This window comes from Hemiscyllium ocellatum, chromosome 26 (genome assembly GCF_020745735.1).
Source record: "Hemiscyllium ocellatum isolate sHemOce1 chromosome 26, sHemOce1.pat.X.cur, whole genome shotgun sequence".
NCBI lineage: Eukaryota > Metazoa > Chordata > Chondrichthyes > Orectolobiformes > Hemiscylliidae > Hemiscyllium > Hemiscyllium ocellatum.
The window spans coordinates 46,614,262-46,686,350 of record NC_083426.1 but is presented as its reverse complement, the minus strand read 5'-3'; the positions used below and the strand labels follow the sequence as shown (position 1 = coordinate 46,686,350).

The 72,089-nt window shown below is 43.7% G+C and overlaps 1 protein-coding gene across 1 annotated transcript; it reads left to right on the top strand.

The window, feature by feature from the left end:
- The first annotated feature begins 22,951 nt into the window (after positions 1 to 22,951).
- LOC132828125 (tubby-related protein 3-like) lies at positions 22,952 to 57,834 on the top strand. Its single transcript, XM_060845033.1, has 7 exons — positions 22,952 to 22,957; positions 24,101 to 24,283; positions 32,387 to 32,499; positions 41,280 to 41,388; positions 48,797 to 48,895; positions 56,052 to 56,223; positions 57,701 to 57,834. The coding sequence occupies exons 1-7, from the start codon at positions 22,952 to 22,954 to the stop codon at positions 57,832 to 57,834; spliced, it is 816 nt and encodes a 271-aa protein (XP_060701016.1).
- Positions 57,835 to 72,089: the final 14,255 nt, after the last annotated feature.

Below are 72,089 nucleotides of genomic sequence, written 5' to 3'. Positions count from 1 at the left end.
CGTACAGGGATGTACTTTGAGCTGATATTAGAGGTAACGGTGATTCCACAAGTTTAATCTCCATACTGGATGAGGTATACCTTGTTCCATTGTGATATCATGGCATTATTAAGATGCGTTTAGCAACCCTTGGACAATGAGGAAGCTAGACAAAGGAACGGAAGGAGACATAAGTGAAGGAACTTTTTGGAGGCTTGACAGTTCTTCATGTAATTTGGTTGTGATTTACACTTTCCACAGTGTTTACTTGACATTGACGATTCCCTTCTCCTTCCTCTGTCCTCATGATCCTGTATTGTTCACATTCTCAAATACTAGATCAATACCTGCTAAAATCTGTCTTCCCTGTCCACACAGCATGCACTGCTGCAGCAGAAACAGAAGAAGAAACGCCAGGAGCCTCTGATGGTTCAATCTAACACTGAGGACAAGAAGCTGAAGAAGACCAGAACTAGACGCCTCAGTGAACAGGCCCCGTTTGTTGAAGCAAAGGCTGTGAACCAAAGTAAGACATGTTGGTTGTATCATTAGCTGTATGGGTGAGGACATGCCAACCTCATTGGCAGAATGCCTGACAGGCATTTCCAGGCTATTTGTTGATAGGTAACTTTTACTTCTAAACATCCAAATGTAACATTTGGTTATTCAGTATCATTGTTCCAACATTGGAAATAGCAAAGCAAATGAGCCAGTGCATTGTGATGGTGTCTTTTAAGCCAAAGGAGGAAATCCATAAGCACTAGCTGGAAAGCAAAGTTATATGGGTTTGTGAGGATTGCTTTATGAGGAGTTGAGAGGATTGGCTTAGGAGAAGAGATTGAGTAAACTGTGACTATACTCATTGGAGTTTAGAAGAATGGGGGAGGGGTATCTTATAGAAATGTATTAAATTATGGAGGGAACAGATAAGATAGAAGCAGCGAGGTTATTTCCACTGGTGGGTGAAACGAGAACTAAAGGGCATAGCCTCAAAATAAGGGGGAACAGATTTTAGATTGAGTTGAGGAGACATTTCATCACCCAAAGGGTTGTGAATCTGTGGAGTTCCCTGCCCAGTGAAGCAGTTGAGGCTACCTTGTGGAATATTTGTAAGGTAAAGATAACTAAATTGTTGACCAAGAAAGCAATGAAAGGTTATGGTGAGCAGATGGGTAAGTGGAGCTGAGTCTACAAAAAGATCAGCCATGATCTGATTGAGTGACGGAGCAGGGTCAATGGGCCGCACGTCCTACTCCTGCTCATATCTCTGATGCTCTTATGGTGTTGAGGTAACATCAGCATCAGGTTCAGTTTTGGTGTTATTCTTGGCTGAAATGTTTACAGACATTTGTGGTCTGGACTCACACTTCAAGAATAGCCCCTTTGGAAGTACAAAATGTGATTTTATTGAAAAGAGTGACATGTAGCCAAAGTTTTTCATCTTCAGCTCATCAGAACAAACACGAGAATGCTAAAGTCCCACTAATCACAGAAATTTACATTACAGGGGAAAAAGGTGCTGTTTGTTGGCAAGTCAACTATGACTAGCTGAGGGATTGCCATGGAACTTGGAACTCAAAGTCTGGGGTTCTATGTTGACTTCTCCATGGCAACACATTGGCCAATCAAAGCACTAGAGCAGAGAGAAGCTAAGGAAAGAGTCTTTGGCATTTCATTAGCATGACATTCAGATAACAGTGAGCTGACTAATCTGAAGCTCACTCCCTGGAATAAAACCAACAAGTTAGATCTTGGCTTTGATTTGCAATATAATATAACATGGTGTCCATGAGTAAACAGCCCATTTTATATATTTCCTAACTATGGTTTTTGTTAATTTTAATAAAAATTAGGGCAAATGTAAAGTTGTCAATTTGTTATCATTCAGTACATCTCCAGAAATAGTGAGACTTGTTTAAGGATGTAAATTTCTCCAATTTGCCTGATCTTCAGTCCCAGGTTTCTGCACTGAACAGGAGTCAATTTTTTTAGACTCCAGCTACCTAATTTTCGTAAGATTTATTGTGATAGTTGACTGCAGAAAACAGAGTGACCGATCCTAAGCTGGGGAAGAACTGAGCAGTCACTGTAACTTGTTCCTAGCTCCAAGCTGTTCAGTTCCTGAGAACCAATCACACAGTTGTTGGAAGGTCAAATGATCTCTGTCATCGTTAACTAGTCACTAGTCCATAGACCAATCAACTTCCTGTTGCCAATAAAAGTTGCATCTCTTCATTGCTTTGGCCTCCAATTCGGCCGGCACGGTGGCACAGTGGTTAGCACCGCTGCCTCACAGCGCCAGAGACCCGGGTTCAATTCCCGACTCGGGCAACTGACTGTGTGGAGTTTGCACGTTTTCCCCATGTCTGCATGGGTTTCCTCTGGGTGCTCCGGTTTCCTCCCACAGTCCAAAGATGTGCGGGTCAGGTGAATTGGCTATGCTAAATTGCCCGTAATGTTAGGTAAAGGGGTAAATGTAGGGGTATGGGTGGGTCGCACTTCGGCGGGTCGGTGTGGACTCGTTGGGCCGAAGGGCCTGTTTCCACACTGTAAATAATCTAATCTAATTGTGTTCATCTCAAACTTCAATTACTGCCTGTTCAAGCCATTGTTCATTTAATGCCTGCAATGGGTGCTAAGTATTTCCTTTCAAAACATACAGGCAACCTTTCAAACATTGTTTTTTTACTTAGCTTTTTCTCATTTTTAGTTGATAGTTTTCAAAACACAAAAATAAAGTGACGTGGACTTTACCATTTATTTTACACATAGTAAAGATCTACCCCTAAGTTCCTGACAGGAGTAGGCTAGGCACTATCCAGCTGGAGAAGGTGTCTCATGGCAGACAATATAAAAAAGATTAATTTTTCATTCATCTTACCTCCTGCATGTAAATGAAGCCGAACTCATGTTGAATGCCATGTCAGACCTCGACAAGACATCTTCAACATCAGTAACTTGTACAACCTATTGCAAAATTCACATAAAATGTCAACACACAGAGGCAAGGTCTTCATTTTGATTTTCTCTCTGCCCTTCCTGACCCTCGCTATCTCCATCTCTAGTGACTGACGAATCACAGACTTTTTTTCTTTTAACAGTCCATCTTCTGCAGCTACACCAGCACCATCCTCCACCTTCTCCTCCATTACATTGATAACTGTATCAGCACTACCTCATGCTCCCACGAGAGGTTGAACAGTTCATCAACTTCACAACCACCTTTCATCCCCACCTCAAATTCACCTGGACCATCTCCGACATCTCCCTCCCCTTCCTAGGACTCTCCATCTCCATCTCTGGCAACTGACTAACCATGGACTTTTTTTTTACTTTTTGAAACACTTTAACTCCCTCTCCACCAAGGACATGCAGGTCCTGGGCCTCCTCTATCGCCAAACCTTGAGCACCTGACACCTGGAGGAAAAAGTCTCATCTTCTGCCTTGGAACCATGCAATCACACTGGATTAATGTGGATTTCGCCAGTTTCCTCATTTCCCCTCCCCCAACCTTATCCAGTCCCAAACCTCCAATTCACCACTGCCCTCTTGACCTGTCCATCGTCTTTCTCATTCATCCTCTCCACCCTCCTCTCTTACTTATCACCTTCTTCCCCACCTTCATCTACCCAACACATTCTCAGCTACCTTGCCCCCAGCTCCACCTCCTTTCCAGTTATCTCTTAGCCACCGCAGTTCCCATGCCTCATTCCTGATGAAGAGTTTATGCCTGAAACGTCAATTCTTCTCCTCCTCCTTTTCGGATGCTGCCTGACCTGCAGTGCTTCTCCAGTACCACACTCTCGACACCCCTCATTATAACTAGGATTGACTAGGCTACTGATATTCAATGTTGCATGTGAAAAACTGGGGGAGCTCCCAGCATTCTAACAGACCAAGGGATGAGCAATATACAGGGGGAGATGGGCTTTCAGAATTCTGAACGACCTTTGTCTATCTTTTCAAAGTGACCATGCATCCAAGTCTCAAAGAGGAATTGAGAAACCAGGGAGAGGTGTTTTTTTCCTGTTTTTGGAAGACAGTGAATTGATTTGATCTGAATTTTTTGCCTGTAAGGAAGTGGATTCAAGGGTAACCTTCCAAAGGGAATATTTGAAGCATTAGGAAAAATAACAGGGAAATGGAAATGCAGCAAGGCATTTTTGATAGAATGAGTTGGTCTAGGAACGATGGGCTGAACAATCTCCTTTTGGTCTGTAAAATTCGAAATTCTATACACAATGACTTGTTATGTAGGTGAATGAGCAGCATATGGATTTGATATGCTGACAGGAGAAAATCTTTGCACTCTAATGGATGATGTATTTTCCCTCTGTAACCGCAGGAATTTGCATCCTCTCCACCCCAATCCCGTATTTATTACGTTAGAAATATCCCTACAGCACTCTGCTTCTCATGTTACGTGCTGGGAATGAATCAGACTGGCGATCAAGCCTAGAAAAGAGGCCAAAGTAATAGCTGTGAAGGCTGGAATTCTGAAATTAAGGAACAAATACAGGTGGCTGTTGAACCCATGCTTGTGGAGACAGTGGACAGGTTAACTCTCAACTCTGACCCAGAACTGAAAGGTGAACATGTATTTCATTGAGATCTGGAGAGATATGCAATGGAGGAAAGTAAATACTCCAGACCCCGAATTGAATGTCTTGTAATCTATTCAATTAGGGAGAAGGTCACTTCCTGTCAGCACTACTTCTTCCTCCAAAGGTTAATGACTGTTATGTGGGATTTATGCACTTATTTTTTACTTAGAGCTTGCAGTGATAAATAGCATGTTTATTCCATTTATATAACAATATCTTTGATCTATCCCAAATGACTCTGACATTGTGCTTTGTGCGACATCCTCAGTCTTGGCATAATTTGCTTATCAAGCTAGTCTGTTGGCTGCCAGCATTCCTGACCCCTCAACCTACGGGCACAGATCCTCCATAGCTCTCCACCTCCTTGGCACAATCTTGCTCAGCAGATTCCTCTTTGTGTGGTTCTGGGACATCTCTCATCTATGGCATTGCTTGCTTTCTCCCATCCCGGCGCGTGACACTAGAAGATGTCACTGAAAAGAAAACAAGGAAGAAGAAACCGAAGGCTGAGCTGGTGGATCTGGAACCAGGGAAAGACCCTTATGCCAAGTTCATCAAAGACCCCAAGAAGAAGAAGGAGAATCCTGCTTCCTATTTCACTGTTGAAAAGGCATCCAAAAGACAACAGCAAGGTACATCATCCACACGTAGGGCTAGACCTGACACTGTACACGTCTCCATACATAATTGTTGAGGAAATTAAACCCAGCATGTGTATTATTGATACCCCAAGATGGCCAACAAGGAATAAAAAAAAAATCTGCTTTCATTTAATACCTTTTATGACCTCAGGCCATCTCAATGTTTTTTATGACCAATGACGTGGAGTCGAGTGATGGAAATGCAGTGGTCAATTTACACATTGTCGCAAAGTAGTAATATGAGAAATGACCAGATAATCTGCATTAATGTTGGCTGAGAGATAAATATACTCAGGGCATTGAAAACATTGTCTTCTGCTGTTCCTTAAATAGTGTCATCTTCTGTGCAAATAGGGTTCCTTACCTCACTAGAAAGCTGTCCCACGGGCAAAAAGCTCGAGAATTCCCAGAAATGGCACAACTGGATCATTCCCAATTCCCGTGGTGTTTAGGCCATTTCCTGCCATGTGGAGGCTGGAGGAATTTGGATCCCATTGTTTCTTCAACATTTGACTCATCTCAGCTGAAACTCTCCTCCGCATGCCCAATGTTAATAACATCTGTACCCAGCATACCACACACAGTAGGTTCACTCCATAGTAAAGTGCAATGCACCCTGCCCCCTCCACCCCACCAACACCCACCTTCAGATGGCACACAATCCATGTCTGAAAGAGTGGCGCTGAAAAGCCACAGTCAGCCAGGCAGCATCCAAGGAGCTGGAAAATCGGCCTTTTGAGTATAAGCTCTTCATCAGGAACATTCCTGATGCTCAAAGCATCGACTCTCCTACTCCTTGTATGCTGCCTGACCTGCTGTGCTTTTCCAGCACCACACACTTTGACTCTGATCTCCAGCATCTGCAGTCCTCACTTTCTCCTGGCCCACGATCCATGCCTGTTAAAGTTACATTTTTGACTTTAAAACGGTGCTTCTTATATGAAGGAAAAACTGAAGGTCCACAATACAACACAGCAAGTACACCCTGAATGGAATATTTTGAGTGTTGATTTAGATATTATAATCACACTGCATTAACAGAGTAGAGTGGAATTAAATACAAACATCCCGTGCTCACACAATAGTTGAGCATTATTTTCAAAGACCCAACCATTCTCATTATCACAACAACATGAGCATTAATTCAGCTGGTTTGAAAGCAGCATCCGGTGGATAACTAGTGGAGTTACTAATCAGTTCAGATTCCCATCTACTTTGACCTTGAAACTGCATCTTTCACATGTTAGTGCAGTGTTTAACCATAGTTCAGTAAATAGCAGCAGTTTAGCATTGGAGGGTATCATTTGGTCTGATCATGACGTTGATACCAGAGGTGTAGGGCTGGCCGTGTGACTGTGTAGCACCTGCTTTGTTAACCAAAAAGCACATATATATCCAGCGTGAGGTGCCTTCATCTCCACAGACTGATATTTCCAGAAATAGTCTCGGGATGGGTAATGAACGCTGGCCAGCCAGCAACGCCTACATCCCACAAAAGAATTTTAAAGAAGTCATTAGCATTGCCACCACACTTTGCACTTGTGGAAATCAGTTGTAAGGAATTGTCTGCTAATCAAGAAGGTAACAATCTCCTATAAATGGAGGACAGAAACCTTCCCACATTGAACCATCCTCCCATTGGTGCCATTCCCATGGCTAATCCTAAATTTCTTGACCTTCCAATTTTGGAGATTAAATGTCACATGGTTATTTCAGCTAATGAACAAGAACTCAATTTTGTTTGGTTTGAGTTCCAACCTCCCATGACCCTTTCTCTGTGAAGCAGTACTTTCCAGCTTCATCCCTGAATGACCAGATGATCCCAACATTCTCTAGACACTCTCCCGCCAAAATCTGGAGGTATGATCAATTAACTTCACTATGTGACTCATCGATCTGCAACTGACCCTGTTCGACTTCAGCAGGGGTTTAATATGTTGGGATATTGGTTGTATAACTAGCCATGATGTATAATGTCAATACGTGCAGTATTATCAAGCTGAAAAAGCAAAATTCACATCACCTTCAGGAAAATGCATTGAAGAAGATGGAGAAAGAAGGATGTAGACATTAGTGCATAAAAGAATAACTAGATCAAAGACGATACTATGGGGGGATTAATAGGATAATTGAGAATGTAACATTCCAGTGTGAGACTGAGACATGAGAAAAGATGCAGAGGGATGACATCAGATTAACTCGCAATGTAAAACATCTTAGTTTTTAAGATGAACTAAAATGTTTGGGAATGAGAGACTGGAGAAGTCCTCCATGCTATCTGTAGGAATGATCCTGACCTACCAGTTGCTCACCATTTCAATAAACCATCTAGCTCCCATATTGACATTCTATCCTAGGCTTGCAGAAATATTCCAGTGACGCACACAGGAGCGGAAGGTCAGCACTTTATCTTCCGCTTAGGCATTTTACAATGTTGATGCCTCAGTACTGACCTCCACAATTCAGAGCCTGAGCCCCGACATCTGTCCTCCATTTTTCTTACATTCATCTCTCCCCTCCCTTCACCTTACCTCCACGGACTTTTCTAATTTGAGTCATGTTCACTTTGCTCTCAGCTGAGGTGACCCATTATCACCCTGCCCCACTTCAATTTCCACTCACTCTACAGCTCTATTTCTCTCTCAGCCCCATTAGCAACCCCTTTATCTTTTACACCACGTCTTCACACCATATCTTCCCTTTGTCTCTGTCAAAAGCATAAAAATCACCATTTTCCAACCCCGTTCAATTTGGTAGAAGTGTCATATCAGATTTGAAACTTTAACTCTGTTTTTCTTCCCACAGATAGTGCCAGACCTGCTGAGTTCCTTCAGCACTTTCTGTGATTGTTGGAGAAGTCAAGACTGTTTTCCTTAGGCAGGAGAAGGCTGGGAGGGAGATTGAGATGGTCAATATCATGAAGAATCTGGACACAGTAAATAGGGAAAGCCTGGTCCTTCTCATGAAAGGATTGAGAATGAGGTGGCACAGATTTAAGTAATCATCTGAAGAAGCTAAAGCAATGTGGAAAGATTTCATGCAGAGTGTAGTTAATTAGATTAGATTACTTACAGTGTGGAAACAGGCACTTTGACCCAACAAGTCCACACCGACCCGCCGAAGCACAACCCACCCATACCCCTACATTTACCTCTTACCTAACACTACAGGCAATTTAGCATGGCCAATTCACCTGACCCGCACATCTTGGATTGTGGGAGGAAACCGGAGCACCTGGAGGAAACCCACGCAGACACAGGGAGAATGTGCAAACTCTACACAGTCATTTGCCTGAGGTGGGAATTGAACCCGGGTCTCTGACGCTGTGAGGCAACAGTGCTAACCACTGTGCCACCATGCCACCCAAGGTCTTCCGTTAACAGTGTAGCAGAGGCAGGTTCAATCAAGGCATTACAAAACAAAGTAAATTGTTACCTTAGAAAGAAAAAATGTTATGAAGCTGAAATGACTGCACAGAGGCTAGTATTCCATCACCAAGTCACATTTTACATAATTTGCACAGTGCACTGGCTGGGCCAACCAGCTCAAAGTCAATGCCTGAAGTCAGGAGACTCTGAATCTTCCGTTTAATCTGTCAGCCATTGCTCACTGATTGGCCTAGTTTAACAGCCCCAATCTAGGATCTCATTGACTAAGAGATCCACCCGGTTCCAATCATTACAGAGGAAAAGGCAAGAGAATGGCACTGGGTAAACTGCTCGTTCATAAAGTCAGTGCAGACATGGTCGGCCAAATAGCCTTGCTTCTGCACTGGAACAATTCAGCGATCTTGTGAAGCATAGATTGAGTCCGATAGAAATGAGGTGTATTAGATAATGATGGATGTAAGTTTTATTCCAATTGACAGAACGTTCAAACTAAACTGGTTGGGGATAATGAGTTTCGGTTGCAACAAATCCAATCCAGGTTGATATCAGGCCTTAGCTCATTTCCCAGAGAATAGTCAATGTCTGACTCAAGCTGCCTAAATTACCTCAAGAATATAAGGCCATGTGTTGTATCCAATACTGTGGACTGAATTCTCTGCATCAAGGTGGGAGGTTTCCCAACCTGACAGACATCTCAGTTTAAAGAGCCCATTTGGATCCAATTTTCACTCCTGAAAGGCAAGGACAGGATGGAGTTGGACCCGCAAACCCCAAAGATTCCAAAGGGATTGGGAATACTAATGCAAGCTGGTAAGACAGCCTTCCCAGGTTCCCAGTGTTTTATACACTTTTAGACTTTCATGCTCTCACTTTGTCAGAATCCCTCAGCCTATGCCCACTGCCAAAGTACCTCCACACCACCTCACACACCCTGCCATGCAGAGCCCTTCATCATTATAAAATTCACTTCCATCTAAACTCACACCCTTATACCCATTCTACTTTAATTGCAAATCACCCAGTACCCACAATGTGCTGATCTTAAGATCAATGTCGAGAGAAAGACAAGCAAATATTTAATAATTTGTTACAACTCCCACTCATAGATTTGATAGTGAAAGTGCTCCTTTTCATGAAACCCATACAAAATTTTAAAACTCTCAAAATGAGTAATCTCTTCTATTAAAAACCTAGCTGTTTTTCAGACCCCACGTCAATGATAGTTAACCTTGAATAACCTTAATCCTGTAAATAAACTGTCAATCGAACTGTGAACTTAAACCTCCATCATATCATTGTAGCTTTTGAAACTGGGTTAAACATTTATGAGGAGAGAGTGAGGACTGCAGATGCTGGAGATCAGAGCTGAAAATGTGTTGTTGGAAAAGCGCAGCAGGTCAGGCAGCATCCAAGGAACAGGAGATTCGACGTTTCGGGCATGAACCCTTCTTCATTAAACATTTATCACGAAATATTTATTGCTGAAGGGAAGTATCAACAAAGACATCCATTGTAACATCATAAACAAACAGTATGTCTTTGGGTGATCATTTAGTTTCTAATCTATGCAACATGGACTGTTCATCAAGCAACAAAAAACCTATTTTTTAATGTGCACTGACAGCTTGAGCTTGTTGTTCTTCGTGTTTAAAGAGCAAGAGATTTAAAACATTTCAAATCATGAAACTTAAAAAGATGTTATTCACCCTCCAAGAATGCTTGCATTTGTTCCACCAATTCATGCCTCCCACAGTGTGACTTAAGGCCCCTGGAACATCCAGAGATGGTATTTGTTCAAACTCAACTCCAAATTGAAATGGCCCAGCTGAGTTTATGTTTCCCTTTTACAGGACCATTTCTCACCCTTTTCCATGCCGGTTAAAATTGGTGCTGTTGGAGAGAGAAGTGGAACTTTCACATTCGGACCCTTCCCACTATTTGTCGGGGTCTGCAGAGTTAAAGTCATTGAGTCACAAAGTCATACAGCATGGAAACCGCCATAATCCAAACTAAACTAGTCCCACCTACCTGTATTTGGCCGATATCCCCCCCCAAACATTTCTTATTCATGTACTTATTTAAATGTCTTTTGAACTTTGTAACTGTACCCAATTATTTATCCTGGATCATGCTGTTTTTATGTTGTGTAGGAAAGGATACAAGTCCTGGTGATTGAGAATATGAGTTACATTTATGGAAGTGCAAATCAGTGTAAATCATCAGCATGCAAACCCAGAAACTTTCATATCTGAGAATAAATATTCTAATGTATTGATCCATATCTGTATGCAGAAACTGTTCATAGAACCATTGTTCATTACATCAGAATACCAATATCCATGCAAACAGGAGCAGAAGAGTCCATTCAGCCCCTTGATTCTGCAGGATGTTGCTAGGACTGAAGGGTTTGAGTTATAAGGTGAGGCTGGATAGGCTGGAACTTTTGCCAACGTAAAAGGTTGAGGGGTCACCTTATCGAGGTTTAGAATATTGTGAGAGGCATGGACAAGGTGAATGGCAAAGGATTTTTTCCTAGGGTAGTGGAGTGCAAAAGTATAGGGCATAATTTTAAGACGAGAGGAGAAAGATTTAAAAGGGACCTGAGGGTGGTTCATATGTGGAATGAACTGCCAGAGGAAGTGGTAGATTCTGGTACAGTTACAATATTTGAAAGACGTTTGGACGTGTACATGAGTAGGAAAGGCTTAGAGGGGTATGGGCCGAATGCAGACAAGTAGGACTAGTTTAATTTTAAAAACTTGGTCAGCATAGACATGTTAGACTGGTGGGTCCGTTTCCATGTTGTATGACTCTAAGACTCTGAGATCTTGGCACATCTGAGTTTAACTTCAAATCTACATTCCCACTGACCCATCATATCCTTTCATGCTCTAAATTATCAAGAAACTCTGAAGAGAGTATAATTAGGATTATTCCCTAAAAACTATTCGAAGACTCTCCCTCCTTTTCATTGATTCCTTTGCCCACCTTTTCAGGGAGACAGTTCCAAAAATTGATGATCCTGAGGAAAGGAATAAAATTTTCCTCTTCTCTGCTTAAATCTCTCTTTAAATCTTTCAACCTTCTAAAAATGTGAACACTAAATCAGATTCTCACATGAGAGGAAATACCCTTCACCCATCTATCCTTGCAGGACCCTTCAGGATCTTGGATGATTCAGAATAATGTGAGCTGTTTTTGAGACAGGAGAATAGAAGGTGTGCATTCAGCTGCTCAATATAACAATTACATGGCACAGCATCCATTGGTGGTGCTCTTGTTTGCGCTAAGAAGATCTTTGTGTCTTTTTATCCATGAAAACCTCATCACAGAAGAGTCTGAAGAGGATGATAATGAGAACAAAGAAGAGGTTTTAGAGCCAGCTTCTTCAAAACAAACTAAAAAGAAGGTCCTAAAGGAGAAAAAGCCAAAACAGACAGGTCAGGTGAACAATTGGACTCACATGAAGATGTGAATGTGTGTGTGTGTGTGTGTATATGTGTGTGCGTGTGTATGTGTGTGTGTGTATGTGTGTGCGTGCGTGTGTGTGCGTCTGTGTCTGTGTGTGTGGCGCATGTGTGTGTGTGCGGCGCATGTGTGTGTGTGTGTATGTGTGCGCACGTGTGTATGTATGCGTGCATGTGTGTGTGTGCGTGTGCATGTGTGTATGCATGCACGTGTGTGCCCGTGCATGTGTGTGTGCGTGCATGTGTGTGTGTGTGCGTGCGTGTGCATGTGTGTGTGTGTATGTGCTTGTGTGTGAACATGCGTGTCCATGTGCTTGTGTCTGTTTGTGTGTGTGTCTATGTCTGTGTGTGCGTGAATGCGTACATACACCATTCTGTCTGACTGAATGGGATTGCATAGGCAAACATGTGAGTCCATATGTTTTGTGTAGCATAGAAACTGACAATGTGTAGAGGTAGGTGTCATGTATGTAGAATAAGACCTGGGAGTGTGTTGGTGCACGTTTGTCGATATATTTGTGGACCCTGTTTGCAGGAGCTCATATGGAATGTAACTAGACAAGGAGTGCCTGTCCCTAGAAGCTGTATAATGACAATTTTGTTGCAGGTTTCTGTTGTGTCCTCATTCCCACACTGATTGTTGGATTCATTTTCAGATCTCACCATTTTCTTGATCACTAAGTCTGTATTATTGCTCATTAGGTCAGCTGATCTTGACTCACAGGCAATTCTGACTGATTCAGTCATGTTGACAGCCACCTTCAAAACAGGCTGCTGTAGATAGTTATGCAAACCCATCTCAGATATAATAATGAAAAGATGCAAATCGAAAATAAAATTCACTGCAATATACCTGCCAGAACTGTGGAACCATGTCAATGGTTTAATCATTGTTAGTGAATTGTTAGTGACTGAGAACAGCAGTATTGAAATGTATGAGATCTTAAATCTTTGCTATTTATTAGAGGATTAAATCTATTTATTTAGAAGTGTACACAAGCTATAATGGATCAACACACAAAGAGAGACACATACACAGACACAGACACACGCACACACACATCACAAAATGCAGTGTAGATATTACCTGATTGATTTTGACAGGGGCTTGGACTGTCTGCACTAAAACTTCCCCAGTTAGCTGGCCTATGGCAACCCTTGAATCACTAACATGGCAGCCAGGCCTTTAACAGGAGTTATATGCCAGTTGTGCGGTGGATTTTTAGGCTTTTGCCCTTCCCGCACTGAAGAACTGATCTTGGGATACATTTTCAGATCTTGTCATTTCTCTGATAACTAAGTCTGTATTCTCATTTCCTGTACATTTGTTGATTTGATATAATTTTAAATCTGAACCATTCCGTCTGAAAGGATTGAACGACGAATACTTTCTCAAGAGAGAAAGAGAGAGATTTGAGCTCAAACTCTAGGCCGGCACTCTAGAGCTGCTTTGTTGGAGGTGCCCCATTTCAAATGAGGTGTTACATGGAATTCCTATGTGTCCTTTCAGTAGAGTGTCAAAGGACCATTGACACTATTTTGAAGAAGATTAAGATCTCATCTCTCATGACAGTCCTGGCCAATATAACATTTTAGTCAACACGACAAACTCAAGGCATTAGTTATTCTCTTGTTGCTGTTCGCAGGATCTTGTTTTGTTTCATTTAGCATTCAGTAGCTCCGTTATTGGTTACAAAATGCTTTGAAACATCCCAAGAATGTGAAAGGTGTTCTATAAACCCCAATGCTTTTTTGAAGAGGAATAATGCTATATGCCCATACATGTCTCTCTTTCTGTCTTCATTCACTGTGATTGGTGGGCATTGGAACAATTATGAAAACGTGATTAAATTGGTAATTCAATGGCAAGGTTTTGAGATGTTGCTAAATCCCTCCTGTGAGGATGCTCTCTCAGAGGTCCCTGTCCGCTGTTTGTCTGTTTCTTGTTTCTCTGTCATCACTGGTTTTCCTTCTTTGCTCTCTGCCCATTCTATCATCCACTGGCTGACACTCAGAGCAAGATAAATGTGAATCTAAGGCCAAAGGGAAGACTGGAAAAACTCCGAAAAAGGATCCGATGCTAGTGTTTCAGGCTGGGGCTGAGAAAAAAGCCAAAGGCAGTAAAAAAGGTCAGATTTACCTTCTCTTCAATTCTTCTTTTGTTTAATCTCGAAGCGATTTTATTCTACTTTCTGGAGTTCCATAGCAGATCTACCTACCGTTCCACTGAGGGTGTTGGTGAAAATTATGATAACATAAATAAAGGAAAATTGGCTCAGTTGTTGGTATCAAGAGAACACAGCATGAAGATACTTGACAGAATCTATTAAATTTCCTTTCAAAATTATTGCTTATCTCAACCCCTACCACCCACATAGACAATAAAAGTTCTTTCAGCTTACATAATGCTGAAAATTTCATCCCTGATATCTCTCGACCAAAGCTTTAAACCTATGTTCCCTCGTCCTCGTATCATCAACTCAAAGAAGCAGATCTTTTTTATTTAATCTATCCCAATCTCTCAGAATCCTGTATTTCCATCAGATCTCCTCATAAACAGCCTTGCTCTCAGTACAACATTTCAGATTGACTTTGTCGGTAATCTCCCTCATCTCTGGAACTATTCTGGTAAATCTCCTCTGCAGCGTCTCAGGGGCCCTCACATCCTTCTGAAAGTGGTCACCAGCGCTAGACGTGAAGCTTTACTTTTGACCTTCCCAAAAATTGTACCCCGTATTGTACCTGAACTTTCAGAAGATAAGGTGCATGGCAGGTGTCTTTTCCCTTGAGTGGGGGAGTTCAGAACTAGGGGGCGTGTTTTTAAGATGAGAGGAGAAGGATTTGAAGACGGTGTGAGGGGCAATGCTTTTTACCTAGACAGTGGGTCAGTGTGTGGAATGAACTGCCAGAGGAAGTGGTGGATGCAGGTACAGTTACAATGTTTAAAAGACATTTGGATAAGTACATGAATAGTAAAGGTTTGGAGGGCTATGGGCCAAGCACAGGCAGATGGGATTAGTTTAATTTAGGAATATGGTCGGTGTGGAGTGATTGGACTGAAGGGTCTGTTTCCATGCTGTGTGACTCTATGACTCTTTTTCTTTGAGAAGGTGACCAAGGAAGTGGACGAGGGTAAAGCAGTAGATATAATGTATATGGGTTTTAGCAAGGCGTTCGATAAGGTTCCCCATGGTAGGCTACTGCAAAAATTACGGAGGTATGGCATTGAGGGTGCATTAGAGGTTTGGATTAGGAATTGGCTGGCTGGAAGGAGACAGATGGTAGTAGTTGATGGTATAGGTTCATCTTGGAGTGCAGTTGCTAGCGGTGTTCCACAAGGATCTGTTTTGGGACCATTGCTGTTTGTCATTTTTATAAATGACCTGGAGGAGGGGCTTGAAGGCTGGGTGAGCAAGTTTGTGGATGATACGAAAGTCAGTGGAGTTGTGGACAACGAAGAAGGATGTGGCAGGTTACAGCGGGATATAGATAAGTTGCAGAGCTGGGCAGAAAGGTGGCAAATGGAGTTCAATGTAGCTAAGTGTGAAGTCATTCACTTTGGTAAGAGTAACAAGAAGATGAATTACTGGGCTAATGGTAGGCTACTTGGTAGTGTGAATGAGCAGAGGGATCTTGGTGTCCATGTACACAGATCTCTGAAAGTTGCCACCCAGGTAAATAGTGCTGTGAAGAAGGCATATGGTGTACTGGGCTTTATTGGTAGAGAAATTGAGTTCTGGAATCCTGAAGTCATGTTGCAGTTGTATAGGACTCTGGTGCGGCCTCATCTGGAGTATTGTGTGCAGTTTTGGTCGCCATACTATAGGAAGGATGTGGAGGCATTGGAACGGGTGCAGAGGAGGTTTACCAGGATGTTGCCTGGCATGGTAGGAAGATCGTATGAGGAAAGGCTGAGGCACTTGGGCCTGTTCTTATTGGAGAAAAGAAGGTTTAGGGGAGATTTGATACAGGTGTACAAGATGATTAGGGGTTTAGATAGGGTTGACAGTGAGAACCTTTTTCCACTAATGGAGTCAGCTGTTACTAGGGGACACAGCTTTAAATTAAGGGGAGGTTGGTATAGGACAGATGTTAGGGGTAGATTCTTTACTCAGCGGGTTGTGAGTTCATGGAATGCCCTGCCAGTAGCAGTGGTGGACTCTCCCTTTTTATGGTCATTTAAGCGGGCATTGGATAAGCATATGGAGGTTATTGGGCTAGTGTAGGTTAGGTAGGTTTCGGTCGGCGCAACATCGAGGGACGAAGGGCCTGTACTGCGCTGTATTTTTCAATGTTCTATGTTCTATGACAAGGTGCACAATGTAGGCATAGTGTAGTAGGTACTGTATTTGCAAATGAGAGTGTGTATAAATGGATCTTTTGCTGATTTGCAGGATAGGAAGAGTGGGCTTCCATAGTGATGTGTACTGGGCTTCAACGTTTTGCAATGTACACCAATGAGGAGAGCAAAGACGTAATGGCTAGATTTGGCACTAAGGTGACACAAAAGTGAGTAGGACTGTGAAGTGGGCACAAGGTCATGGCAGACAGACATAAATAGTCTGAGCTGATGGGCAAATATCTTGCAGATGGAGTATGACGTAGGAAAATGGGAAGTTGTTCACTTCAGCAAAAGTAAAAAGTTTCAGAAGGTGGCGGGGATGGGGGTCATGGAATATTTTTAAGGCGGAGGTAGATAGATTCTTGTTAAACAGGGAAATCAAAGTTTATTCTTGCATTCAAGATGCACCTGGATGAATCCATGAAGGGAATAGAGGGACACGGATCCAGTAAGTGAAGTCAGTTTTAGTATGGAAGAACAAAGTGTGTCAGTGCAGCCTTGGAGGATTGAAGGGCCCGTTCCTGTGCAGTATTGTTCTTTGTTCTTTATCAGGAATATGTGGGAATGTGAAATTTGAAAGATGGACAGATCAGCCGTAATTTTATTGAATGGGAGAGCAGACTTGAAGGATCAAATAGCCATTTTCTGTCCCTTATTGATCCATTCCTAAAGCTTTATAAAGCGTAACTTTCTGTTTTACATTCATGCCTCTATTTTGGAAGCACAAAGTCAGAAAACAAGTAGTTTTCTGCCATGGGAATGAGATTACTTCAAGTCTTGGACCGGAAGAATTTTTCATTCTAGTTTTGTGTTAAATTTGGTCTGAGATTATTTTAGGGATGAAGGAAGCTGGGGGTGTGTTCAAATTCACTGATCCACCAGCTTAGGAAACATCAATCCTGGAGTCGGCATTCAGTTCTCTCATTCTCTGAGGTGGGGGAGTCCAGAACTAGAGGGCATAGGTTTAGGGTGAGAGGGATATAAAAGGGACCTTAGGGGCAAACTTTTCAGACAGAGGGTGGTACGTGTATGCAATGAGCTGCCAGAGGAAGTGGTGGTGGCTGGTACAATTACAGCATTTAAAAAGCATCGGGATGGGTACATGAATTGGAAGGGTTTACAGGAATATGGGCCAAGTGCTGGCAAATGGGACTAGATCAGGTTAGGATGTCTGGTCGGCATGGACGAGTTGGACCGAACAGTTTGTTTCCATGCAGTACATCTCTATGACTCTAAGTTCATTGCTGATTATCAACCATTGACATTCCCATGTTATCCCCATATCCCATGGAGTCAATCAAGGGTACCAACGTATATCAGTGATTGGCAAAGCAGAATCAATGTCAATCATTTGATCTCAACAAGGGTTGTTAGAACTTTGGATGATTATCTAAGTGGGCGATAGACTTCAATGGGAATGAATACCACAAAGAGTAGGCAACTGGTAGTTGAATCGCATCCTTTTAAGACTATTGCTCAAAGCCAACATTATCTCTAAAGTAGGTGAATTTTGCTCTGATTGGTCCGAACCAGAGGACACAGCTTAAAAATACGAGGTAGACCATTTAGGACAGAGATGAGGAGAAACTTCTTCACCCAGAGAGTGATGGCCGTATGGAATGCTCTGCCCCAGAGGGCAGTGGAGCTCCAGTCTCTGGATTCATTTAAGAAAGACTTGGATAGAGCTCTCAAAGATAGTGGAATCAAGGGATATGGAGGTAAGGCAGGAAGCGGATACTGATTAGGAATGATCAGCCATGATCATATTGAATGGCGGTGCAGGCTCAAAGGGCTGAATGGCCTACTCCTGCACCTATTGTCTATTGTCTATTGTCTATTGAATCACCTGATTCTGTCTGTCTTTTGAATTACTCTGTCAACCTTTCTGTTCTTTCCTTCCATACTTCCTGTCTCTGTCACCCAGGAGGCCATTCAATACGGGATGAGAATGAAGACTCAGAGCCCAATGTAAAATCCACCAAAGCGAAGAAGACAAAGATGAAGAACACAGCTGACATGTTCCAGGCTGGTTCAGCCAAAAAGGACAGCAAGAGCAAAAAGAAAGGTTACGACTGTTTCAGTCACTGTAGTTTATTACTTCACCGAGATTGCCTCAGCCTTCCACACCACTCTTAGCCCATTCATCCCCCGCAATCAATAAGGCTATCCCTCAGATGTGATCTTTTTTTTAGCAGAACCTGAACAAACAGCTTACTCATTTGGACTATGGTGATAGCTATGGTTCCCACATGCTGTCTACAAGTTGCACTATACGTTTGCCTAATGGTGTAGCTTCAGTATTATCAAATTGATCAGCCATTTCACCCATTCTGTTTTCCCCTTTCATAGTACTCCAGCATGAGGAAAAACGGGAACCCTTTCCAAGGGGTTATCGTTCATTCCTGATGAAGGGCTCCAGCCCAAAACATCAATTCTCCTGCTCCTCGGATGCTGCCTGATCTGCTGTGCTTTTCCAGCAACACACTATCAACTCTGATCTCCAGGAACTGCAGACCTCACTGTCTCCAAGGGTTTACCACTGCCAACCTCCTCCAAGCCATCAGGCTATCTGTTCTGCCTAATGTAGGACATTACAGCTGTGAATCAACTCGCTCACAACATCACCTCCACCTCCTGAAATCTCGAGGCTTTTATATGAACAAACTTTGATGTCATCCCTTTTTTTCTGATATAAATCACCTTCTCCCTTGCTTTCTTTTTAATCTTTAAGCAATCTTGTAATGTGGAATTGAACCTTTCAGCCACAGCTTTCAATATTGCTTATAGAGAAAAGGAAAATCACAAATGCTTAAGTCTTTCCAAGAATCTTAATGAAGAAACAAATGTCATTGATATTCTCTCATACCTTAAGATGGTGGTGAGTGTGAGAATATCTGTTTGGTGTCATTGATTTGATTAGCTAGCACTATGCTGATAGTTTATATCCATACCTGTAAGGTTTTCTTTGAACAGACACAATAATGTATTTAGCCAAATATTGTGTGCAATTCTGGTCTCCTTCCTATTGGAAAGATGTTGTGAAACTTGAAAGGGTTCAGAAAAGATTTACAAGGATGTTGCCAGAGTTGGAGGATCTGAGCTACAGGGAGAGGCTGAAAAGACTGGGGCTGTTTTCCCTGGAGCATCGGAGGCTGGGGGGTGACCTTATAGAGATTTACAAAATTATGAGGTGTATGGATAGGGTAAATAGGCAAAGTCTTTTCCCTGGGGTCAGGGAGTCCAGAACTGGAGGGCATAGTTTCAGGGTGAGAGGGGAAAGATATAAAAGAGACCTAAGGGGCAACTTTTTCACACAGAGGGTGGTACATGTGTGGAATGAGCTGCCAGAGGAAGTGGTGGAGGCTGGTACAATTGCAAACTTAAGAGGCATTTGGATGGGTATATGAACAGGAAGGGTTTGGAGGGATATGGGCCGAGTGCTGGCAGGTGGGACTAGATTGGGTTGGGATATCTGGTTGGCATGGACGGGTTGGACCAAAGTGTCTGTTTCCATGCTGTACATCTCTATGACGCTGACTCTATTTAGAATCAAAAAAGCACAAGCTGTTAATCATGGATCTTTTATGACCGTTTCCTAGTAGACTCCTTCTGCTGGTACATGTACACATGGTAGCCTCAAGTGGATAAAATGCACAATGACATTCTCCATACACAACAGTCCCCAGATTTGAATGATGTTCAAACAGAGTTAATTGCTCTCAGTGCTGATGCTGCTACTTTTGCTAGGTCCAAGGTTCCTGCACCCAGCGCTGGATGATCATCAGATTTTGGGTGGTCTGGTGAGGACATAATTCAATTCACTTTCGAGGTCTTAAGCGAGGAAGTAATTGATTAGTGGTCAGGGCGCTGCACTCACATGGGAAAGATGGTTAACGGATTGGAGCTGACATAAAATGACATCCCATTGTCAATCATGTGTAAGAGAGTGAAAACCATTGTCAATAGGATCTTCACCAAGATTCACACATCTCCCAAGATAAGATCCAACAACAAATCCTGAGAAAATGTTGCTTTGCATCGTTTCTGTAAAGTTCCTGCTCTCTTTCACCAAAGGTCAGATAAAAGTGTCCCTGTCTTGGAAATACTATCACCACACATTCCACAGTTGCTGTCCATTCCATTGCCAGGTCAGCATGTGAGAAGCTGCAGGCTCTCTGAGATTGCACAGGATGTGAATCACCGTTTCATGCCCCTGACATTTTGTTTTGTCCTGGTCTCTGCAATGTCATTCTGTCTCCAATTAGTGCTGAGATCACCATGAAAGTCCTGCCTTCTCCACCATTCTCCTTGCCTGAGGCATGGTGACCCTCAGGTTAAACTAGCACCAGCCATCTCTCTCTCTCTCTCTAGTGAGGGGGAAACCATGTGGTGGTCTGGCCCTACAGTGGCTCTCCTTTTACGTTTAGTGCAGAGACCCTGAGCTGAATGGTGGACCTAAGTTGAATCATTGCTTGAATTCCAGCAGTGTATGAATATAGTTATGGTCTATCCCAGGAGGAGGTATTACCATCTCATTAGTGGCTACAACAATGGGAACATTTCCATATCAAGACTGAAGGATGATAAGAATGCCATCACACTTATTCTGACACAATGCATCTGATAATGCAATGCCCAATATCCTTCAGAATATTTTCTTTTTGATGCATTCCCTGGTATGCATTACTGGATAAGTCAGCATTTATTGCCCATCCCTAATTTCACTTGAGAACATTCTAAATGGGTTTCCTTCTTGTGTCACTGCAATCCACATTCTACAAGTTCACCCAAAATGCTGCTGACGAGATATTGTCCAAAGGAACAGTGTTGCAACTTTAGCTGTTCAGCCAACGTAGTTCCAAGTAGGAGTGACTTGGAGTATGAGTTGGACGAGAACTTCAAAGGTTCTGCCTGAAACCTTGACCCTCCTGCACTTGGGATGCTGCCTGACCTGGCGTGCTCTCTCCAGCATCACAATCTTTATCAACTTGAAGCTGTTGGCTTTCCTCCTTTTCTGCTGCTGCACTTCCAGTTCGTTCACTGACTTTAGCTTTCAAAGAAGTCTAGGCCAGTTGCTGACAATCAGAACCACAGGCAAAATATTGAATATCAATTCAAGTGGTTACTACATATCCAAAGCAATGAGTTATCTTGCTGGAATAATAACCTGGAGTTAGTGAAAAACAAGATCTTTTTGACATGATGACAAGGGAGATCGTGTTAGTGTCTAACACCACTCGTATAATTGCAACATAGTCACATCATAAAGTGGTGATCTTCACCTGTTAATCAACATTCTTGAGATGCCTTACCCTTCCTGGGTTATCTGAGGTATACCGAGCAGTCTTTGGGACTGATGGGTGTAGCCTTAGGCACTTTCATTACTTTGCATGCAATGAATTAATTTTTATTTGCATTACTTTAGCTTTTAAAATCAAGACTCTTTTCAGTAGAAGGCCTACATTGCTATATTGAGAACTCCTTGCCTAAGGGATAAGGAAAGCTTAGCAAAAATGGAATTATCTTTTTACTTCAGACTTCCAGCAACCGCAGTATTTCACTTTGGTATAAAGTACGGAGTCCCTGATACCCACCACAACATTGGTTTGTGATAGATTGACAGCCTGTGACCATGTCTCTCTCAATTTCATAGGATCCAACGATGAGGATGAGTCGAGCACACAAAGGAACAGCAACAAAAAGGGCAAAGCTTCAAAGAAAAGGTCGAACAATGTAAGTTTACTCCTTGATGAAATATTTCATGATCATCCCTTGTTCAGTTAACCTCCTACCAACTGGGAAACTGGTTCATTAATAGTCGGGGAAACTGAGACCGACCAATGGATAGAAGGTGCAGTTTTTAAAATTATGTGGGCATTACCTGTTGCCCATCCCTAATTACCCTTGCTAAACCATTTCAGAGGGAAGGTAAATGGGTCTGGACTCAGATCTGGGCCAACTAAACGTGACACATTTCCTTCCATTGGTGAAACAGATGGGTTTCTACAACAAACAATGGTAACTTCATAGTCACCATTACTGAGACCAGCTTTTAATTCTAGGTTTATTAATTGTATTTAAATTCTACCAGTGTTAGGAACAGGATTTGAACCTGTGTCCGTAAAGCATTAGCCTGAGCCTATGGATCACCAGTCCACAGACATTACCACTGCCTCTCATTAATTCCAGAATAATGGAGTAAGTGTGACAGTCTAAGACTGGGAATGACCACAGAAGAGGCCATTAACAATCTTGCTATGAACAAGTTTTGATGACAATGAATGTAATAAGAATTTTTTTTGACACATGACTTCCTCTTAAGGCTTTATGTATCAAAAGTGATAGAAATGATTAGTCTCTGCAAGTCTCACAAGTCATAAATAAGGAGATAGGCATTGAGATAGGACAGGGATTGAGATGACCATGAGGGTTTTGGCCCTAGCCATATACTGGTTGCATTGTCTGTTAAATGTATATCTCCAACATCATCCATCAACTTGGGAACCCAACACACCTCATCCCTAAGAAAATGGAGGTAGACTGGTGGATTATAACAATGTGTCAATTGCAATCATCTTGTTGAGAAATTTTAGATCCTCACACCCAGTCAGAACTGGGAAAGAAGGATACAGATACAAAGTTAGAGTTCCCAAACCACTGCGTTTTCAAGATTCCTGTTTTCTTTTAGAAATGTGGGCATCCTGAATCATCTTGTAGATTAATGTGAACCAGAATCTTAGGATCCCAAAGACATCCTAACCGGCCAGTTAGCAGTGTGGCCAACCCAGCAGCAAGCATCTGGTCAAAATCCCAAAGGGTAAATTTAAACCTTGTCCTCCTGGGTTTGAGCATGTCTCACAGTGTTCCTCTGTGCACAATGAGGAACCCTCATTGGGCGGCACGGTGGCACAGTGGTTAGCACTGCTGCCTCACAGCGCCGGAGACCTGGGTTCAATTCCCACCTCAGGCAACTGACTGTGTGGAGTTTGCACGTTCTCCCCGTGTCTGCGTGGGTTTCCTCCGAGTGCTCCGGTTTCCTCCCACAGTCCAAAGATGTGCGGGTCAGGTGAATTGGTCATGCTAAATTGCCTGTAGTGTTAGGTAATGGGTAAATGTAGGGGTATGGGTGGGTTGCGCTTCGGCGGGTCGGTGTGGACTTGTAGGGCCTGTTTCCAAACTGTAAGTAATCTAATCTAAAACCCATAGGCTTCTCTAACTGGATAGACTCATTCCTAAACCACTGATTATTCCAGAAGCCCTTACTCCACTCCTACCTAGCGCCAGGCAAAAAGCCTCCAGACTGTTTGACTGTATATTGTTTCGTATCATCCCCTGGTCTCCAAGTCAGCCATGGCATGTTCATGAAACTTGTCATTTATAATGGCTGCTGCTTCAAATGAGATTGGTTACTGCAAAATCCAGCTATAAGTTATCATTCCCACCATCAATCCTGACTAGCTAATAATATTAAGAGATTACACAAAAAAAACCTCATTAGTGTTGTTGATGAATTGTGATGTTGATACTCCCACGTGGATCGAGGGTAAGGTGTACTGGAGCATCCAGTGATAGCTCAACTGAAAATGGGAGAAGGATGTGTCTCCCACAGCAGGACAGAGAGGGTCGAATCAAGATCCAGCATGCAGCAGATAATTCCCCAGTTTCTGTTTGTTTCTAGGACAGTGTCATATCTCGGGCTGAGTCACCCATTGTGGAGATTAATGACCTGGAGAAGTTTGTCTTGACACCTGCAGCGCAAGGCGTGACAATCAAATGCAGAGTCACAAGAGACAAGAAAGGCATGGACCGAGGCCTTTATCCAACCTATTACCTGCACCTGGACACAGATGAGAGTAAAAAGGTAGAGCAAGTCTACTGAGAAAGTAGCTAAGTTCCTTTAGCTGCTGCTGTTCGAGGTGAACCCTCAGGTTTGGTTTGGATAGGACTGGGGCTCAGCTTTTACCTCAGAGTTGACCTCAGGAATTTCTCAGAATGAACTATCACTATCCTTAGCAAGATTGATGTCCATCTTCATAGTTAAAACAGAAGATGCTTGAAAGGGAACAACACTAGGCAAGTGAGGAACAGTTTACAGTCAGACAAGGTTTTAACAAGCAATGATGTTGTTTTCCACTTGTTGGTAGGAACTAGTCATTGTTCCAATTGTCTACAAAAGATCAGCTTTCAAAATATCAATTACAAATGGAGCAATCATGAAAATTAATATAGTCCATACAGTCAGCAGAGAGCCTCAGCACAGAGTTCCCAATGAACCTCATTACACAGCCTCAGCACAGAGTTCCAAATGAACCTCAGCACAATTCTCTAGCATAGAGCTCCATCATGGAGCTCGAAATGAGCTCCAGCGCAGAGCCTCACCACAGAGCTTCAGCACAGAGCTCCAGCACAGAGCCTCACCACAGAGCTCCAGCACAGAGCTCCAGTACAAAGCTTCAGCACAGAATCCTATTTGGGACCTCAGCACAGGAGTTTGACACACTAAGCCTCTTAGGAACATAAGAAATTGGAACACAATACACTAATTGAACCTTTGAATTGGCTCCACCATTTATGAGGTCATAGCTGATCATCCACCTTAACTCTCCTTTCCAGTACTATCTCCATATTTCTGATTTGGAGATGCTGGTGTTGGACTGGAGTGTACAAAGTTAAAAATCACGCCAGGTTATAGTCCAACAGGTTTAATTGGAAGCACTAGCTTTCGGAGCGACGCTCCTTCATCAGGTGGTTGTGGAGGATGCAATTGTAAGAGACAGAATTTATAGCAAAGGTTTACAGTGTGATGTAACTGAAATTATACATTGAGAAATACCTTGATTGTCTACTGAGTGTCACAACCCCCCCAACCCAGACAGACAGACAAACAGACACACACACACACACACACAGACACACATATACTTTTGTGGGGTGAATTTGTACTTGCAGAGTTACATTGTACTTTGCTCAAAAACTGCATGAATTCATGCAAAATTCTGTTATCTCACTTTCTAGATTAGAATGAATCTAAACATCATGGCATAGACAGAGAATGCAGGGGGCTAACACCTTCAACATATTGTCTAGCTATCACCAATTGTTACAGTTAAACTGAGAATGCAACTTATTAAAAAAAGGTTTTGTGATTTACACATGAAAGAAGTGAAACGATCATAGTATTCGAACAGATGAAAGACTCAACAAACAATTGAGGTATTTTTCAATGTATAATTTCAGTTACATCACACTGTAAACTTTTGCTATAAATTCTGTGCCTTACAATTGTATCCCCCACAACCACCTGATGAAGAAGCAGCACTCTGAAAGCTAGTGCTTCCAATTAAACCTGTTGGACTATAACCTGGTGTTGTGTGATTTTTAACTCCATATTTCTGAATTTTCTTCATAAGCAAAGATCCATCATTCTGTCTTTAATATATTCAATGACTAAGAGTCCACAATCCACTGGGAGAGACAATTCCAAAGATTCACAACAATCCAAATGAAGAAATGTCTCTTTATCACAGTCATTAACAGCCAAGCCTTCAGTCTGATTCTACATTGGTCCTGACCAACAGGATTTTGATATTTGCCAAACGTCAATGTTGTCCCAATGTTGGCTCATGGCACAAAATGCCTGCGATGTCAATAAATCAACAGCACAAGCTTTTGGAACTAGGTTATTAAATTGAAACCCTCTGCACTCAAGACCAACAAACTCAGTGAAACAGCCAGGTGAACAACTTCAAAAAGGTTTCGTAACTAACTACTCCACAAGGCAAGTCTGTTCCACATACTATCATCGGGTGGTGACAATCTGTGAATTGAAGTGTTCCCTTCTGACAATATGTTTCAATTTATTTTTTAAGAAATTCAAATTTGTTCAAGAGTTAACTTTGTATTTTATCAGAATTGATATATTAGGAAACTTTGGAGGGAAAGAGTTGAAAAATCTTTACGTTTTGCCTTCAGTGCTTTGACTCATGCCTTTTATGTTGTATTACGAGACATTTCTGAAACCAGCATCTGAACATTCTATAGACCTTTAGCTTCTATGGTGCAATGATAATGTAACTATACGAGAAACCCAGGTTAATGCTTTAATAGCTTCAAGCAACCTTGAATCCAACTGACAAATCTGGAATATAAAGTTAATCACGGTATCAAGCATGAAACAATGATCAGTCATTGTAAAACCCCATCTGGTTCACCAAGATCCCTTGAGGAAGAATCTGCTATCCTTACCGGGTCTGACCTATAAGTAACTCCAGGCCCACTCTAGTGTCATTCATTCCTAACTTTCCCACAAAAGACCTAGAAAGCCACTTAGTTTGAGGGCAATTAGAGATGAGCAACAAATACTGCCCTTGCTAATGATACCCACAGCTCATGATGTTTAAAAAAATATCATTTCAGTTGCTTGTTTCAGCAGAACTATTGAGATGAAGGCTATTTGCATTTGAATGTTGCTATATAATCTTAGGAAAATTGTGTATTTGAACCCTTACTGGCAGTCTTGTGGTGCTGTGTGCAACTTACTCAACACAAATGTTTGACAAAGTTGCCAATTTCAGGTAAACAAAACCCTATTCTTCAGTTAACATCCCATCCCACAATACTACAGCAACATTGTAAGATGAAAGGGGCCACTCTCCTTCCAAATGCTGGTCCTGCTGTCAAACCACTTCACAGTATGCCTTTCCAGATCTGAGTGCATCCCAGGGAGAGAACAGGGATGGAGAAGGTTGCAATGATGATTAATTCCAAAAACAGAATTCTGCAGATATTGAAGATCTGAAATAAAAACAGAAAATGCCGGAAATACTCCAAAAGTCAAGCAGCATCTGAGTGAGGAGAAACAGCATTAACATTTTAATTTGCTTCCTTCTTCATAGTCAGCCAATCATAAAGAACATTACTTCTGTCTCATTTACAAAATCCACAAAATCCTCTGGGGACTTTTCATTTCAGATTGATTGAACTGGTTCCTTCCTATCTTGCCTCTACTTTTGCCCTTTTATTCAGTCTCTGCCCTCCTATATCCATAACTCTTCTGATGTCATCTCTCATTTTAGCAGTTTCCAATTTCTTGGTCTTATCCATCTCCCCTTATCACAGATATCCAGTACCTCCATTCCCCCCACCAGGACAGTTTCAGGGTTCATGACCTTTCTCTTGAATAGAGACCTAATTGGTTTCTATTCAGCCCCAAGCTCCTCCATTCTCTGACTGAACAACTTCCTCTTTAACACATCTCACATGCTCCGAATAAAAGGTGTTGCAGTGGGCAGCAGTCTGGATCTTAGCTCTGCCTCTCCTTTTATGAAGTGTGAGGAACATTTCTGGTTCTGATCTGACCACCCCCACCCCCACCCCCCAACTTGTCTTCCAATTAGTTTTCTTGTTTCATTGAACATGTATTCAATTAACGAGGAAGCTAACAACTGAAAACCAGCTAACAACTGAACAACTGATAAACACAGCTGTGGCCTGATCAATCTGTAAGTTCTGTCTAATATTGATGCGTTTGCCTCACCCTTGCTCCTTTAAGGACAGATGTGTATTAACTGTCCAGTATGGGATATCCATAACTACATCTATGATTGCAACTATAACACGATGCAATGCAGTTCTAAAAGTGAACAGCATTGATTTACCACATCTCTAAGAATTTCGCCACATGTGACAGGTAGTTAGTGTATTGGATATCACAGTTCTAGGTCCCTTCACCAGGCAAATATCCTGACAGGATTTGAGTTATCACGAACCTTGGGAATTTTATACATTTCAATTAGAACTCTTCTGATTCTGTAGGGAATGCCATCCTTGTTTACTCAAACACTCCTTATAGGATAATCCCCTTCTCCCAGGAATCATTTTGATGAATTTTCCTTACATTTCTTCCAAGTTACGTATGTTCATCCTTGTTGAAGGGCTCCTGCCCGAAACGTCGATTTTCCTGCTCCTCGGATGCTGCCTGACCTGCTGTGCTTTTCCAGCACCACTCTAATCTCGACTCTGATTTCCAGCATCTGCAGTCCTCACTTTTTGCCTATGTTCATTGCTTGATTGGGCGATCAGACTATACACAGTAACTTACTCCTGGAGGGGAGAAAAACCATAAGAATCTGGTAACACTTGGAAATGAACCGATAGGTGACACTGGAGCACAATTTTGAAGTTGGCAACACTAGTCAGACCAGTATGTGCAATTTGCAAGTCTTGCTGCTTTTCCCTACTGGGTTACTACTTTCACCAATGTCCTGTACAATTGCAGTCAGACTTTGTCACTTCTTTATTCCCATTCCTTTGTAATAAAGACTAACAGGCCATTTGCTTCCCTAACCTACTTACTGTAGCTGCATGTTACATTCCTGTCATTCATATACAATGACATCCAAGCTCCATATCATCATATCCCACTCTCTCACCATTTCAAAATAATCTATCTTCCTTTCTTTCCATCCAAAATCTCACATTTCCCCACATTGTACTCAAACTGCTGTGTTCTGGATCACTCATTTATTCTGTCTACATACCTTAGAAGTCTCATTCTGTCCTGCTTGCAGTTTACCTTCTAATCTAGCTTAGTATAGTCGTGGAAATGTTCTATTCTCTCTTTGTTGACAGATTGGTGCCGGCTCTGCTGCTGAGATCCATGCAGCATCTGGATCAGTGGTGCTGGAAGAGCACAGCAGTTCAGGCAGCATCCGAGGGGCAGTAAAGTCAACGTTTCGAGCAAAAGCCCTTCATCAGGAATAAAGGCAGAGAGCCTGAAGCGTGGAGAGATAAGCTAGAGGAGAGTGGGGGTGGGGAGAAAGTAGCATAGAGTACAATAGGTGAGTGGGGGAGGGGATGAAGGTGATAGGTCAGGGAGGAGGGTGGAATGGATAGGTGGAAAAGATAGGCAGGTAGGACAAATCATGGGGACAGAGCTGAGCTGGAAGTTTGGAACTGGGGTGAGGTGGGGGAAGGGGAAAAGAGGAAACTGTTGAAGTCCACATTGATGCCCTGGGGTTGAAGTGTTCCGAGGCGGAAGATGAGGCGTTCTTCCTCCAGGCGTCTGGTGGTGAGGGAGCGGTGGTGAAGGAGGCCAGGACCTCCATGTCCTCGGCAGAGTGGGAGAGGGAGTTGAAATGTTGGGCCACAGGGTGGTGTGGTTGATTGGTGCGGGTGTCCCGGAGATGTTCCCTAAAGCGCTCTGCTAGGAGGCGCCCAGACTCCCCAATGGAGAGGAGACTGCATCGGGAGCAACGGATATAATAAATGATATTAGTGGATATGCAGGTAATGATGGATGTGGAAGGCTCCTTTTGGGCCTTGGATGGAGGTGAGGGGGGAGGTGTGGGTGCAGGTTTTGCAGTTCCTGCAGTGGCAGGGGAAGATCCATGCAGCAGTCTATTCATTATCTCGTGCCAAGCCAAAAATGACCCACTTATTCCTGCTCTATCTTTCCAATCCTTTCTCCAACCCTCAATCCATGTTAAGATTATCCACAATAACCTACTTCATAATCTCCTGAAATAGAACTGGAATTAGGCCATTCAGCCCCACAAGTCTGATCCACCACTCCGCTAGATCATGACTAATTGTTTTATTTTAATGAATCCCAAGCTCCTACTTAACCCAGTAACATTTGTTTCCACTACCTAACACTTCCCACATCCACCTCAATTTGAAATAAGTTCAAAGATCCTACCTCTGCCGATTTCTGATGTTTCAAAAACACACTTCCCACTGAGAGAGAAAAGACTTCTCATCCCTGTCACTTGGTCAACACCATTCAGAACCTTATGCACTTCAATCAACCAACTCTCATTCTTCTAACCCCCAGTGGAGCTAGGCCCAGCCTGTACTCTGTCCCCCAGAGACAATTCACTCAATCAAGGAGGCAATCTGGAAAATTCCCTCCAAAATGCCTCCATTTACACCTCTCTGTAAATGGAGTGGCACAGTAACTCAGTGGTTAACACTGTTGCCTCACAGCACCAGGTTCAATCTCAGCCTCGGGCCACTGTCTGTGTGGAGTTTGCACATTCTCCCTGTGTCTGTGTGGGTTTCCTCCCACAGTCCAATGATGTGCGGGCTGGGTGAATTGCCCATGCTGAATTGCCCACAGTGTCCAGGGATGTGTAGGTTAGGGGCAGTAGTCAAGGGTAAATATAGGGGAATGGGTCTGGGTGGGTTACTCTTCAGAGACTCAGTGCGGACTTGTTGGGCCGAAGGGCCTGTTTTCACTCTGTAGGGATTCTATCTTCTAAATAAGTAGACCAAAATTAGACATAGTATTTGAGACACCATCTGTATCTGATTCATAACATCCTTTCTTTAATGTTCAATTCCTCTCACAATAAAGGATAGCATCTCATTAAACTTATCAAATACGTCTTGAAAGTTCCAATACACAATATTTATGGACTCCCTCTTAGTCATAGAGTCACACAGCACAGGGACAGACTCTTCAGGACAACCAGTCCATGCCAACTGTAATCCCTATCAAAACTAGTTCCACCTGCTTGCTCCAGGTCCATATCCTTCCAAACATTTCTTATTCAAGTACTTATCTAAATTTTTTTAAATGTAACCGTGCCCACATCCATTATTTCCTTTAGAAGTTCATTCTACATGTGGACTACCCTCTGTGTAAGACATTTGCCACTGTCGTTTTAAATCTCTTTCCTCTCACCTTAAAAACATGCCCCAATCTTGAAATCCCACATCCTAGAAAAAGGATACCTCCCACTAACCCTATCTCTACATCTCTTACTCACTCTATTCAGCATGCAGCTCCACATGCAGTCAGTCTCAGTGCGGAGCTCCACACGCAGTCAGTCTCAGTGCGGAGCTCCACACACTGTCGGTCTGGGCATGGAGATCCACATGCTGTCGATCTGAGCACGGAGCTCCACACACTGTCGGTCTGAGCACGGAGCTCCACATACTGTCGATCTGAGCAAGGAGCTCCACACACTGTTGGTCTGAGCACGGAGCTCCACACACTGTCGGTCTGAGCACGAAGCTCCACACTGTCGGTCTGAGCTCGGAGCTCCACACACTGTCAGTCTGAATGCAGAGCTCCACATGCTGTCAGTCTCAGCATTGAGCTCCACACACTGTTGGTCTGAGCATGGAGCTCCACATGCTGGCATCTCAGCATAGAGTTCCACACACTGTCGGTCGGAGCACTGAGCTCCATATGCTGTTGTTTCAGTATAGAACTCCACACAGTGTCAGTTTCAGCATGGAGCTCCACACACTGTTGGCCTGAGCATGGAGCTCCACATGCTGGCATCTCAGCATAGAGCTCCACACAGTGTCGGTCTCAGCATGGAGCTCCACACACTGTCATCTTCAGCACAGAGCTCCACATGTTGTCAGTCCATCCTTAGTTCTTGCTGACAAAGGGATGGGGGAAGGGTACAAGTAGATATCTCCTGTGAGAACAGTGGGGTACTGTGTGTGATTTATCAGATAATATTCAATGTACATCAATGGATTTCTCTTCACCCAGCAAAATTTGAGTGGCACGGAACTGCAATGTGGGCACTGTTTATTATCATTCAAACCCCAGCAGAAACAAAGTTGTAGAAAGTTCCTTTATTTCACAGAGTTACTTTTTAAAGTTATCAGAGAATGGGGAGTGTCAGTAACTGTAGGAATTGCACACTGGAGTTAGGAGCTCTGTCAGTCGGGTTATCAGGATAGCCACAAACACATTCATATATAAAATGACATTAATACACAGACACATAGTGACAACGGAGATTATTCATTTGATTGCAGTATACAACCTTCGAGCTTATTTTATATCTGTCCACAATTGGAAACATGCTGTCCCCTGTGCTGTAATATAGGCCAGTCTGGATTAACCTGATGTCTGTTTGGAATGTCAATGCAGACGCTACACAATTGCCTCCTCTGGGTATTAACCGCTGTCTAAATGCGTCTGTCTCTCTTGTCCCAGGTTTTCTTGTTGGCTGGGAGGAAGCGGAAAAGGAGCAAGACATCCAACTACCTCATTTCAATTGATCCAACAGACCTGTCCCGAGGGGGAGAAAACTTCATTGGAAAGCTCAGGTTGGGCTGACTCCCATTTGCTTACCCCTCCTGTTACTCCCTATTCACAACCCCCAACTGATGTGATGCCATCATGTGGTTGTATTCTGCAGCCTACCTACTCATGCAGCATTGCCTCTGGACTGCAGAACGTAGATCGGGTTTTGAGTTGACCATGCTGCCCCTTGAGCCTGATCCACCGTTCTCTCAAATCACAGCTGATCCATTTGTGTTTCAAATTCTATGTTTCCATCTGGGCCCAGTAAGCTTTGATTCCCCTAACCAACAAAAATCTTTCATTGCCTTAAAAAAAATGAACCTGCCTACATTGTCTTCTGAGGGAAATACTTCTGAAGCCACACAACCCTCTGAAAGATAAAAAGCTGTTTTCCTCATCTCAGTCTGAAAAGACTAATTCCTGATTTAAAACACTACCTCCTCACCCACAAGAGGAAAAATCATTGCCATGTCCACCTTGCCAAGGCCATTCAGGATATTGTACACTTCAGTCGAGTCACCCCTCACACTTCTAAACTAATTTGGAAACAAGTCCAAACTGTCCAAGCTATCCTCAAATACTGAGGAACCCATTAAACCCAGGAATCAATTTGTAACCCTCCCCCAAAACATTTCCAATGAATTTACATTCTCTCTTAGACAAGAAGACCAAAACTGACCACAATATTTGCGACGAGATCATCAAGCCCTGCAGGTAGTGATCAATTGCCTGTTATACACAAGAGTTGATAAAACTGATGATTGATGGAGAATGGAGAGTTATTGATCAATACTGTCTACATTGCACTAACTCCCAAGAATAATTTCTACACTTGCTGATTTTTAACTAAAGCATGTGGTTTACAAATCCTGGTAAACTCAATGCATTTCTCTGTGGGAGCATTGACTAAAATTCTCCAGCCCAAATCTAATTACAAACCCAAATGATCCTGTCTTGCTGATTTGGGGATGGAGGGTGGGGGGTATTACTGTCAGCTCAGTTTGAACCTGGAATCCCAGGCCTTTCCTGGTGCATATTGTGAAGATGCCCACTGGCTGAAAGACCCACTTCCCATCTGTTCAGTCTCCTCTCTGGGCTGCAGCCCCTCGTATCAAGTGAATAAGAAAGTATATGACATATTCCACACCTTAAATCCACCCTCAGCCAGTTTCTATATGTTGTATGAGGCAGCCTGAAGAGATTCCTTCGACCATTCTGTTCAGCAGCACTGCAGGGCATCACATCTCAGAATACATGCTGGCTTGTTGACATTTGAGATTATAAATTTTGACGTATTTTCTCTATTATAGCTCATCAGTGCCAAACACACCAATCATCATAGTCATTGGCAATAGCTCAAGAAATAGTTAAAACAGAGCCATTACCATAAAGATTGAACTATAAGAACAGGAGTTAACCAGGCACTGGATCTCAGATCTTGAACAGAGTATTGTCACTATATTTTGGAACACTTATTTCCAATAGTCCAATTATCATCTTTATTTTCTTCCTTGCCAGTGGTGATAAGACTTACAGTCTTACAGATTAATAAGTATTCCTTGGACTCAATGATAAGGATTCATCTTGTCCCAGCAGTGTCTACTACCTACAAGATGAATCCTTATCATTGAGTCCAAGGAATACTTATTAATCTGTAAGTCTTTTTTTATGCCAGGAATGTACTTTGGTCTCTTGGGGTGATGGATATATATGGAAACCCATTGCCATCATCAGGAGTCTCAAAGGAAACTATTGAGAAATTCACGGGAGACTTATTGTCTCTTGGATTTCAAGGGGACCTTCTCTCTTCTGTGGGAAACACCACCCCAACATAAAGCCATGGAAATAATTATCAGGAACCAATGCCTCAGCTCTCCTCAGTAACCCTAGATGTGTGTAGTGACATCTCTGAACAGATTGATGTGGAAAAAAAAGAATATAGAGAGAAAAAGATGAGAACCTAAGAGAGTGGCAACAGCATCCCCATCTCCCTCAGGTGGAGCTGTCCCTGGTGCTGGAAAGCACATCACCTGGTAGGAAAACGGGATGCTTCTAAAGTATCCAGGACAATGAACTTCACTGAGTAAATATAAGTATTAGGACAAACTTAAACATATGTGCAAACTTAAAGATTAAATAAGAGAAATGAAAAGGCAACAAAAGTTATGAATTTAAAACAAACTGGAATTGGGTGGCACGGTGGCTCAGTGCTTAGCACCGCTGCCTCACAGCACCACAGTCCCAGGTTCAATTCCAGTCTCGGTTAACTGACTGTGTGGAGTTTGCATATTCTCCATGTGTCTGTGTGGGTTTCCTCCGGGTGCTCCGGTTTCCTCCCACAGTCCAAAGATGTGCAGGTCAGGCGGATTGGCCATGCTAAATTGCCCATAGCGTTAGGTGCATTACTCAGAGGGAAATGGGTCTGGGTGGGTTACTTCTTTGGATGGTCAGTGTGGACTGGTTAGGCCAAAGGGCCTTTTCCACACTGTAGGGAATCTAAAAACAAATAAAAAGAATGTTTCGATACTCCTTCACCTTCCCTCCATCTTAAGGTCCGAAGTGGCATGTTTGCTATTGGTTGCACAATGTTCAGCATCATTTATAATATCTCTCATATCTGAAATAGTTCCATGTCCAATGCAGCAAGACCTGGACAATCTCCAGGCTTGGATTGACAGCTACAAATACCATTTTTATTGAACAAGTGCAAGGTAATGACCATCTCTCCCAATGGGGCAGCTCACCATTACTTCCTAATAGTCAATACTGTTACTAGCACTGGAACATGCACTATCAACAGGTGTTACCATTGACCAGAAGCTGAACTAGACTAGCCATGCAAGTACAGTGGCTACAAAAGTAGCTCAGAGGCTAAGAATCCTAAATTACAAGTAACTCACCTCCTGTGTCCTCAAAGTCTGTCAACCATCTACAAGGCACAAGTCAGGAGTAAGATACTCCCCACTTGCCTGGATGAGTGCAGCTCCAACAACACTAAAGAAGCTTGACACCACCCAGGACAAAGCAGCCTGCTTGATTGGCACCACATCCACTCCCTCCATCGCCAACACACAGTCCCAGCAGTGTCTACTACCTACAAGATGCACTGCAAAAATTCACCAAGCCGCTTTTGAAAAAGAACCTTCCAAAGTCTACTTCCATCTAAGATAAGTGCAGCAGATATACCTACACGTTCCCTTCACAATTCTGGACTTCCCTTGCTAACAGCCGTATGGGTCTGCCCACACCAAATGGACAGTAAAAATTCACCACCAACTTCTCAAAGGCAACTAGGGATGAGCAGAAAATGCTGGCCCAGCCAGCGATGCCCATATCCCATAAATGAATGTTTAAAAATATATATGGAAGTGTAAAAGGGATGGAAGAGCTGGTCTGAGATGTGATAGCAGTGTAGAAGAGGCAGGATTAGGTAAGTTGGATAAAGAGAAACGTGTCCCATGAGCTGATTATACAAGATCTGGGGCCACAACAAGTGCAGGGGGAATTTGAGGAAGAACCTTTTTTCAAATAAGAGCTGGTAAAGAGCTGGAACTGCTGCCTCTAAGGATGGAGGAAGCAGAGATGGTCAATGATTCCAAAGGGAAATTGGATGGACACTTGACAGAAGTAGACTTACAGAGGTCTAGGGGTGGACAAAGGGGGTGTGACTGACTGGATTGCTTTACAGAAAATAAAGGAGAGGAGAAAAGGAGCTTCTCAAATTGTTTATTGCCAAATTAGTATCACATTGTACCGAATTTTTCATCTTGGTCACATGATTTCTGATAGGCTGTGGAATCTATGGGAAGAATCTTATCGGTGTCTGAGCAACGTGGGCTACGGGAGATTTGTGGCAGAATCAGTAACAAAGTCCAACAAGGCCCATCTCAATGATAAGATCATCATCTTTTCTGCTTCTCATGAGTGGCGTAGTGAGATTCTCCATAGGCAGTGCTGACATGCCAATTGATGTGGGTTAACACTCGAGTAAATACCTTGCTGCTGCCGCGATATTAATATTCGATCTCCCAGACTACTAAATCTGCCAAGCAACATCAACCATAGGGAAACCCAAAATAGAAAGCAGAGCAGGTAACTGATTAATTCAGCCCACTGCTAGGTCCAAATTGCCTTCATGATACCTACAACAAAACTATAAAGAGAACACAACCAATGGGTACCAGCCACATGTGCTCTTCCTCCAAAGACATCAACATTGGCAGCTGGGCAGCATCATCGCCATCTTAACACTTCTCAAATCGTTGGCAGTGCACTCTAGAAGTGCAGACTCACATTGCAGGGCACACAAGCCAATATCTTTGAAAAGCTGCAGTGAGATCATTTCGTGTATAGATAAAGGTACACAATTCACAGAGAGGACCAGGCTGCTCGTTTACTGTCATAGCGCTCATTCAATCAGCGGCTTCCCATCAGCTTACAGCATTCCTGTCTTGTCATGCCAATTAGTGAAGTCACACAACCTGGCTGCTTGGCTTGCTGGTGGGAGGCTGCATGCTTCAGGCAAGAGCACAATGCAGTTGTGAAGGGAGACAGCAGGGGGTGTACAGCAAAGAATGGCTAGGTAAAGGGTAATTCAGGAGGAGACCCCTGATTTGTAAATAGCAGGGGGCTGGAGAGGCAATGTACAGTAACAGCTCGCATGGTCACCTCATATGCCAGGGGCTGGGAAGGATGAGCAGGAGCAGCCTCATATAGACCAGGGTTGGGGAGGTGTGAATTCTGTGGTGATTGTGGGACAAGCTTTTAGGAAGGGGATGTGGATGCTCGGGGACTCAGTGGTACATTGAGGCTGGGCCTGGAACCACCTCCCTGAGGAGCATTCACTGTCACCGGCCATCGTGCTGGATAGTGCACAGGCTCAATGGGGAAGGAAATGGCTGTGAGCTCACTCGGGGGGAGGGGGTGGACATGACACAGCCTGTGAGGTAGGGGGCTGCAGAAAACACAGTAACCACAGGATTTTTAAAGGGAACGAACATTGGCCCCGGGCCCATGCAATGTACAGCACATAGTCCCCAGGCTGACCAATCCCTGGCCGCGCTACACTATTGAGTCTTCCTGTGCGTTTCACCTCTTGGGTACTGCCACTGCTGGCCAACTCTCTGACAGCTCCACCTTTGCCCACAGAAGGAGCCAAACATTAGAGATGCTGAACGACAGAGGGATAAAGGTGTCGCCATGAGCCAGTGCCTTGTGTAGACATTGCTCCGCCTGCCCTCTGCACATCCCTGCACCCTCTGGGATCACGAGGTATTGCTGGATGGTGTGAACAGTCATTTAATGCCTTCACAGAGACTCTGACAAGCAGTGAATGTTAACACCAGGAACTGAGTGTGACGCTGAAGCCTTTCTCACCCATGTCACCAAACTGAGATGAGGCAAACCATCTTCACCCAGAGGCTGTTGAGCCTGTGGAATTCTCTGTGATAGAAAGCTATTGATGCCAAATCAGCTCTTAGGGGTGAGAGTATATGGGGCAAAACTGGGCATGGGGTTCTGAGTTACAAGATCAGGCATGATTATATGATTGGTTAAGCAGGCTTGAAGAGCTGAATGGACTACTCCTGTTCATAATTTCCATGTTCCTAACTGCCCTCAGTAAGTTTTCTTCTTCCTCTCTCTCCCATTATATCATTGTGTACTACAGTGGAACCTCAATTATCCAAACACCGCTTATCCAAATTTCGAATTATCTGAACAAGATCACAAGGTCCCGATGCTTGGCTAAATTGTGTTATCCGAACATTCGATTATCCAAACAAAATACTACCCGCCTGTGTCTTTAGGATAATAGAGGTTCCTCTCTATAGGGTTTCTGGTTTGCAATCAGTAATTTGCTGATTTTTAGATGGTTTGAATCACCTTCAGATCCCTGGTTCTGACACTGGACTTATTCAGGGAAGGTGAAATGAAGAAGGGAGTAGACAGGTGTTTCAGGGCAAAAGAATCTCTGCATTTAAATAACTCCAGAAAGGTAAGTATGATACAAGAAATAAAGGCAAATGCAAAAAAAAAAGTGAAGTTAACACAATTATACAGATTATGGTAATTAAATACACTATCAAATTAAATAGAGGTTAAAATACTACTCAAGCTAAACAGCAGCTTCAATCACAGACACTTTCTACAGGCTTCCTACCCTTGAGGTCCGTGCACAGTCGCCTTCCCTCCCTGTTATCTAGGTTGGAAACTTTGGGGTCTCAGGAGTTTCATCTCACCACTGGAGAAAACACAGGTTTAAGGTGCGTCCAGTTGCTGAGGTTCCTGCCGTCGGTTCTCTTGGCTTGGAACAGGCCTGTGTCTGGAAGCTCTTGTTCAGATAACGCTTGGTCAGCGTCCTACTCTCTCGGATGCTCTTGGTTTGTCTTCCTGATTCAGATCCTCTGTGCGGCCTCAATGGCTCTGGGTTTCAAAACTGCTTGTTGGGACTGTACGAAGTTAAAACTCACACAACACCAGATTATAGTCCAACAGGTTTAGTTGGAAGCACTAGATTTCAGAGTGCTGCTCCATCGTCACTGTGTCTTACAATTCTGTACTCCACAACCACCCGATGAGGGAGCAGCACTCAGAAAGCTAGTCCTTCCAATTAAACCTGTTGGACTATAACCTGGTACTTTTAACTTTGTACACCCCAGTCCAACACAGGTATCTCCGTATCTTTTCTAGATAAGATAGAGTTAAAAATCATACAACACCAGGCTATAGTCCAACAGGTTTATTTGGAAGCACTAGTTTTTGGAGGGCTGCTCCTGTGTCAGTTGCTTGTTGTGTGATTTTTAATTTTGTCCACCCCAGTCCAACACCAGCACCTCCACATCATAGATAAGGCAGACATGCCGAGGGGCTCCTTGCCACAGGCAAACTGATTTTATTTAGCTTGAACTTCCAAGGGTTGGAGGGGTGTCAGGCAGAGTGTCCTGAATGGAAAGTGCTGAAGGGCTTGTGTGTGGCTCCTCCTTCACCTGGGTGCCCCCTGGCACCACTCTATGTCTTTGTGAGGAAGGGGCACCTAGACTGGGTTGACCGCCTGCCCACGTTGCCCTGCCTTCAGTTCTGAGGACCAGTGGTTGGGGTGATGGACGACAGATGCGTACCCCTCTCCAGCAGACCATGAGAGTGCTGAGTCTGGCTCTCCAGGCAGTTGCCAACCTGTCCATGGAGACAGACAGTCACCCAACATGCTGCAGCCTCTGGGCTATGAGGGCCATTCTGCCCCACATGCCTGCCTCTGTTCCTGTCCCTGATTACTGACACCGCCAGGTCCTCTTCTGCCTGGCGCTGTACAGGTGCCCAATCTCTGGCAGTGCCAGCTACCCAGGATCATTTCTACCTTGGCCAGCTGTAGAGATGTGGCAGTGAAGGGCTCACCAGATTGTGTTGCCACACTTTCTAAATGTATGGTTCCCACTGAGGTGTCAGCATGTGAGCTGGTGTAGAAGGAAGCCATGGCAATGCTTCCTCTGACGCCTCAATGCCCTCATCCCCAGAATTTGAGGAGATTGCATTTGTGAGAGCTGAGTGCTTTCTGTAGATGTCTAAGACTGGCAAGTGGAACGTGCAAGACGAAAGAGAGATAAGGCATCATGCTCAGTGGTTGCAAGTAGTATGCAATGATTGAAAGTGAAAGGGGGGGGGGTTAATGTGAACGTGACAATGGAATGAAGTGTGGGACTTACTTAATTGATGGAACATGGATGTCTCTGTTGTAAGGGCCAGGGGTTTCTCCTCATAGCGGGTGAGGAAACGGATTACCCCTACCCCTCCAGGCTAGCTCTGCCTCTTTACAGGCTGTCTTCTCTTGCAACGAACAATAGAAGCCAATGAGTGAGATCAACAATGGGCAACATGGCTTTTAAAGATTCATAGAATCCCTACAGTGCAGAAGCAGGCCATTCAGCCCATCAAGTCCACACTGACCCTCTGAAGAGGATCCCACCCAGAACCGCCCCCTTTACCCTATCCCCATTATGCTGCATTTTCCATGGCTAATCCACCTAGCCTGCACATCTTTGGACTGTGGGGGAATCCGGAGCAACCAGAGGAAACCCATGCAGATACAGAGAGAATGTGAAAACCCCACACAGACAGTTGCCCGAGGCTGGAATCAAATCTCCATCCCTGGAGCTATGAGGCAGCGGTGCTAACCACTGATCCACTGTGCTACTGCCTGCACTGAGCCACTGTGTCGTCCCTGTTAGTGCTGGTGCAGGTGGGGTAGAAATGAGACAGTGTACTGAGGGACTGAGGAGATAGTACAGAGGGCATACAGGGAACAGTCAATGAGTGCAAGTGAGGAAAGGGGCTGCAGGCGATAGGGAGAGTGGAAGGACATGAGCCTTGTGAAACGTGTCTGCTGGCATGGCTTCCTCTGCCAGTCATCCAGGAAGAGAATATCTCTTCATTGAAGCACCTCTAGCTATCTTCCCCTTCTCCACCGCCATGATCCATCTTTGTCCTTCAATGGAGCAGGGCAACATTGGAATGTCAGTGCCTGTCTGAATGCACAGTGCCCTTTTAAAGATGGCACAGGTTCATGGGATGCCAGTGTTTCAGTGAATGGCAAATTGTTCTAGGAACAAGATCCTGTCCTATGTATTATGATGCATGAGATATTACAAATTGTGCTGAACAAGGTGAGACAGAGAATCCTTATCTTGTCTCTCATTGTTAATATAGTCACTGTGCAAAGTCTTTCTCTTGCCCTTTTTGTGATCATGTGGATAAACATTTGCCTGTTGATGTGCGCCCACTTCATTTTGGTCTGTTTGAACTCTCAAAGGTCTAATCTGATGGGGACTAAGTTTACAGTATTTGATAATGGAGTCAACCCTGAGAGAGGAAAACACGGTCATTCAAACATACGTCAGGAACTTGCTGCCATCACTTACGTGAGTACCTGCAGGGGTGGATCTGCCTCAGAAAACTGTTATTGGCAGCTGGTGGGGATACTGGGTATTTGAAATAAGATCAAAAAGAGCTGGAGAAACTCAACAGGGCAGAGAGTATCTGTGGAAGGAAATAAAATTCAATCAGCTTTCCTCACAACCGGAAGGTAAAGGAGCATCAACATGATACATAAACTCTGTTTCTGTCCATAGAGGTGATGGACCTGCTGAGCATCATTATAAATTTTGATACTATGTGGGACACCATGGAACGATTCACTGTGGCCAATCCTCCCTGGTATCAATCTACATTATTGATACCTAATGTCATAGAGTCATAGAGATGTACAGCATGGAATCCAATATTTTGGTCCAATTCATCCATGCTGACCAGATATCTTAAATTAATTTGCCAACATTTGGTCCCTATCTCTCTAAATCCTTCTTATACATATACCCATGCAGGTGCTTTTTAAATGTCATAACTTCTACCATTTCCTCAGGCAGCTCATTCCATACATGCACCACCTCTGCGTGAAAAAGTTGCCCCTTGGGTCCCTTTTAAATCTTTCTTCTCTCACCTTAAAACTATGCCCTCTAGTTTTGGATTCCCCTACCCTGGGGAAAGGACCTTGACTATTTATCCTATCCATGTCCCTTATGATTTCATAAACCTCTATAAAGTCACCCCTCAGCCTCCAGTGTTCCAAGGAAAACAGCCCCAGCCTATTCAGCGTCTTCCCACAGCTCAAGCCCTCTAATCCTGGCAACATCCTTGTAAATCCTTTTCAAATTTAACCAAATGCTTCCTATAGTAGGGAGACCAGAACTGAATGCAATATTCTAAAAGTGGCTTAACCAATATCCTCTATAGACCTCCCAACTCCCTATGCTCAATGCACTGACCAATAAAGGCAAGTGTACCAAATGCTTTCTTCACCACCCTGTCTACCTGCAACTCTACATTCAAGAAACTATAAACTTGCACTCCAAGGTCTCTTTGTTCAGCAACACTCCCCAGGACCTTACCATTAAATGTATAAGTCCTGCTCTGATTTGCCTTTCCAAAATGCAGCAGCTCACATTTATCTAAATTAAACTCTTAGGCAGAAGAAGGCTTGATCTTGTCAATTGGAATTGTTTATTACATATTAATAAATGACTAGTTATATTGTGCCTGAGGATACTTGGATGTCTCTTATGAGACCTCAGGCTCAACCTAAGCATAACTCCACATTAATACTGCTGAAACATTCTGACATTGAACAGGTAACAAGCACAGAACTGGAACAGCACACTAGTCAGCTCCTCCCAGAGAACAGTCCTTTCCTTCCTGAAGAGCAGAATTTATTGCATGGTGTCTGATAACCCTTTCGGGTACTAATTATCTTAAACAATATTATTTCCAGCCTTTCATTTTCTTTTAGATCATCATCAGATTCAGGCTTGGATCATTCTTTTGCTTATTTGCAATTTCTACAACAGTTTTCATAACCTCAGGATATTGCAAACATTTTAAAATCAATTAAACATTCTTTGGAGTTTAAGAAATCAGAAGCAGAAATATGTGTTAAAGTAATAGTGAAGTTTCAGTGACAAATTGGCAGGGTCCCAGGCACTGGTACCAACCTTAACAGAAAATGAGGTGGCAAATCAAACAAGCAGTCATCTGAAGCAGTATATGTTCTCATTAGTTATGCCCACTTCACAGTTATTGACTAATGAAAACACATAGTAAAATTTGCTGCGCGTATGCTCCTCACAGGTTAACTGCCAATTCAATAGCAAAACTAAATATAACAGTGACCTCTTTAAAGTAACATGGATCTGAGTTCTTCTATCTTTGGTCAGGTGCTGTCCCCACAATGTCTACCAGAGCTTCCAAGGTATCCTTGCTGGTTGGCTACCCCCTGTCTACAATCTAGTACGTCTGTCCACTGCCTACATGCTTTCTTCATGTTTTACTTCACTCAAGAGCGAGGTTGGTTGGTTCAGGCAGATGTGGCATGACTTTGAAGTATTTTTCTTCTGTAACATGCCCTGACAACCAGTCATGTTTTTCAGGTTCCTCAGGAGTCAACATTGGAAGAGACACAACTGAAAATATGGGGGGTGTGCCGATGTAGTGGGAACGGCTGGTAATTGGAAGGCCCAGGTTAATAATTGGGAGAATTATCTTCAAATCACACCATGACAACTGGTGGAATTTTCTTTCAATTCCTAACTCTGCAATTGAAACTGAGCCACACTGATATTTGTTGGTCAATAGATCCTGTCATCGATACTCTCTCATTTGATGGGTCTAAGGATCTAGTGGTGTAGTGGTAGTATCCCTATCTCTGCACCAGAAAGCTTAATTTCAAGTCCCACCTACCTGAGACAATTACCAGCATCAAGCCTTTCAGAGCCATTACCATGTACGACATCCACATACCCCCACCATGTTTCTCCCCCTATGGTTAACATCTCTACTTCATTGAATATATTTACATTTCCCATTACCTCATTTCCACCATGTACCTGACTTAATTAACTCAACCTGTTCTGAAGTTTCTCAATTCTTTCAGGATGTGTACTTTTCAGTGTTGGAAGATGGATAGGTGTTTGGCTTGAAGACTGGATTCCTTGCTTCTGACCTTGAGCTTGCCTGGTCTGTAAACTGTCTCTCTGCTGGAGAACCTCTTAACTCTTGGATGTGCTGTGTTGTTCCTGCTAACCTTAGCAGCCAGTCCATTACCTGTTCTCCATGATCCTAATCTCTGAAGTTCCTTTGCAAGGAAATCTACCCCATTAACTCCAAAGTTGTCTAATTATGCCTCCTATGTAGTCTTTAATTTCGTTAATTTCCATCATAAAAGTAGTCGCTTTATAGAAACAAGAACATTATTTTTTGCAGTGACCTGAATTTGTGGACAATAATGATCCTAACTCAGAGGTGCCTTCAATAGAGTTGTCTGCGCCACATTTTCCTTTGTGTGAACAAATTCTTATCATCAACCAACTGATAAGTATATGTTAAATTATGTCGACTTGTTACTTAACTTGGACACTTTGACTCATCTTTGTGATTGTATTATGAGTGAAACAACCTCAGCCACATTACTTGCATGGCATGATCTTTCTTATTCAGACTGACGATACCTCTGAGGAGAATAAAGGAACGAAAACTTCTGCTTGAACTTGTGCCTTCTCAGGACCTAGTATCAGACTTGAATCTGTCATTACTATTTGTTCAACATGCTGCGCTGTGCCTCAGATGAAGGTTCAACAATGAGCTCAAGTGGATTGTGGCTTACTCATTGTTGGTTGTTGACTCTGCCCACAAAATTTGTTGGGCTTTTGCAGTGAAGATGGGAATGGAAAATATCTCCAATACTCCTGTACAGACCATAGATTTTCTTCCTGCCAACAGTATGAAACAATTCTGTTTTGCCTATGCAGGGAACCTAAATAGTCCTTCCTGGGTTCAACTGTGAGTCTAAGAAACCCACTAAACTCTTCAGCTTATTGCCCTGTGAGCAGTTGGATGACAAGTGTTTGTTCCTGGAGCTGTTAGTTCCTGATTTGTTTCTCTTCAACGAGAGTTTGGGTTTTCTTGATGTTTGTTGTATCTTGGGTCCGGTTGAACATCTGCCACATCTCAAGGATGTCAAGATCAAGACACAGATTCAGGCTCAAAAGTGGGAAATATAAATTCCATAAAACTCTGTCGCAGAGTTACTTGCAGCATACTTTCAAGGTGAAACTGATGATACCACCTGGACTATGTCGCGTTATTTCTATCGGCTTTAACTGTTGCTTCATCAGCCATGATATTCAATTTGATAAAACAGTGACATTTGCCTCTGAAACTAAAATTAATTAGATCCACAGTGACATAAGGCAATTCTGTCAAACTTGAGTCTGTTGGATTTCTTTGTTGTTGTTGCACAGCATGTACACTGATTCTTTGATGATTTGACATTAGAGGGTTTATGTGGATTGATCTGTGCTCTCTTTTAAAAAGGCTGTGCTTCTGATCTCAGGAATTGTCCATGATTCTTCTTTCCCTTTAGTTCCAGCACAGCATGAATAGCTTTCCTCAGAGTCCGACCTTCTTTAGCAACAATAAATTTGACAAAGGCTCACTGTAATAGCAATAGTTTTTCTGTCTGATTTCATAGCTCCAGATAATCAGTTTTACACTGATCTGGAGGGTTCATTGATGAAATTATCTACAGATTCCCTGGACATTACATTTTGCTCTTTCGAGAATTTATTTATTCTCAGATGGAAGTAATTGTGAAAAGCTTATTGAACTTCCTCAGAAGTATTTGTGAGTTATCAAACAAATGGGTTGCTTTGTCTTGGATATTGTCAAGCTTCTTGAGTGTTGTTGGAGCTGCACCCATCCAGGCAAATAGAGGGTATATCGTCAAACTCCTCACTTGTGTATTGTAGATAGACAGACTCTGGGGAGCCAGGAGGTGAGGTCCTTGCCACAGTATTTCTCACCTCTGACCTGCTCTTGTAACCATTGTATTTATATGGAGAGTCCAGTTGGGTTTCTGGTCAATGGTAACATCCCACCCAACCTAAGCAGGGTGTTAATAGTGGGGGGAGTCAGTAATGGTAATGCTATTGGATGTCAAGGGGTGGTGCTTAGATTGTGTGTTATTGGAGCTGGTCTTTGACTGACCTTTGTGTTGCATAAATGTTTCTTGTCACTTGACAGCCCCAAGTCAAAAAGTGTGGCACTGGAAAAGCACAGCAGATCAGGCAGCATCTGAGGAGGACAGTCAACGTTTCGGGCATAAACTCTTCATCAGGACATTCCACACTTTTCGATTCTGACTCTCCAACATCTGCAGTCCTCACTTTCTCCTACTTGTCAGCGCAAGCCTAGCTATTGTCCCGATCCTATTGCATTTGCACATGGTCTGCTTCAGTATCTGTGGAATCACAAATGGTGCTAAAGATTGTGTGGTCCTGAGTAAACATCCCCACATCCGACTTTAGGATGGAGGGCAGGTCATTGATGAAGCAGCTGAAGATAGTTGAGCAAAGGACATTATTCTGAGGAACTCCTGCAGAGATGTCCTGGAGCTGAGACATCTGACCTCCAACAACCTCAATCTTCTTCCTACATGCCAGTTACAAACCCAACCACCAAAAAGTTTGCCCCCTGATACCTGCTAATTCCAGTTTTACTGGGGCTTCTTGAAGTCACACCTGGTTGAATGCAGCCTGGATGTCAAGGGCTGTGATTCTCACCTCCCCTCTGGAATTCAGCTCTTTTGTCCATGTTTGAGCCAAGGCTGTAATGAGGTTAGGAGCTGAGAGACCCTGGCAGAACCCAAACTTGGTGTGACTTGAGCAGATTATAGCTGAGCAGGTACTGCTTGATAGCACTGTTGATGATATCTTCCGTCATTTTAATGATGATCAAGAGTAGACTGATAGGATAGTAATTGGCCAATATGGATTTGTCCTGTTCTTTATATACAGGACATACCTGGGTGATTATCCACATTGTGAGGTAGATGCCAGTGTTATAACTGTACTGGAACAGCTTGGTTAGGGGAGTGGCAAGTACTGAAGCCAAGTCTTCAATACTATTACTGGAATGTTGTCAGGGCCTATTGCCTTTGCAATATCCAGTGTCTCCAAACATTTTTTGGTATCAAGTGGAGTAAATTGACTTGGCTGAAAGCTAGCACATATGATGCTAGGGGATACAAAAGGAGGCACTTCTGTTGGACTCTTTGTTTTAACTGTTAAATGTCCCTCTTCTCACCTTAAATCTGTTTTGCAGTGTTTCCAGGCCTGTGACTTCTGCCTGAAGAATGTTTATGGTTATGGATTTCCCTAAGATGGTGGTACCTCAGGATGTCTGCTTGAAATGGTGGAAAGTTTACACACAGAGCTCCAATACATTCACTTCCTTGTCAAACCTTGAACAGGGAACGCTGCAATGGATGCTCACTGCCCAGTAGAATTCGTAACTGCCAGGTTTCAATACGTCTCTTTCTTGCTCAGCCCTGCTTCTTGCCAGTCGTGAAATAAAGGTTTTACCCAGCAATGCTGTTTCTGACAGGCTGGCCTTTCTATGAGTACTTCTTGACTGGTCGTTTGTTCAACTCTTGCAGCTGCTAACTGTGTGAGTTGTTTTAAAATGATCAAACCTAAAGCTGAAACTCAATTGGTCTTCTGGGTCCAATGTAACCTTGTGGTGCCTTGAAGCAATGATGTTCACTCTGAAATCTCGTATTTCAAGCAAGAAATGCCATCAATCCTCCTCTTCACATGACAGTAAAAGCCTAAATGGTTTACAGTGATAAAGGATCAACCTTTAATGTGGCTTAGCAAAAAGCAGCCTTTTTGCTTGAACAAGCTGTAGTTATTACATGGTAGCAATTGGATACAAGTTACATTAGACATTGTGACTGAGACTATGAGGAGGCATTTGGAGATTAGTCTGCAGTCCACGAGACCTGAAGGTGTTCTACCTTATCCTCACTCAAGCCAATATAATATTGTCAGATTGGATGGAGCTTAAAGCAGTCGTTAACATTAACCCTTTCAGAACCATTACCTTTTACAACAATGCCAACTATGAAGCTACCATCATTAAAAACCCAGCGAGTTCAGAGATGCAAAGGAAAGATTTCCTCACCCATTCAGTCTGTCCCACAAACTTTGAACTCATGACACAGATGCTGCCCAAGGCTGTGTCATTTCCTGGAAACAACAAGCTTATTTTAGAAACAGGTCACTACAGAGAATAAAAGCGTTTTATTCTTTATTCATTCACAGAATGTGGGCTTAACTGGCTGGGCCAGCATTTCTTACCCACCCCTCACCGCCCACATTGCTGCCGGTCTGTGGTCACATAGAGGTAAAGCCAAGAAAAGGACTGCAGGTTTCCTTCCTTCAAGTACATTTCTGAACCAAATCAGTTTTTGTTACAGCAAATAGCAATGTTTAGATGATTACTATTACACTAATGATTTTTGATTCCAAATTTTGATTGAATTCAATTTTCACCAGCTACCATAGTGGGATTCGAATCCATGTCACCAACATTAGCCGGCTCAATTGCTAGGTCAGTGAAAATTGCTCTCTGAGATCTAATAATGGCTGTCATGAAGTCTCTCTCAAGGTGATGCTTGTTTGAAGACATCGTGTGAATTGGGAATGCATCAATTCCATTGCTATTCACAGCTTCTAAAGGTGATGTGAGGCTCCACTTTGAATCTCTGTCCTCTGTGGTCACCTGATGATGCGGGGCAAGGTTTATGATCAGGATTAGTGACAGTGAGCTAGTTACCAATCACAGATAAACCTGGAACCTAGCTAAATATAACTGCCTTCTGATCAATATGTTGCTGTTATATCTTTGTGCAATTTAACACGGTTATGTTATTCACAGGAAACGAACGTCCTTGGATTCAAAGGTCCCAGGAAGATGACAGTGATTATTCCAGCAATGGATGAAGACCAGGAACGCATTCCCTTCCAACCACGCAATGTGAGTTTGATGAAAACATTGTTACCGTTGATCATTGTGACAATTGACCAAGCAACAGATTGTGTTATCTTTCAACCAGGCTTTGCTGTGAGATATCAGGAGCAAATATTGTGTGAATCTTGCTGCCAGTTGAACAAAACACATAACCCACTCTCTGGAGAAAGTTGTCCCCATCATTGTCCATCCCTGCTGAGGTATTGAACAAACCACTCCACTCTCATGGAGTAATGTAATAAAATCTACTCCCTCTGCTTGGGTAATGGGATAAACCACTCTACTTCCTGAAGTAATGTGATAAACCACACCCATTCCTGAAGTATGGGATAAACTAGTCCTCCTCCTGAAATAATGGAATAAACCATTATCCCACCGAGAGTGATAGAGTATACCTTTACCCCTTCATGATCTCTGCCTACTCTCACCACCACCCACCCACCCTGAGTAATGGGGTCAACTATTGCCCCTTCTTGCACTAATGGAATAATTCATTTGCCCTCCTGGAATAAAACAAAAATAGAAACTGCTGGAGAGACTCAACAACTCCGGCAGCATCTGTGGAGAGAAACCAGAGTTAATATTTTCACTTTTCTTCAGCCCTTACTTCCCTCCAGAAATAATAGGATAAACCACTCCCCCTCCGGAAGTAATGGGATAAACCACTCCCCCTCTGGAAGTAATGGGATAAACCACTCCCTTCTGGAATAATGGGTAAATCACTTCCTCCTCCTGCAGCCCAACCCCATTTCTAGTCAATGACCCAGATTCTCTGAATTGTAGATATTTTCTTGGGGTTATATTTTGTGTCAATCTAAATTAAAGCTTTACAATAAGTCAAAATTTTTCATGGCCGAATCTGCCCCTGAAACTCAAACACATTTGTCAACAGATTCTGTTGGTCACCTTCTCAAAGAACTCAAAAAGTTTGTGAGGCATGACCTACCCTTCACAAAGGCACTGAGCTGATGGTTAGAACATAGAATGTTACAGCACAGTGCAGGACTTTCAGCCCTCAATGTAGTGCTGACCTGTGATCTGAAGCCCATCTAATCTACACTATTCCATTCTCATCCATATGTTCATCCAATGACGATTTAAATGCTCTTAAAGTTGGTGGGTCAACTACTGTTGCAGGCAGTGCGTTCCATGCCCTGACTACTCTCTGAGTAAAGAAACTACCTCTGACCTATATCTGAGTAAAAAGTGAGGTCTGCAGATGCTTGAGATCAGAGCTGAAAATGTGTTGCTGGTTAAAGCGCAGCAGGTCAGGCAGCATCCAAGGAACAGGAAATTCGACGTTTCGGGCAAAAGCCCTTCATCAGGAATGAGGAAAGTGTGTCCAGCAGGCTAAGATATCTTAGCCTGCCGGACACACTTTCCTCATTCCTGATGAAGGGCTTTTGCCCGAAACATCGAATTTCCTGTTCCTTGGATGCTGCCTGACCTCCTGACCTATATCTGTCCAATATCTATCATCCCTCAATTTAAAACCATGTCTCCTCTTGCTAGCCCTCACCATCCAAGCAAAAGACTATCACTGTCCACCCTATCTAACCCTCTGATCATCTTATATGTCTCAATTAAGTCACCTCTCAACCTTCTCTCCATTGAAAACAGCCTCAAATCCCTCAGCCTTTCCTCATAAGATCTGCCCTCAATACCAGGCAACATCCTGGCAAATTTCCTCTGAACCCTTTCCAAAGCTTCCACATCCTTCCGATAATGCGGTAACCAGAACTGTATCCAATGCTCCAAGTGCGGCCGCACCAGAGTTTTGTACAGCTACAGCATGATCTCATGGCTCCAAAACTCAATCCCTCCACTAATAAAAGCTAACACATCATATGCCTTCTTAACAACCCTATCAACCTGGGTGGCAACTTTCAGGGATCTATGTAGATGGACACCGAGATCTCTCTACTCATCTACACTACCAAGAATCTTACCATTAGCCCAGTACTCTGCATTCCTGTTACTCCTTCCAAAGTGAATCACCTCACACTTTTTCACATTCAACTCCATTTGCCACCTCTCAGCTCTGCTCTGCAGCTTACCTATGTCCCTCTGTAACCTGCAACATCTTTCTTCATTATCCACAACTCTACCAACCTTAGTATCATCCGCAAATTTACTAAACCATCCATCTAAACCCTCATCCAGGTCATTTATAAAAATGACAAACAGCAGTGGACCGAAAAGAGATCCTTGCGGTACACCACAAGTAACTGATCTCCAGGATGAATATTTCCCATCAACCACCAACCACCAACCTCCATCTTCTTTCAGCTAGCCAATTTCTGATCCAAACTGCTAAATCACCCTCTATCCCATTCCTCCATATTTTGTGCAATAGCCTACTGTGAGAAACCTTATCAAACACCTTACTGAAATCCATGTACACCATGTCAACTGCTTTACCCTCATCCAGCTATTTGGTCACCTTCTCAAAGAACTCAAAAAGGTTTGTGAGGCACGACCTACCCGTCGCAAAATCGTGTTGACTATCCTTAATCAACTTATTCCTTTCTAGATGATTACAAATCCTATCTCTTATAATCCTTTCCAACACTTTACCCACAACCGAAGTAAGGCTCACTGGTCTATAATTACCAGGATTGTCTCTACTCCTCTTCTTGAACAGAGGGACAATATTTGCTATCTTCCAGCCTTCTGGCACTATTCCTGTAGACAATGACGACATAAAGATCAAGGCCAAAGGCTTGGCAATCTCCTCCCTAGCTTCCCAGACAATTCTAGGATAACTCCCATCTGGCCCAGGAGGCCACACTTTCCAGAATTGCTAACACCTCCTCCTTGTGAACCTCATTCCCGTCTAGTCTAGTAGCCTGTATCTCAATATTCTCCTTGACAACATTGTCTTTTTCCAGCGTGAACACTGATGAAAAATATTTATTTAGTGTTTCCTCTATCTCCTCTGACTCCATGCACAACTTCCCATTATTATCCTTGATTGGCCTTAATCTTGGTCTAGTCAATTTTTTATTCCTGATGTACCTATAGGAAGTCTTAGGGATTTCCTTGATCCTGTCAGGCAACGACTTCTCATGTCTGCTCCTGGCTCTTCTTAGCTCTCTCTTTAGGTCTTTCCTGGCTAACTTGTAACTCTCAAGTTCCCTAACTGAGCCATCACATCAGAAGGAGCCTTCTTCTTCCTCTTGACAAGAGATTCAACTTCCTTTGTAAACCACGGCTCCCGCGCTCTACAGCTTCCTCCCTGCCTGACAGGAACAGACGTATGAAGGATCCGTATGAATACGCTCCACATTTCAATTGTGCCCATCCCATGCAGCTTCCTTTCTTGTCCTATGAATCCTACATCTTGCCTAATCGCATCATAATTGCCTTTCCCCCATCTATAACTCTTGCCCTGCAGCATATACCTATCCCTTTCCATCACTAAAGTAAACATAAGTGAATTGTGGTCACTATCACCAAAGTGCTCACCTATCTCCAAATCTAACACCTGGCCGGGTTCATTACCCAGTTCCAAATCTAATGTGGCCTTGCCCCTTGTTGGCCTGTCTACATGCCTCCTGCACACATCAGGCAAAACTGACCCATCTAAAGTACTTGAACTATGGTAATCCCGATTTGGAGATGCCAGTGTTGGACTGGGGTGTACAAAGTTAAAAATCACACACCAGGTTATAGTCCAACAGGTTTAATTGGAAGCACACTAGCTTTCAGAGCGATGCTATCATCTGATGAAGGAGCGTCACTCCGAAAGCTAGCGTGCTTCCAATTGGGCGGCCCGGTGGCATAGTGGTTAGCACTCCTGCCTCACAGTACCAGAGACCTGGGTTCAATTCCCGACTCAGGCAACTGACTGTGTGGAGTTTGCACATTCTCCCCATGTCTGCATGGGTTTCCTCTGGGTGCTCCAGTTTTCTCTCACAGTCCAAAGATGTGCAGATCAGGTGAATTGCCCATAGTGTTAGGTAAGGGGTAAATGTAGGGGTATGGGTGGTTGGTGGCTCGGTGTGGACTTGTTGGGCCGAAGGGCCTGTTTCCACAATGTAAGTAATCTAATCTAATCTAAACCTGGTGTTGTGTGATTTTTAACTTTATTGTATTCCCAGTCAGTATTTGGAAAGTTAAAGTCCCCATAAAAACTACCCTGACACACTCGCTCCTGTCTAGAATCATCTTTGGTATCCTTTCCTCTACATCTCTGGAACTATTCAGAGGCCAATGGAAAACTCCCAACAGGGTGACCTCTTCTTTCCTGTTTCTAACCTCAGCCCATACTACCTCAGTAGATAAATCCTCAAACATCCTTTATGCCAGGGTAATGCTGTCCTTGACTAACAATGCAACACCTCACCACCACCCCCCATATCGCCCCCCCCCCACCCCCATTTTCTCTGTTCTTACTGAAACATTTAAATCCTGGAACCTACAAAAACCATTTCTGTCCCTGCTCTACCTATGTCTCTGAAATAGCCACAATATCGAAACCCCAGGTACCAATCCATGCTGCAAGTTCCCCCACCTTATTCCGGATGCTCCTGGTGTTGAAGTGGACATACTTCAAAACAACTTCTTCCTTGCCAGTGCCTTCCTGCGAGCTTGAAACCTTATTTCCGATCTCACTACACTCAAACTCATGTATATTGGGATTACAATTGAGGTTCCATCCCCCAGCTGCTTTAGTTTAAACCCACCCAAAGAGCATTAGCAAACTCCCCCCAGGATATTGGAACTCCTCTGGTTCAGGTGAAGCCCATCCTGTTTGTAGAGGTCCCATCTTCCCCAGAAAGAGACCCAATTATCCAGGCATCCAAAACCCTCCCTCCTGCACCATCCCTGTCGCCACGTGTTCAGCTCCTCTCTCTCCCTATTCCTCACCTCACTAGCACGTGTCACGGATAACAAACCAGAGACAACTCTGTCTGTTCTAGTTCTAAGCTCCATCCTAGCTCCCTGAATTTCTGCCTTAGATTCTTCCTACCTATGTCATTAGTACTTCTGTGGACCACGACTTGGGGCTGCTCCCCTCCCCCTCAAGGATCCCGAAAATACAATTTGAGACATCACGAACCCTGGCTCCTGGGAGGCAACACACCAACCCGTGTGTCTGTCTCATTCCCACAGAACCTCCTATCTGTCCCCCTAACTATGGAGTCCCCAATCACTAAAGCTCTGCTCCACTCCCCCCTTCCCTTCAGAACAACAGGGACAGAGTCTGCGCCAGAGACCTGTACCCCAGGCTTACCCCTGATAAGTCGTACCCCCAACAGTATCCAAAACGGTTTACTTGTTATTGAAGGGAACGGCCACAGGGGATCCCTGCACTGTTTGCTGGTTCCCTTTCTGTCCTCTGACTGTAGCCCATCTGCCTTTTTCTTGTACCTGAGGTGTGACTACCTTCCTGGAACTCCTCTCGATAATCCCTTCTGCCTCCTGAATGATCCAAAGTTCAACCAGCTCCAGCTCCAGTTCCCTAACATGGTTTTTGAGGAGCTGGAGTTGGGTGCACTTCACAAAAAGATGCAGTCAGCAGGGACACTAGAGATGACCCTTACCTCCCACATACTGCAGGAGGAACATTCAACTGCCCTAACCTCCATTCCCATTGTTCTAAATTCCCAAGACTACTGAGAAACTAAAACAAACTAGTCACCTTACCAATCCAGTGCACAGAACCTTTTATTTTGATTAGAGGAGGAGGATGGATGGGAGACACTACCCGTGTAGTGTTTCGGGTAATGCAACCGTCCATATATAAAGCCTCACTTACCCAGCAGTCACATGTCCACTCCTGCACAGCATGTGCTCTGCCTATACACGAGGTACGTTTTTAATATATTTTGCATTTACCTTCCTGTCCGGTCTCTGGTCCTCACTGTCGCTCCTCCCACTCCAACTGCTGCTAAGCTAATCCAGTTATGGTTAAGGGCTATGAGACTCTCTGACATTTTGAGTGATATCGGCCGTGTACATATGGAGCAAGGTTTAAATTTGTTATTGAGATGAGCTCTTTGCTAGTTGGACCAGAATTTATTGCCCATTTTTAATTGTCCTTGCCAAGATGGTGGAGAGCTGCCTTCGTGAACCACAGCAATCGATTTGATGTGGAGGCACCCACAACACTGTTAGACTCCAGGATTCTGGCCCAGTGACACTTAAGTTGTGGTGATATATTTCCAAGTCAGGATGGTTGAGTGGCTTGGAGAGTAACTTGTAACTGAAGGTATTCCCTTGTATCTGCTGCCCTTGCAATTTCTTAGACAGTGCACCTTATGGATGGCGCCACTGAGCAGTGGTGGAGGGAGTGGAAGCTTGTGGATGTGGTACCAATCAAGCGGGCTGCTTTGTCCTGGATGGTGTCAAGCTTCTTGAGTGTCATTGGAGCTACACCCATTCAGACAAGTGTGGAGTATTCCGCCACACTCCTGACGTGTGCCTTGTAGATGTTGGGCAGGCTTTGGGGAATCAAGTGGTGAGCTATTTACTGTAAGATTCCTAATCTGTGATCTACTCTTATATGATGAGTCCAGTTGAGATTCTGATCAATGGTAACCCTAGGATGTTGAGTTTCAGTAATGGCAACACAGTGAATGTCAAGGGACAATGAAACAACTAAAGACGGGTTGGGAATAAGACAGTTCCCTGAGGAACCCCTGCAGAGATACCCTGGAACTGAGATGACCGACCTGCAGCAATCACAACCATTTTAGTTGGTGCTGGCTAAGCTCAAACCAACAAGGAGTTTTTCTCTTGTTTCCGTTGACTCTAGTTTTACTCCACACCCAGTTAAACACAGCCTTGATGTCAATGGCAGTGACTCTCATCTTCCCTTCAGAGTTTGACTGCTTTATCCATGTTTGGACCAAGGTTGTAATGAGCTCAGGTGTTAAGTGGCTCAAACCCAAATTAGTAAGCAGGTATTCTTTTGGGAATGATTTTCAAATAGCATTGTCAATGACTCCTTCCATCATTTTGATGATGAATGAGGGTAGACCGATAGAGCTATAATTGGCCAAGTTGGATTTGGTGCACAGGACATTTCTCGGCAATTTTCCATACTGTCGGGTAGATGCCAGTGTTAGGGCTGCACTGGAACAACTCAGTTACGGATGCAGCAAGGTCTGGAGCTCATGTATTAAGCAATGGGGAAATGTGATCAACCCTTTAGGACAAAGACAGTCTGCTCTCAAGATACCAACGTAAAAACATGGAGAACTTAATTGAGCTGCACAATAAGGCCCCAGTGTGGAATAATGACACTCAGTCGTACGTGTTGAACTTCCATGGGAGAGTGACGCATGCTTCAGTGAAGAATTTCCAAATAGTCCATGAGAATGCTGGTAAGTTATACTTGCAATCTGTCGTGTTTACACTGAGTGCCGAACACTTTAAGTATTTTTATTGTGTGAATGTGGCGGCTGTTCTTCTCACGTTTTAGAATTTTGGCCCATTCTAATTTAATTTCTCTCCTTCCACTGTCTTCATCACCCACAGTGAGGTGTCCAGAATTGCTCTCAGACCTCAAATGCAATGCTCAGATATTGACCCAGAGTCAGACAAGTCTTCTCTTTCTTCTCTCTCTTTGGGAAATATCTGGCTTTCCAATTGACGTCTCTACTATAAAAACACGACTTGCTGGAGAACTCAGTAGTTCCTGTAGCATCGGTGGAGAAAGAAGCAGAGTTAAAGTTTTGAGTCTGACATATCTCGAGCTCAGAAACGTTCACTGTTTCTCCTCCCACAAGCTGTCAGACCCACTGAGTTTCTCCAGCAGTGTCTTCGTTTGCTTCAGATCTCCAGAATCCACACAGTACATTATGGGCAATCTGATTATGTGACAATATCAGACTCAACAACTCCACACCCACACACCCCCAGCTAGTCCTCCACTAGACCCTGACACTGGGACTCAGCCTCTGTTTGTACCAGCTCAGCTTCCAGCTGGTAGAAGGAGGGTGGTGACAGTTGCTTGGCTGGTCTGAGCTGGAATGGGTGTTGGAACCAAACAATTGCACTCAGATGGAGAGGGGAAGGTGGTTAACACCTGATTTCCACTGAACCATTGGCAGCACATCACTCCAGGGAAACACATCATCAGGCTCCTCCCCCACGGTCGGACAGTTGACTGCCGCTCACAGTCAGGCCTCACATCTAAACAATAGCCACATCAACAAGACAGCCAATGTTTAGTTTGGAGTACAAAATGCCAGGCCACTCAATTAAAGGCATGGGCGGCATGGTGGCACAGTGGTTAGCACTGGGCGGCATGGTGGCACAGTGGTAAGCACTGCTGCCTCACAGCGCCTGAGACCCGGGTTCAATTCCCGACTCAGGCGACTGACTGTGTGGAGTTTGCACGTTCTCCCCGTGTCTGCGTGGGTTTCCTCCGGGTGCTCCGGTTTCCTCCCACAGTCCAAAGATGTGTGGGTCAGGTGAATTGGCCATGCTAAATTGCCCGTTGTGTTAGGTAAGGGGTAAATGTAGGGGTATGGGTGGGTTGCGCTTCGGCGGGTCGGTACGGACTTGTTGGGCCGAAGGGCCTGTTTCCACACTGTAAGTAATCTAACCAAAAAAAAACATCTGTAATGACTTTTCCCAGGTCTTCCTGGAGGAATATTTGTGACATCCAGGAGATAGTGCTGGGATCTTGGGGACAATCCGGGAAGCTTAGCAACTGGAGGCTGGGGAAGGGAACAGAGAATGATTATGTCTTGAGTACTGACACACGAAGCCAACTGTAGAACTGTTCCTTTAGGGTTTGAATGATTAACCAACAATGTGCAGCCAGTTCTCAGCTGTGCGTTTGCTCCCTCACAGTTGACTACATTGTGATGCAGTTCGGGCGTGTGGCAGATGATGCATTTACCATGGATTACAGCTACCCGATGTGCGCTGTCCAGGCATTCGCTATTGCCCTCTCCAGCTTTGATGGGAAACTAGCGTGTGAATGATTGGTGTGGCTGACCACAAGTCCCCCAAACCCCTCCCTCCCTCCCCACAGCATCATGTTTACTGAAGTGCGCTTTACTTAAGACTAGTCGTAGAATAAAGAGGCAATATAGGTGGCAAACACGTCTGCATCATCTTCTCAGGGTAAACCAGGGCAATTGGAAAGGGTGCAAAAAAACACCGAATTACTAGTTTCTGTAATCAAACTAGAAAGCAAATGTCCAAAATGGATGAAAAATGCTTTCAAAATGAAGAAGCCACTTTCTAGGGGTTTTTATTTGTAGTTTGTTTCTTGGCTGGTGTTGGAGGTGATGTTTTTAGTCATTTTTTTAATGCCTACTCCCAACTTTCCTCTCAGTTCAGTAGCAGAATGAAATAGGAATAGTTATCAATGTTGAGGCTTTGTGCAGTGGAAACCATTTCCTGATTAATTAAAGTAGGAATATGATCAGGAAGGAGTGTCCAACTCTGTTATGTGCTCTCTGACTGAGCTGTCCATTGTAAAGAGGCCATTCACATGCTATTAAAAATAGCACACCGCTCTATTGTGCAGAAGTGCATCAGTAAGTGCACCGCCCACTACTCCGGCCGCATGTTCTGGTGCGGTTGGTGGGTCCTTCAGAACTGAAGACACCACATTACAGACCACCTCTCAGGCTCTGTATCCTCCCATCAGCGAGATTGGAACAAATCCCGGGACAGGGAGAATCAAAACCACAGGCTTCACAAAGCAAGACATTGATTTAACATCAGTGCTCCCTCCAGGCAGAAACCGAGGGAGCAATCTGATTAGAAAAGGCACCACTTTCACAGTGAGGGGCCCACAGACAGAGCAAATTCTCAAGTAAAAGTCATTAAAGTGGTAGCAATTATCATGGAAAATGGCAGATAGTGGAAAATCTGAGATAACTGCTGAAAATACTGGGGAAAAAATACCAGTCTATATCTGAGGAAACAATAAGTTGTAATGATTGGATGTATATCAGTATAACTGGTTGGATTGTGCCAGAAAAGAGGAGCTGAAAATATGTTGCTGGAAAAGCGCAGCAGGTCAGGCAGCATCCAAGGAACAGGAGATTCGACGTTTCGGGCATAAGCCCTTCTTCAGGAATCTTATGCCCGAACCGTCGAATCTCCTGTTCCTTGGATGCTGCCTGACCTGCTGCGCTTTTCCAGCAACATATTTTCAGCTCTGATCTCCAGCATCTGCAGACCTCACTTTCTCCCAGAAAAGAGGACCATGATACACATCTACAGCTCTGGAAGGTGGGATTTAACGCTTCCTTTTTCATTGAGATGACCAGAGGAACCCCAGTCCCATATACAACCTAAGTGCTGATCATTGATATTTTCTACTTTGTGTATTGTTAGTTAAACACCAGAGGGTGCCCTCACACATGATAGCACCCCAGGATTTCCTTGTGTGAATGGATACATTTCAGCACATGAAATAAAAGCACCAAATTATTACCACACCGACTGTTGAGTGTTTATTCTTAGCATCACCATATTCTTTAAGTCCAGTGAGATTATTTTCGGTAGCTGCAGAGATGGACACAGTTGCCGGGGTTTATAATAGCGCCTGAAGAACTGCGCAGGGATCCAAGTCTGAGTGGCAGCTGGAAGGAGCAAGTACATGAGAGTCTCTGGACCGACAGATAACCTACTCTGACATTTACTGATATCCTCTGATCAGCAAAAATTTCAGTGCTGCTCCAAAATCAGTGAACTCCACGCCTGAACTTCCAACCCTTCTCGTGCTCATGAACATAAAACAGCAACTTGGACCTCTGCAGGTAATTTGTTCCCCTTTCTACTTTTTCTCTATCTCAGTTTTGAATTTGTCTCTTTATTCTATTAAGTTTCTTCTCTCTTTGTTCCTTTGATGTTATATCTTATGCATTCTTCCAGCTCAATGCACCGTCTGTTCAAAAAGACGTTCAGACCCTCCAAATTGTACAGCTCTCATTTATTTAATCCTTTGTGACTTGAACTGGCAAGGCCAGCATTTGCTTTCCTTTAATTGCCCTCGAACTCAGTGGCTGGCAGGACCATTTCAGAGAATAGCTAAGAGTAAACCACAATACTGTGGGCCTGGAGTCACATATAGGTCAGGACAGGACAACAGATTCAAAAGCAGAAATCATTGGAACAGCTCAGCATTTCTAGCAACATCTGTGGAGAGAGGTCAGAGTTAACATTTCACGTTTGAGTGACTCCTCCTCAGAACCTCTTCCTCACATCACTCAATCCGAAACGTTAACTCTGATCTCTCTCCCCAGCTGTTGCCAGAAATGCAGAGCTTTTCCAGCAATTTCTGTTTTTGTTTCTGATTTACAGCTTCCGCAGTTCTTTTAGCTTTTTAATTCAGGACAGCTGAATCTTTCCCGAAAGAGCATTAATGATCCAGATGGGATTTTCCAAAAGCTGATGTTTTAATGATGTGGAGTTGCCAGTGTTGGACTGGGATGGACAAGGTCAGAGGTCACACAACACCAGATTACTGTCCAACAGGTTTAGTTAAAATCACAAGCTTTCGAGTGTAGTCCCTTCATCAAGTGATTGTGATTTCAAATAAACCTGTTGGACTATAATCTGGTGTCGTGTGATTTCTGACTTTGATATTTTCATGGTTGCCATCACTAAGACTAACCTCTAACTCTACACTTTGTTAATTGGATTAGCCCACGTCTCTGAATTACTAGCCCAGTGATATTACCACTGCACCGCTATCCCACAAGCTCTTTAAAAACCAACATGACTCTTTCCATCTTTGATCGCACCCTGTGAGTTTATCCTTGGCTATGAAGTGCAAAACCAAAACTGACTTAATTGTAGGGTTATCCTCAGCCATATGCATGCATGCCTCACATATCAGCTTATTAAATGTGTGCTAAACTGGAGAGGGGAAAGCTTCCAAACAGAGCTCACTCTCCAGTTCCTTACTTTGTAAACAGGGAGCTGGGAACAATGGTTCACTCCAGGTTATTACCAACCCAGTTCAATTTGTATGATTGATGTGCAAGAAGTCATTTTGAACTCTATGATGGATTCCTCAGTGGGAAAGCTGAATGTCAGTGAAGCTAAGTAGTTACAGTGGTCATCAGTGCACATAAATTATTCTCTTTACAATGGGTAAAGCTCTTTTGCTGCCAGTCGATATAAGGTGGCAATTTGTTGATCAACACGGTATGTGCTGCAATACTCAAACTGTTTCAGCAGATGGCGCTCCATTCACCTGTCTCAGGTGTTAACAGTGACACCAAACCTGAAAGGCAGGTGGAAGGATCTCGATAAGACAACTCAAGACTTCCTTTTGCTTAGCGTTCTAGTTTCACTCTTTCGTACCGTACCTGGGACAATGACCACATTATCGTAGACCAGTTACTGCAAAGAAAGAGACCATTCAGCCCGTCACATCCATCCCAATGACCAACTTCCTTTTCCTGTAATGTTGCAATTTGCTTTCTTTTCTCTTCAGATGCTTGTTTTTGAAAATCACAGCTGAACCTGCCGCCACCACACTGTCTGCAAATTCCAGATGCTAACCCTTCTCGGTGCAAAAAAAGCTTTTCCTCGTTTTGCTGTCAGCGATGTTCACCCAGTTGTAGTATTTATGTACAAGCACCTAGAGTAAGGAAACACATTGTTCAGTTCAATGATCTGCACTGGCAATATTATCATCATGAACCTCCTCCTCCCACCCCAATCACCTCTCCCACTCAGACCATGCTAACCAAGAGCAAACCCCACCCTCCCCTCTCAATATTCCACTCCCTTCTCCCCTGCACATGTACCAGGTTTCCCTTTAAATGCGTGGACTTGATTCACACCCTCCCCACTCTCAAGAAGAGAAATTCCTTCTAAATTCTTTGCATGAATTGCTGATTCGAGTCAGCACTTGTCCAAGGGTTCTGCTTTGTTTGAATACAGGCTGTCGGAAATTGCAGGAATGCGAACTGGGCAACGAAAGTGTGGGTTTTATTTTCAGATTGAAATGCATTTTCTGACGTGGAGTCATTGTTAATCACCAAGTGCACATTCCAGGCTCTTACAGAGTGCAATATTATTGGAAATTTCACTGTCACTCTGACTTCTCAATCTGTCTCTTAACGACCAGCACCTTCCTGATCTGAGCTGAGTTGTGTGCGAAGTGCAGTGAAGTAATCTGCCTTGGTTGACTGAGTGAGACCCCAGAGGCTACCTATTGGAGTGTGTCTTTTCTTTCGCAGGGAACTTGAAATCACGCTAAGTTTGTATGGTTTGTACAACAAGAAATAACTTGCATTTCTATAGCCCCTTAAGTTGGCCGAGCCATTTTACAGCTAAAGATGGCAGTCATTGTTTCAACATAAAAAAATGCAGCAACCAATCTGGGCACAGTAAGCTTTCATACATGACAACACAGGGTGGCACGGTGGCTCAGCGGTTAGCACTGCTGCCTCATAGCACCAGGGACTCAGGTTTGATTTCTACCTCAGGCAACTGCCTGTATGGAGTTTGCACATTCTCCCCGTGTCTGCGTGGGTTTCCTCCGGGTGCTCCGGTTTCCTCCCACAATCCAAAGATGTGCAGGTGAGGTGAATTGGCCACGCTAAATTGCCCGTAGTGTTAGGTGCATTAGTCACAGGGAAATGGGTCTGAGTGGGCTACTCTTCGGAGGGTCGGTGTGGACTGGTTGGGCCGAAGGGCCTGTTTCCACACTGTAGGGAATCTAATCTAATCTAATTAATTAGAGCATCTGTCTCTTAATGCAGTTCACTACCACCATCCCTCATGGGCAACTAGCTTTGCTGGGCCAAAGTGAGGTCTGCAGATGCTGGAGGTCAGAGTCGAGAGTCCTCATGAAGGACTTGTGCCCAAAACGTCGACTCTCCTGCTCCTTGGATGCTGCCTGACCTGCTGTGCTTTTCCAGCACCACATTCTCAACTGGCCTTGCCAGGGATACTCAAATCCCATGAAAGAAATAGTTAAAAAACTCAATTTGACCTGTGTTTCTAATTTAATCTCTTATCACCTGAGAGGACCTTTACTGCATCCCTCTTCAGTATATGTTGCCATGACCAGGAAAAGTAAGCCAAACCAATTCAGCCTCACTATCACTGGAACTCACAACACAGTGAAAATAAAATATTCAATGACCCTCAAAATTTGACCAATTATCCCTAAAAAGACTCTACAAATAACTTGGACACCAAGTTTTATAACTTAAGCAAAAATTAACAGTTTATTATTAATTCGGTAACTTTAGTAGACAAAGATAAACAAAAAAGTAATCTAATTATTATTTATAACTTAAATCCAATCTTCTTTGATCATAACTACACTCACCAAGACTGATTGATACACCCAGATAAAGACTGAAAGAAGAAATAAAAGGATTGTAATTTGCCAGTTCAATTAAAAAGCTTCAAATGATGGACACCAAGCTTTATCCAATCCTTGGAGAATGATTTATTCAAAAGCATGTTCTGTAATTATATATCTCATTTCAAAATCACTGGAGAGTGAGAACAGTGTCAGTAACCTTCCAGACATGTCCCACTGGGACTCTTTTCTCAGGATATTCAACAATTCTTTAACTGGACAGAAAACTGGAACGCAAAAGAATAGAGCCAGTTCCGAAACTTTCAAAAATCACTCTGCACTTGCCAAAAGCAGTCAAAACAGGTTTAATCCCGGCTCTTTTTAAAATCCATATTCTGTATGGTTGGCAGGTTAAAATCAGTTCTGCATTGATTTACCAACTCAAATATCCAATCAGCTGCCAGCCCTGGGCATGACAACACACAATGACTAATCGACCACAATGTTGCATTATCTTCCAGACTAGTTACCAACAGCAAACAACTCAGCTCATTTTCCTCCCTGTTTTAAAACACACTGCTGTTCAATGTTCCACTAACCCTAACCTCCCTCGTAGGTCCACCAACAAAATGAGAATAAAAGGAAAAATGGTGAGGGTCTCTACGTTGCTGGCTGAGAGCTGAATGCAGTGTTCTGTAACCAGAGCTTTGTGGAGAAAGTGAGGTCTGCAGATGCTGGAGATCAGAGCTGAAAACGTGTTGCTGGAAAAGCGCAGCAGGTCAGGCAGCATCCAAAGAGCAGGAGAATCGACGTTTCGGGCATAAGCCCTTCTTCAGGAGAAGAAGGGCTTATGCCCAAAACGTCGATTCTCCTGCTCTTTGGATGCTGCCTGACCTGCTGCGCTTTTCCAGCAACACGTTTTCAACCAGAGCTTTGTAGCAGCATCACATGAAGCTGCAGTAGTCTGGGATTCTGTGCCAGTGCATGTACCCTCGTGGTGCAGTCCCTGGGACCTCAGCAAAAGCAGCTATTGACCTGCAAGCTTTACACAACCTGTAAACCAGGTCAGGGCCTAAGAAGGTGTGTTCAATATTGCAGTCCTCCGTGATTTCAAAACGCCCATCACACAGAAACCAGTCCCATCCTCCTGCTCCTTAAAACATGTGAGGTACTCCCCCACCCTCAGATATTCGCAGGAGACAGCAATGTTCAAACCTCACTGGTCCAGAAGCAAGCACAGCTACACAACGAGGCTGAAATGGGATTGGTGTTGTTGACAGTTCCCCTTTGCTAAAGCACAAAATGTCAAGAACTGCAATTCCTGATCTTCCAGTTTGTTGTTTGCCTCCACCCTGGAGGCAATTTAAATCGCACCCAGAGTGAAACAGGAATGTGTCAGAAGCGTTTTGCGATCGCTTTCCCAGGGTGGGGTGAAGAAAGGCCATTGAAAGGAGTGTTTCTAGCACTTTGATCAGGCATCCAATCTTTCAGCAGCACCTTTCGACGGTTGTGAGTTTCAGCTGGGCTCAGCTATGAGACATTTGAGTCAGAGATTGTCTGTTTCATTGAACGCAGATGTTTTTGGAGCAGTCTGTGAGATGGTCTATCCTCAGGCATCATACAGTCTGCCCTGGGGTCCTAGTGACAGCTGCAGCTGACCCTGCAAGTCTCTCTAAAGGAGATTCGTCCTTTTCAATGAGTCAGTGCACACTCAACTCTTAAATAATCCAAGCGAGGTATCTGACAGAAACAAACTTTATCGTGAGACGGCACCGTCAAGATAATTTGGCAGAAAAGAAAATTGAATTGAAATAAGCTCAACGTTTTCAGAGTCGGTAAGTCCAATGAGTGCAGATTCTGACTGAAACAAATGTTTTCAGCCAAACCACAATCTCAAATTATAATCAAATATGTGAAATACAGAGCCGGATAATCATGGAGTCCTTATAGCTCAGAAAGAGTCCATTCAGCCCATCAGGTTCTGTAAGGCAATCCAGTCGAACCCAGTCTCATATTCAATCTCCAATGTCCTGGCATTTTATATCTCTCGTGTGCCCATCAAATTTCCCTTTGAATCATGGAGCATCTCCACTTCCACCACTTTCATTGGCAGTGAGTTCCAGGTCATGGAAAAAAAGGCCTACCATAAATCCTTCCTGTGTATCTTTCCCAACACTGAAAACCTATCTCTCTCTCTCTCGTCCTTGCAATGCTAGAAAATGTGCAGGTGAGGTGAGTTGGCCATACTAAATTGCCCGGAGTGTTAGGTGAAGGGGTAAATGTAAGGGAATAGGTCTGGGTGGGTTGCGCTTCGGTGGGTTGGTGTGGACTTGTTAGGCCGAAGGGCCTGTTTCCACACTGTAAGTAATCTAATCTAATCTAATCTATGTAATCTAATCTAATCTAGTCAGCTAAGGAGAACATCATTTCTTTGCCTGCCTGATCTAAACCTGCCGTAGTTTTGTACACCTTGGTCAACTCGTCTGAGAATTGCAACATGGAGGATAGTCCCACCTTCTCTAACCTCACTTTGTACCTAAGTCCCCCTTCCTTGGATCAACGTTCCCTCTGAACTATGTGGCCACGGAGAGGTTCCACACACCCCGATTGACATACCATCAGATTGGTTACTAATTCCAGAATACAGGTCTGGTACAGCCCTTTCCCAGTTGGACAATCTACATACTGTTTCAAAACAACCCTCCTGGATGCACCTAACAAATTCTGCCCCATCCAAGCCCCTGGCTCTAAGTGACTCCCATTCAATATTGGGGAATTCACCCAATATATTTACTAATTTCCAAGAGCTGCTTATATACCTGTTCACCTAACTACTACTGAATATCAGGAGGGCTATAGTATAACGCCATCCTAGTGAATGTACCTTTCTTACCCCTAAATTCCCTCTCCTAGTGTTCTTGTGACAATCTCCTTAATCTGTAATGCAGTTTCTCCACCCCTTTTACATCCTCTCTATCTCGCCTGAAACATCTAAACTGTGAAACATCATGTTGTCATTCCCGCCCTTCTCTCAACCAAGTTTCTCTAATGGCTACAATGTCATAGTTCAACGTACTGATCCAGACTCCAAGCTTCTCCTTCGAATCCTCCCACTTCCTTCAGACCAAAGGGGTAGCCATGGGCACCCATACAGGCCTCAGCTCTGCCTGCTTTTTCGTTGGCAACGTGGAACAGTCCATCTTCCGCAGTTACACCGGCACCATTCCCCGCCTTTTCCTCCGCTACATTGATGACTGTATCGGCGCCACCTCATGCTCCTGCGAGGAGGTTGAACACTTCATCAACTTCACCAACACCTTCCATCCGACCTCAAGTTCACCTGGGCCATCTCAGACATCTTCCTGACCTTCCTGCACCTCTCCATCTCCATACCCGGTGACCAACTCAACACAGACATCAACTACAAACCCACTGACTGCCACTGTTATCTGAACTACACCTCCTCTCACACGCTATAAAATGCTATCCCTTACTCCCAAGTCCTCATCTCCACTGCATCTGTTCCTAGGAGGACCAATTCCACTCCAGGACAACCCAGAAGGCCTCCTATTTCAAGGATTGCAATTCCCCCTCCCACGTGGTCAACAATGACCTCCAGCTCATCTTTTCCACTTCCCGCACCCATGCCCTTGAACACCACACCTCCAACTGCAACAGGGATAGAATCCACCTGGATTTCATCTTCCACCCCCCAATCTCTGGATACAATGCATTATCCTCTGCCATTTCCGCCACCTACAGACAGACCTTACCACCAGAGATATTCTGCCCCGCCCCATCCCTACTAGCATCTGCAGAGACCAATCCCTCTGAAACTCCCTTGTTAGGTCCATACTCCCCACCAACCGACTCTCCACACCGGCACCTTCTCTTGCCACTGCACAAGGTTAAAACCTGTGCCCATACCTCCCCCCTCACCTCCATTCAAGATCCTAAAGGATCCTTCCACATCTGCCAGAGATTTTCCTTCACATCCACCCACCTCATCTACTGTTTCCATTGTACTCGATGTGTTCTCCTCTACATTGGGAAATGAGGATGCCAACTTGTGAAACATCTCTGTGACACATGCAACCAACACCACCGTCCTGTGGCCGACCACGTCAACTCCCCCTCCCACTCTGCCAAGGACATGCAAGTCCTGGGCTTCCTCCACCACCAAATCCAAGCCACCCGATGCCTGGAGGAAGAACGCCTCATCTTCCGTCTTGAAGACTTTCCATCTTCCAACCACACACATCAACGTCAATTCCACCAGTTTCCTCATCTCCCCTCCCCCACCTCATTCCAGATCCAACCCTCCAACTTGGTCCCACCCTCTTGAATTGTCTGACCTGTCCATCTTCCTTGCCACCTATCTGCTCTACTCTCCCCTGCGACCTATCACCATCACCCCCCACCTCCATCTACCTATTGCCTTCCCAGCTACCTTTCCCCCCAGCCTCATTCCCACACTCCTATTTATCTCTCAGCCCCCTTTCCCACTGCCCACATTCTTGATGAAGGGCTTATGCCCAAAACATTGACTCTCCTGCTCCTCGGATGCCTGCCTGACCTGCTGTGCTTTTCCAGCACCACACTTTTCAACTCTGATCTGCAGCATCTGTAGTCCGCACTTTCTTCTTCACCTGTTACACCCTTGAATCAAAATGAATACGTCAGACCACCAACCTTACTGTGATCATTCACCTGGCCTTATCTATCCTTCCTATGATTAATGTCCCTATCTCTGAGCCAAGAGGTTCATATCTCACTCACTGCAGAGGTGTCTGATAACATCTCTGTACAGACTGCTTAGAGAATATCTAAAATTGTATTAGAAGCAGTTCAGAATAGGTTTGCTCAACCGATTTGTGGGATGAAGGAGTTGTCTCATGAGAAGGTTGGAGAGGCTGGGCTTATAACTATTTAAGATTAGGACACTGAGAGGCGATCTTACTCAAACATACGAGCTTCAATGAGAGTTGACAAGGTGGATGCCAGATGGATGTTTCCCCTCATGAGAAAGAATGACTAGAATAAAAGTTTTCCCTTTCAAGGTAGAGCTGAAGACAATTTGTTTTCTCTCTCAGAGGCTTGTTAGTGTATGGATTTGTCTTTCCCAGAATGCAGTAGAGGTTGGGTCATTGATAATGGGGTGGCACAGTGGATCATTGATTAGCACTGCTGTCTCATAGTGTTAGGGACCTGGGTTCAATTCCAGCCTCGGGTGACTGCCTGTGTGGTGTCCATACGCTCACCTCTTCTCTTGTGTGGGTCCCCTCCGGGTGCTCTGGTCTCCTCCTAGAGTCCAAAGATGTGCAGGTTAGATGACAGGCCATGCTAAATTGCCCATAGTGTTCAGGACTGTACAGGACAAGTGGGTTAGCCATGAAAATGATAGGTGGGGGGGTGTCTGTGAGGGATGCTATTTGGAGGGTCTGTGTGGACTCAATGCATGGAATAGCCTGTTTCCACACTGTAGGCTTTCTTTGACTAATGTTCACATTGAATTAGATTGATTCTTAATAAATAGGAAATTAAAAATTATTGAACTTAGATGCCATGACCTTAAAACAAATCTCAGTTCTGTCTTTAAGAAATCAGTCAGCACCTTATTTAAACAATTTTAATTAACATTTTTAAACTTCAGTAATCAAGTCTTACTGACTCCTGTTCCATTTTTCAGATCACTGCTTTTAAGAAAAAAATCAAGACAGCACCTCTTCACTCATTTCCTATGAGTATAATAATAATAATAATAATAATAATAATAATAACAATAATCTGTAGAAGCAGCGCTCAGTAGAACTAGACCTTTTACTGTTTGCACCAGCAAAGCCTCCAGTCTTCATACCAGGAAAAATTCCAAAGACATGAGTCAGTCTCTATTGACAGTAATCACTCACTGTAACCAGTCGTCTAATTAACTACTCAACTGACAGGCACCTTGTTTACTATTGATTAACAATTTAAAGAAATTATAAGTGAAGCTTAAAATTGTGCTAATGCAAATATTCTCTTAGTTTTATAAAGAGATCAACATTTAAACGATGTAATCTCCTGTGTTCACCAAATCCCCTAAGTTTCATAATGTGAAGGACCAGCAGTAGTCCATAGATCTGTATCCGAAGTGTTGGAAATAGCATCCTCTGACCTGCATCTTTCCTTGACAAAAGTGCAGAAAAAACTATGAACATACCTCGGTTTGAAACATTTCCCCCCGTGGTTTTATGGATTTAAGCATTACATCAATGCATTATGTCAGGACTGAGTGTGTGTATGTGGAAAACGTTTAAATGAATTCTTTGTCAGATGATGCAAACAATAATATAAAAAAAAACCACGAGTGTAGGTTAGAAAAATGGGTACAGACCTCCCAAGAAACACAGGCAAAACAACTTGGAGTGCGTCGTAGTAAATTTGACCTCATTATCATTTTTGATCCCCTTGTATGCTTGGTACGGTCCTTCCCTGACAGATTCAGCATGAGGAGATATTCAAACGGTCAATATTCTCTATCTAATTGGCTATGTTGTTCCACAGACTGCATATATATTATATGGATGTGACACTAAACCTTTACATACCTATGGTTAGATCTCAGCTGTTACATTAGACCTGACAATATCTCTGTTTGCAACTACTACAAAGCTCAACGGAAAGCTTGGCTTTGAAGACAGATAAAATCAAAATAAGTAAAAATTGAAAGAACTGTGGATGCTGTAAATCAGAAACGAAAACAGAAATTGCTGGAAAAGCTCAGCAGGTCTGGCAGCATCTGTGGAGAGAAATCAGAGTTAATGTTTCGGTTTGAGTGACTCATGGGATTTTAAACATGACAATGATTGTCAGGGTTACCATTACTGAGATTGGCTTTATATTACAAGTTTATTATTTGAATTTTTAAAATCCACCAGTTACCACAGTAGGACATAGAACATAAAACATAGAAAAGTACAGCGCAGTACAGGCCCTTTGGCCCTCGATGTTGCACTGATCCAAGCCCACCTAACCTACACTAGCCCACTATCCTCCATATGCCTATCCAATGCCCGTTTAAATGCCCATAAAGAGGGAGAGTCTCCCACTGTTACTGACAGGGCATTCCATGAACTCACGACTCACTGAGTAAAGAATCTACCCCTAACATCTGTCCTATACCTACCACCCCTTAATTTAAAGCTATGCCCCCTCGTAATAGCTGACTCTATACGTGGAAAATGGTTCTCATGGTCAGCCCTATCTAAACCCCTAATCATCTTGTACACCTCTATCAAGTCACCCCTAAACCTTCTTTTCTCCAATGAAAACAGCCACAAGTGCCTCAGCCTTTCCTCATATGATCCCATGAGCCTAAAGCATTAGTCTGGGCCTTTGGATTACTACTGATATTAACCATTATGTCACCATCTCCATTGAAAATTTGTGGATGACCAGATAGTGAAATCTCAACAAGGCATCGAAGGGGCCAATTCACAGATACAATGTGGAGGAGCTAGGAGTTGGATCGTATTGAAGGTGATACATTGTGATGGATTCAGGACATTCCTGGGCTCCACCTGAGTCAATCCTGGGGTGGGGGCTTGTTTTGGGGGATTATGGAATGTGCTGCCAATTCTATTGATTTTAATAATCTGTCAAGAAATATTGAGCAGTTTGGGGGTCTTTACTCAAGAAAAGACAGCTGGGGTGGGTGAGCCGGTCTTCAAACTTATAAAAGGCGCTGCTAGGACAGACACAAAAAAAATCAAAATGCCCCCACTTACAGGGCTATGGGCCATAATACTCAGGAGACCAGACTTGAGGAAAGAGATGATGGCCTTGGAGAGGGTGCCTGGGAGATTAGCTAATTGTAGATTCGCTAAAGTATTATCAAGAATGAGTGACTTCAGTTTGTAGAGAGTGAGGGAAGTTAGTGTCAAACCTTCCCACCTTAAACCAAATAGCCACAATCACTTGTTACTTAGGAAGTTCTAACAGGAGTAGAGCGGATAAACACAGGAAGGATGCTCCCGATGACCAGCGAGTCTAGAACCAGGGGGTCATACTCCAAGGATATGGTGTAGGCCATTTAGGCCTGGAATTAGGAGAAAACTCTTCACCCAAAGAGTAGTGAGTCTGTGAAATTCTCTGCCATAGAAAGCATTTGAGGAAAAAGCATGTAATGTCTTCAAGAAGGAGTTAGATGTAGTTCTTAGAGCTAAAGGGGAAGAGTGGGAACAGGGTGCTGAGTAGGAAGATCAGCCATGATTATAATGAATGGCACAGCAGGTTTGAAGGGCCAAATGACCTACTCCTGCTCCTATTTTCTATGTTTTACTGGTTATTTTCTCACACATCTGCTCTCAGCTCTTCCCTTCCCTCCCACAATAGTGACATGACCCTCCTGGACCTCACTTTCCACCCCACCAGCCTCCATATCCAAAGGATGATAAACAGCCATTTCCACCACCTTCATCTGGATGCCACCATGAGACACATATTCCCCTCCTCTCCCTTGTCGGGGACCGTTCCCTCTGGGACACCTTGGGCCATTTTTCCTCCACTGCTAACACACCCCCACATCCCCATGGCACCTTGCCATGCAACAGCAGAAAGTGGAATACCTGCCCATTAACTTCCACCCTCCTTACTTTCCGAGGCCCCAGACACACCTTCCAAGTGAAGCAGGGATTTACCTGCATTTCACTCAATCTTGTCCATTGCACTCGCTGCTCACAATGTAGTCTCCTGTACATAGGGAGATGAAACGCAGACTGGATGCCCACTTCACAGAGCACCAATATTCTGTCCATAAAATTGACCCTGAACTTCCAGTTGCCAACACACCATCATGTTGCCAAGCCAACATCTCCGTCTCAGGCCTGCTCCAGCGAGGCTCAATGCAAGTTGAAGGAACATTACCTACTTTATCGCCTAGGTACCTTACAGCTGACAGGACTCAAT

Coding starts and splice junctions, on each gene's coding strand:
- LOC132828125 (XM_060845033.1), top strand. Junction 32,500..41,279: donor AACTTCATTGGAAAGCTCAG/GTTGGGCTGACT, acceptor GAACTCTCAAAG/GTCTAATCTGATGGGGACTA. Junction 56,224..57,700: donor AATAGTCCATGAGAATGCTG/GTAAGTTATACT, acceptor GCTCCCTCACAG/TTGACTACATTGTGATGCAG.